This window comes from Aptenodytes patagonicus, chromosome 1, assembly GCF_965638725.1.
Source record: "Aptenodytes patagonicus chromosome 1, bAptPat1.pri.cur, whole genome shotgun sequence".
NCBI classification, from domain to species: Eukaryota; Metazoa; Chordata; class Aves; order Sphenisciformes; family Spheniscidae; genus Aptenodytes; species Aptenodytes patagonicus.
In genome coordinates this window covers 98,995,472-99,067,560 of record NC_134949.1, presented here as the reverse complement: position 1 = coordinate 99,067,560, position 72,089 = coordinate 98,995,472, and the positions used below count along the sequence as shown (strand labels likewise).

General features: G+C 38.8%; 2 protein-coding genes across 3 annotated transcripts; one reads left to right on the top strand and one right to left on the bottom strand.

Annotated features, from left to right (window-relative positions):
• The first annotated feature begins 13,052 nt into the window (after window positions 1-13,052).
• On the top strand, window positions 13,053-36,096 carry HJURP (Holliday junction recognition protein). The gene is made up of 13 exons (XM_076350568.1): window positions 13,053-13,146; window positions 14,450-14,516; window positions 15,915-15,979; window positions 17,141-17,168; window positions 21,739-21,794; window positions 23,352-23,391; window positions 26,906-26,967; window positions 28,104-28,202; window positions 28,723-28,783; window positions 29,754-31,348; window positions 31,907-31,970; window positions 33,180-33,267; window positions 35,377-36,096. The coding sequence occupies exons 1-13, from the start codon at window positions 13,069-13,071 to the stop codon at window positions 35,501-35,503; spliced, it is 2,430 nt and encodes an 809-aa protein (XP_076206683.1). The 5' UTR covers window positions 13,053-13,068; the 3' UTR covers window positions 35,504-36,096.
• Window positions 36,097-39,956: 3,860 nt separating this feature from the next.
• On the bottom strand, window positions 39,957-52,411 carry TRAT1 (T cell receptor associated transmembrane adaptor 1). Of its 2 annotated transcripts, none has more exons than XM_076328846.1 (6): window positions 52,350-52,411; window positions 46,930-47,040; window positions 45,228-45,264; window positions 43,011-43,072; window positions 41,665-41,723; window positions 39,957-40,440 (listed from the first exon to the last, which is right to left on the bottom strand). In XM_076328846.1, the coding sequence occupies exons 2-6, from the start codon at window positions 47,030-47,032 to the stop codon at window positions 40,174-40,176; spliced, it is 528 nt and encodes a 175-aa protein (XP_076184961.1). In that variant the 5' UTR covers window positions 47,033-47,040; window positions 52,350-52,411; the 3' UTR covers window positions 39,957-40,173. The 2 variants fall into 2 exon arrangements, with proteins under 2 accessions (XP_076184961.1, XP_076184963.1); XM_076328848.1 differs by lacking the exon at window positions 52,350-52,411 and adding an exon at window positions 47,568-47,612.
• Window positions 52,412-72,089: the final 19,678 nt, after the last annotated feature.

Here is a 72,089-nt window from a genome sequence, read left to right as displayed (position 1 = left end):
GCCATCCCACCACGTCTCTGTGATGCCAATAAGATCATAGATCATAGAACTGTAAGAGAATTTAAGACAGCTCACTCCAGTGTTGTTTGTAAGCGCAGTTGTTACTGTGCTTACAAACAACACTGGAATGAAATATTAGCTTTTGAGTTGCTAAACCATCAAATACCACTGGCTCCGGTTTGAGTGTCTGGTTGCTTTTAGTAAGGCTTGTACTTCTCATCTCATGTGAAGCTGCACAGCTTACAAAAAATGTAGACTAACCTATGTCCCCTGCAGAATACTGGAGAGAGTGGGAGGGCGGACAGGAATGAGCCACAGAACACCCAAAAAGACCATGGGGAAAAAGAAGCAGAGGAAGAAACCTGAAGAGGGAAGGGACATAGAGAAGATCAGGCCCCATGAAAGGGACATCATGGTGTGATAACCTTTGGCCCTAAGGGACATGCTCTAGAAGAAAGTCCAAATGTCAAAGTATGGAAAAGAGGAAAAGGACAAGAGACTAAGGCTATGAAAAGGCATGTTCATGTTGTGACTGTTCTGTTCCCCAGATGATACTTGGCAATTCAATTGCTTCTACAAGTTCTCAACGAAACCTTAAATAGAAAGTATACGGTATTTCATCTGAGACTCTCCAAGATTTGGCTCTCCTTGCTGCCCTAATGGAATTAGAAAACTTCCAGCAATGCATTGTCGAAGGAAGAGCCCAAAAGAGGTCATACACACTACCCTCTATATGCCTATCCCTTGCACAAAGTTACAAACCAAAATTGCCTTCTGAGATTGTCTAGCATTCAGAAAGAATCAGATTAGTAATGTTACAAATAAGGAATTTGAAACAGTGATAATCTGCACCAGCAGCTTTTTCTACCTGAGGATACTGCTGGGGCACTACCGCTATTGTACTTTATTTCTCAAATACCAAGGGAATTAACCACTCAAGATGTCTTCTGTTTCTTCACAGAGGATGGTCAATAGCCCAGCAAAACAAATGTACCTTTTGTTGTTCCTCTCTACATTATTTTCATTAGCTGTCCAAATTAGTAAGGTACCAACAGGTGTGTTGGCATGCAGAATTCTGCATGCTGTGGAAAACTGTTTATTTAGGAAACACAGTAATTTCTTCCCTCACAGGTCACTAAACACCCTCTGAATGGCAATGATACTCAAGCACTGTTTTTCACAACTGAGTCTGAGCAACTGATCTAAAGAGAAGATGGTTGGTATTCCGTTCTCCTATCCCATGAGCCATCTAGTCTTCTGGCTTTTTGAATATATGTAGCAATTACAAATCTTTTAAACTCCACCTTTCTTGGAAAACTCAAGGTACACTCAGAATGATAAATGAATGTGGACTTATGGACCGTTTGTGGTCCCATATAAGTCAATAATCCCATTAATTGCAAACCAAAACAGAATTTCTTCATGCTAACGTCTAAAGAATATATCAAATTCTTGATTTATTCAGAATCTTATTAACATTTTATGCCGCACAGTATTTCTGTGAGCTACTGCAGAAGGGTGTAAGGAAGGAATGAAATAAGTATTTTGAAAACACTTTAAAAAAAAATGAGTGATGTATTATCGCCATGATCATTTTCCTTTTAAAAATGAATGAAATATTCATGGAAAGGATTGACATAGTTTTGAGTGTACCAAAAGAAACTAAACTCCCATCAGACTTCAGGCACATCTTTTCATTCTTAGCATCCGTTCACATGTTCCTTCCATCCCTGTCCCCAAAGCAATAAAAATGATGTGTGTTTTTTACACTGGCAGCATACCTCTGGCACATAGCTTTAATGGTTCTGGACAATATGGGAAGACTTTGCACTTTTCCTCCTCTTTTTACTTAAATTACAAATATTTGACAAACTGCTTCTATCCTGGAGGATTTCAAATCCCCTCAGATTTAAAACACAGCTCACTTTTAAGGAGCTGTTAACACTTAGAGGAAAAAGTTGAACATTTGCAATTAAACAGATTTTTATTGTTCTGTCACTTATTATACCAAAGGTGCTCATGTCAAAAGAGGATCTTTATTCCCTTGCCCTCATTTATTTTTTAATTAGGTCAGTCTTCCCTTAGATACCCTGTTCACCAGCTCAGCCTCTAATGGCAGTGTCAGCTAGCAAACAACTTCTGGTGAAGATCATAATTTAGTCATCTTCTAAGTAATGCAATGACTTCCAATAACATTCCATAAATAGTAAACATCAAACAGCTCACAAAACACAAACTATAACTTACGACCAGAACTACCTCCAAGCAGAATATTTTTTCAGTTTTCCAAGAAAGTTTGGGCTCTTCCCTAGAACTTCAACGTGCACAAGGAAAACAAATACACAAAAAATCCAAGCTTTTTAATTATCAGTCATTTTTTTCTAAGTATCTAAGCGGGTGAGATTCCCAAGCACCCAAGTTAGGAGCTGACTTTCCTTAGATAGTCAGTGGAAAGAGGAAGCTCTTGTAGTGGTAGGTCAGTGCATCAGAACTACCATCTAAAGAAGCTGATATGAATAATCAAGCAAAATAAAGGCATAGTGCTGCTACTCAAAAAAGGAAGCTCCAAAAATGATGCTTTCTGCCTGCCAGGGTTAGTAAATGCCCCTGGAGAACACAATTATAAATCTTAACTTAGTAGTTCCTGGTGGTTTTGATCATTGCAGAAAGCACATTTGTGCCCACTCAGATACAGGATGTGTTCTGCTGTCACCTACTCTGCCTCCTGTCCTGAAAGTGCCAAATGCTGCCAGGTCTCTGAATAGAAGCCAGATATGCACAATAGGCAAGAAGCTATTCCTAGGACTAAAGGGAAGTGCCGACCAACGATCTTAAGACAGCCCAAAGTGAGGGTGGACGTGTAAGAAATTACTGTCTTGCAGGTACGAAAGTTAGGGGGAAACAGTTCAAAGACTAAACTATATCCTTGTTTCAGATGGAAGAGAAATCCTCAAAGCAAAATCCTCCCAGCCCCAAGAGTTTTTCCTGAAAGTGGCAACGGTAAAGTATGTTTGAGGCAAGACAGTCTGCTGCTGGCAGGAAGGAATATCTTCTGTGAAAAGCAAGCAAATCGGATATGAACAGAGTATGATGGGTTGTTTTTCCATGTCTATTTTCCTATTCCCACTGTTTTGGTCTGCTGGTGGCTGAACTATGTTTTTTTTCCCTCCAAATTCTTTGTGCTTTTTTCTACTTGCCCAAAGTGCTACTGGAAGCTCGAGGGAGAGGGAGTCAGACCCTGAGAACAAGCAGGAGAGGACACATAACAATGGCTTTCTGGCATCTGGGGAGTAGCTTTGTGCTGGAGAAAACTATTTACTCATAGATGTGCTACTCCTGCTGCTTATTTTGATTTCTTTCATTTCTGCTTTGCATTGACATTCAAGGCACATTGAGAAGATGAACTTTCCTGTTTACTGGAGAGATATAATAAAGCATCTTTTCCTATGTATCTAAACCAGAGACATCTGGAAATGAGAGCCATGGTGCAAGGAGGCCTTGTGACACTATTCCCATGACAAGGCTCTGCTTATCAGACTGAGGGAAGCATTTCACATGTTGTGGTAATTTGCAGTAAAAATTGCCACAGATGGTATTAGTTAGTGTTTGTGGAGTTTATGAGATTAGTATTTGGCTACAGATCTATCTCCACATTTCTGTGATACCAAAAAGAGTGCAGAGATAGAGAAGCCCAAATAAACACAATTTTTTCGTAAAGGAGGTTTTGTTGAGAATCCATTTCACTATAACCTCTGTAGTAGTATGATGACCAAATACAGTGAGCTATATAAACCCAGCTCTAATTTCCACTCTAAAAGTAATCCCAAGCTATATCTGTAAATGATTCCTGATCAGCTTTTGTTTTCCCACATGCTGCTCATCTATGTATGGTATCGCTTTTAAAACATATAAGCAAGAGATACAACCCCTTGACTAGCAGCTCCTTTGCTCCCTCCCAGCACCCATCTCCTTGTTGAGACGATCTTACCCCCACCTCACAGTATAGGTCTGTGTCCGCCTTACCAGACCTTCTCTAAATGCAGAGAAATGTCTAAGCAAATAAATGTTAACCTCATGCATCATAAGAATAAGGCAGAAAATTAGTGCAAAGCAATACTTCCTTTTTCTTTCTAAATTATTTGGATATATTGTGCCAAAAGGCAGACCTAAACTTTCACTTTAACCGAGCATGGTGATGTGTGACGCTCTAAATATTGGGTTAAGTGAAGGGGAGCACAGCGTCTAGCTTGTCAAAGCAGCGTGATGAACACACATACAGCTCAGAGTCATGCAATAAGCACTGGTAGCTAGGGGTGCTGGATGATGTGTGAAGGACCAGGGTATAACAGTGTAGACTGGGAACATGTCTTTGAATGGGTCATTTTTAAGCATAGGTGCCATTAGGAAGCACTGTCCTGGCTTGTGTAGCAGGTGTAGCTGGAGCTAGGGGTACTCTACTACAGATCCATGAATGTTAGACACCGTATCGGACACGTGGTGCCTCAGGTGCACAGGTGCCTCAGGACACACCACCTCTGCAGAACCCTGTGCTCTGCACTTGTCACTTTGACTGTTTCCTTCCCAGATAAATTGGGAAAGGAATTGGCCTAAATCTTCCTGTTGTATTTTTTTTCATGTGGGGTGATGTAGTTCCTCCTCATTGTCCTGAGAAAAGGGCCTCCAAGCATCCACATTGTGTGCATCTGTTGATGGTTCAAGAATGTTTTCCAGGCTTTCCCTGTTCCTCTTGGCCCTGCTCCTATTTGTAGCCACCTCCACCCAAGATACCCCCATCAACGCATCACAAGTTTTTATTTTCTACCCAGCAATTTGCTACCAAGTCTTTATCCATCCCCTTTGATTTTTCTTCTGCAACCCAACCCTTCAGCCAACTTCACACAGACCCTATTTTAATTTTCAAGCCTTCTTCACATATAAAATTTCTTCCCACTTCCTTGAAGAGAGCCCTCAGAAGAAGGGTGGGGGACAAGAAAGAGGAAGGTCAGAAATTCAGAACTCCACGCACCAATGCAACTGTCCTTTGTGCCTCAGAAGCAATAAACCACCCAAAGAAAATTGAAGCCTACATGTCCAGATGGGTTTAACTCCTCGCTTTGCGATCCACAGTGGTCAGAAGTCAGCGGTTTGAGACAAGCAGGACATGTCTGTAAAGCTATGCTGCCCACTGACCCCATTCGTAGCCATGAATTCTTATGAGCTTTGTAATGGGGGAAGGACGCTCACCACACCTTATTCTGAGTAGGATATAAGTGAATCGTACAACACATAGGCATATATGCCATGTAACTCTGATTTAGCCAGGTATATAGAGAATATATTGAGAATACATCAGCGTGTTTGAGGGCTCCCAGGTGTACAGGGGGAGTCCGTGCCCTGTGCAACCCTACCACTCTTGCTAATGCTACAGTCCCAGCTATTTGGAAGCCAGCTGAGATACTGCTGCTCCTGCTACGTTCACATCCCCCCTTGCAGGACAGACCCAGCAACACTTGACTTCCATAAAGCTTGCCTCAGATGTAAGAGAAGCAGAGGGTTGAAAGAGGAGGGGAAATAATAGCTCAGGCATAGCTCTATTTTCTTTTTGTTCTCCACAGCAGCGAGTCTGGCTTAGAAAGGTGTGAATCTTCACAACTGCGGCCCAGAAAAACTATTTCCTGTTTTCTCCTGGCAAGCACTAACTTCTTCTGTGCTCTTAAACTACATACAGCTTCTATAACTAGACACTGCCACAGCACTTGTGCCAAAATATGCCATTCTGAAAATGGCCTTTCACTCTCTGCATACAGCAGTTCTCTCCGGCAACTGCAAATGTTTATGAGCAGTTTTCTAGTAAGGACATGGACACATCCTTTTAATGAAACTAATCTTTTCTAGCTGAGGAACCGTTATCATTTCACCCGGTTCAAGCGACCAGGCATATGTTGTTGAATCACGAAGACCAAATATTTATTTTGACCACTTCAAAAATACCTTGCGGGCTAACTCTGGTTTGCCCAGCTCTTTGTTAAACAATTGCAAATGAGAAACATTCAAAATATCACAGCTTGTTTATGCACAATTTGTACGCTCACAGTAGAAAGGGCTATATATCTCAGCTAAATCATTCGCAATGAATAATTCCACCATTTGGTACAGATGCAGAGTGTTGGAAGTTACAGAACATTATGGAAATGTATCTTCTGTCCTCAGGAGAGATGGGAGAATTTTAATTCCTGGCACTGAAGGCAGGCTTGAATGAGAATATGATTAAACTTTTATAACTGCTTGATGTTTTCTTGGCTCAATCAATATTCTTTTCAATAAGCCCTTGGCCTGTTTCAGAAGCGCTGCCAATATTTGTTGTTGAGTAAATGTGGTTTTATTTTTCACTCCTGCTGATCTGATCAACAGATCAACATTGATCACAATGAGCGCTGTGTTCAAACATTTTAAAACAATTTAATCTGCTCATGCAGGACAGACGTTAGGTAGCCAAGCTGATTACAGCACATCTTTTAGTGGCCTGTTACAGATGAATATGCTCTGATATCACCTCCAATGTATCCGACTGCGATCGTTCATTTGTGCAAGCTGGCAGGAACGGATGGGGTCATGCAGAATGGTTGTTTCCTTTCTTTCAAAGGAAGACCTAAAGGGACACAACAGGTAGTCATGCATTCCTCAGGAGGACTAGCATACTGGGGATAGACCCTGAGCCTTCCACCCTGCTGTGTGTGAAAGCAGTCAGGGGAATTGGCTACGATTATTCAGATGTTAATACTGTCAAGCAGAGGGATGCTAGACTAGAATTTAGGATGTGCCTACAGCCTATTCACCAATCTGCCAATGGCATATGCATAACCTTGGGCAAATCATTTAGCTCTGTGTCTTGGGTTTTCTATTGATCAAGCAAGGTTAAGAATTCTTACTATGTTTTGTGAAACAGTTTGACATCTATGCAAGAAAGGCGTGATGTGACTGTTGAGTTGTGGCATTCATTCAGCACATTGGTGACACTTTGCCAATCCAGGCAGGAGCTACTTCTACAAAATGCCAGAGGGAGTGAAGGGTTTGGAGCAAAAGTCAATCCAGACAGTTTCAGCAGATGCTGAGAAATTGGGGGAAGTGGTGAATAGTGAAAGGCGCAAGAATTGCTTATTCCTTTTCAAGGAAATTCTCATTCTTTGCTTCAACGGTAGTACAATCCTACCACGTCTGATTCCTGAGCTTTGTGCCCTGAGTCCTCAGTGATAAAAAGTGACTCTTGTTCTCACTTCTTCATTTCCACATGTGATGGAAAAGAGGAGTGTCCATTTCAAGGTTATGGTTGTCCTAGTAATTGCTTGTCCCTCTATTCACAGACATGGTGGTTGAACTTGGGACCTGCCTTTATAAATGAGCTTACAGTCACACATACTTCAGTGATCAGAAGGCTTCAGAAGTAACCAGGTGCTGTGAGTTGAGCCCTGCCAGCAGCCAAACACCCACATGCACCCCAGTGGGACAGGGGAGAGAACAGGAAGAGCAAATGCAAGAAAACTCATGAGTCAAGATAAAGACAGTTGAGCAGGTGAAGGAAAGGGGGGGAAAAAAAACCCTACAAAAACCAAGTGATGCAAAGGCAATGACTCACTACGTCCCACAAGCAGAGGTCTCCGAGCAATGGCCAACATGGAAGAAAAAAAACCTCACCTTCTTCTTCCTCTAACCCAGCTTTTATTGCTGAGCATGACGTCATATGGTATGGAATACCCCTTTAGTCAATTCGGGTCGGCTGTCCTGCTGTGTCCTCTCCCAACTTCTTGCACAGCCCCAGCCTACTCATATTCACTGGTGGCAGGGAGGCAGCAGAGTGGGAAAAAAGAGAAAGCCTTGTGCTTGCAAGCACTGTTCAGCAATAGCCACATAATTAATGTCTTACCGACACTGCTTTAGCCGCAAACCCAAAACACAGCACCACAGGGCTGCTATGAAGAAAGTTAGCTCCATCCTGGCCAGACCCAATACACCAGGAAAGAAATGAAAATAGCAAAGTCCCATTCTGGCAGAGGACTGATTAAACTGGAACTCATTAAATTACTCCCCCCCAAAATGAAATATGCTTTTGAACAACTATGGGCAGTAAACAACCTTCAGAGAACAAGCGACCCAGCAAGAGCAGCCTTAGAGCCTGCTCCAATTCCCTTCCAGAAGGCCTGCACACAATGTTCAGAAGTAGGGAGCTAAATAACGTTACTCAGCCCAGTACCGTGTTTGGGAGCTCAGCAAAGTATTTGGCTTGACGGGCAAGATTTTTGATGGCTTCCTGCGCCATCAGTAACAACTGTGGTTGTTTTTTTGTTTTCTTTTCTTTTATGTTTTATATAAGCAGAGTTGTGGAGTGGTTGGGTGTGTTTAACTATGATAAGGTTTGGAAACAGTTGTCTGTTTAATAGACAGTCATGCAGGGACTGCCTTATGTGAAGGACCGAATTTGTGACTTTGGATAGAGTTGTGAGTAAGGAGTAAAACACTGTTTTCTGTCCTACCTCTAGGAGAGCAGGGAAGGCAGGGCTCCTCACAGAGGTGATGGTACACAGCGCCTGCTGCAGCACCTGGCCTGTGCTGACTAATTTACTGTGGTGTTTTCCCGGGATGCTCACACTCCCTTTTCCACAGGCAGCCAGCTCTTCTGCATGCCTACAGCTACTCCCCCCTCCACACTTCTCAGTAGTTTTTCACAGCCTCTGAATCTCTAATTATATTCACTGAGTTGACACAGTTGCTGAGCTGTGCAAGGGTTTCTGGAAAAGAGCAGTTATTTTATGCTTTCATACTCCCTTGTACAAAGAGTGAGACCAGCATGCAATCCGGAAGAAATATACTGAAAAGAGATGAGTTTGTCATTTCAATAGTTAATGTGATGTTTTGGCTGTATCTGAAGATCAACATTCACAGAGAATAGATGTGTAAGTTGCTTTTTATATGGTTCTTCAGAGGCTGCTTTCAGAAAATGATTTACCATTCCAGATGCCTACATACTCAAAGATATTGACTGACTGGAGAGAGTTCAGAGCAGAACAGTAAAAATGATCACTTAGTGCAGATGTTTTGATTTATAAAAAAGTGATAAAAAGATTAGAGGAATAAAATACAGCTTGAGGCTGGGCTAACTGATGAGCTAGAGAGGACACAGCCCTCTCCAAATAAAAGTTACATATGACAGTGGTATGAGCCATTACCACGGGGTAAGCAACGGCACACACAACTCAGTCCCACAAATTATTCTTCTATAAGCCAAACTAATCAAAGAGAAGTTGAGGTTAAATCTTCTGTCAAACATTTCTGCATAGACCTACTCAATAGAACTGCAGAAGATCTGGAGCTTGGACAGAACTGAGGATGAGCTCCAAGCACTATACAGGCACCAAAGACATTTTCTTCTTGAAATGTCTGTGTTTCTGCATCATATTAATTAACAATATTGTCTTTTATAGCAAAAAATGGCACAGTGTTCATTGTTTACTTAATCATAAGATTAAAAAGATGCTGGCTGTATTCATGCCATAGGAAATTTCCTGCTGACATCAGTATGCCCTTTCCCAGTGGCAGAGCAAGAGTGAGAACCTAAGAACAAAGCCTCGTAAGTCTGGTTGTGGACTGAATGCGGGACCAGGACATTTTCACCTCTCCGCTGGTACTGTCCAAGACCCATGCTTCCTCATGGCACATAGCACAATTACACCTTTACAACCCAGCCACCCCCACTCAAATGAGGGCTGCAAACCACTCCTCCCAGTACTCAGCTTATTCATGACTGCAGAAATAGTTTTTATGATTTATTAAGTATCTTTATTGGAGTAGAACCTAAGACAAGGACTTCGTTACGCTAGGTGCTGCATAAACACAAGACAAATGGGTAGTCCCTGTTAATTTACAGTCTCAATAATTAAGCAAGGGATGGCAAGCAGCAGACACGAAAAGAAGTAGAGAGGAGCACTAAGAAAAGATAGGCCATTCTCTGGTCACACAAGACAAATGACAGCTGCTGTTTCCTATAGGGACCTTAACATCAACGTTTTAACATTATGGTTTTTCCTTGTTTCCTTTCTTTTGCTTGTTTACAGTTTGATGCACTACCTTGCTTTGCAGTCTGCATAAGTGCATCCTCTGGGCAAAGGCATTAGCTAATGTTTGTTGACTTTATGATTCCTAAGGTCATGGAGTTTGAAATTTTTGGTTATGCCTTATCAGATATACCAGTTACTACTGCTATAGGGTAGTTTTCATGCACAACTGCTGAATGCCACTCCCATTTTCTCACAGGGGTGGTAGAAGAGGTTCTTTGCAATTGAGTGCTCCTGTCACTCTAGTGAAGTGTGGCATGAATTCAAAACAGCCGAAAGTAACTACTGGATAGATTGGCTGACAGACTGATCTTCTATCACTAAGACTGAAATAACAGGAACACACCCTTATTTTCCTAGGTTAGTGATTACCTCAAATGTAAAATAAGTCTGGGGCTATTTCTAATATTTCTAGTATAAAATTACATATCAAGAAATTAGAAGACATTAAGGTTGTAAAGTGAGTGACTCCTAAGCTAGGGAATGTCAGAGGAAAGTAATTAATCTCATCCTGTGTGTGCACTGTATTTCAATCTTTAATTATCAAACCACTGCAAGGGGATCACAAAACCCCACAATGAAGGCCATGATGACCCTAAACCCTAGAGTGAAAAACCAGACTTTATGATGCTTTTTTCCCCACCAGCAACTTTATGATGCATTTTTTTTCCATGAGAATAGCACTTTGTTGAAAGAACTGAATAGTTAGTTATCCGGTACTTCCTTTTATCCTTCTTTAAGTGTGGGGCTTCAGGTCTTTTTTACTACACACCATCTAAAGCTTGTCCTGAACATATATAGACTTACTTGTCTACTAATAAACTTCCTACTAATATTCTGACCTATTCCAATATTTGACCATGTTGGAAGTATCACAGTATTTATTTTTCCAGTATTCAGGGGCGTAAAAGTAGTAGTATTATTCTTCTTTTACCCATGGGAAAGGAAAGATTATAGGGACTTGGTTCACACTACTGAGTGCCCACCAATTTTGTCAACTCAGACTGAGATACACGGAATCTGATTTATTCACAGTGTATTTACACTTTTTTTTTTTAATCTTAGGAAGTGTATATAAGCTTTTATATATTCAAAGCATAGCTTCCATCAAAGTGAATAGCTTTGAAGAGCTTCTGCAAATACACTCCCAGGTGGGTATCAAGAAAATAAAGAATATGCAGTTAGGTGATCATCAGTGAGATTCTGGTTTTTAGATGATTTGCCCTGCATTCATCCCAGTAGGAGGAGAGTGGCAAATGTAGGAGTGGGATCTAGTACACTCATCCTTTCTCTTCCTGCTAACCGAAATCAACTCCACTACTCTTGCAACTGGCTTGCTCACCACACACATGTGATTTAACTGCTCAGCATAGGGGTTCATGCAGTGGTGGCTGAAAAATTGTACCTTGAAAAAGGGTAAGACCTTAATGCACAACCAGAAAAAGACCTCCCGCAACAGGGTAAGGCCTTAATGCAGAACTTGTCAGCTGTGGAAACTTCACAACCACGTACAATAGTAAGAATGCTTAAAAATGGATGAAATTATGTTTTTTCTTTAGTTCTGCCATTTAAAAAATAAGATTTATTACAACTGAACTAATAAACAGTAAGTAGACAAATACAAATCAGCTTTAGACAAGAAGCCATTATGAAAAGTGTTATCTATCTCTTTATGTTGGCAAAATGGCAAATGTTTTTGCAGTATCAGGTTCCAGGGAACTTGATGTGCCGATAGCATATTTTTTAAAAAATCTTTATTTCTAGAAAAGGAATGGTTGCTTGAATATTGGGGAGGAACGGGATGATATGCGAAATATCAGTGCCGGTGGGCAGGCAGCGCTTTCGGCGGTGCCAGTTCCAGCCCTCCTCCTCAGTAGCCTCAGGCCTGCGACCCTAGGGGACCAGCTGGAGAATGAATGGAAGGGGCATGACTCACGGCAGCCATTCAGCATCAAACTCTCCACCCCTCGTTCCTCTGACCGTTTCTGCTGAATCCAGCTGGAAGGTTACATTCCGTAGAGCTTTGCCTGCAGCTCCCCGGCCTGCACCACTCTCCGGTGGGGGTGCGGCAGGGCCCGCAGCCGCAAGGAACCCCAGCCCCAAGAAGCCCTGGCAAAAAGCTGGCTTAAAAACAACAATAAAGGTGCCTGTTTTACATGAAGTGGCTCATACTGGTTTTCAAATATTGGCTTTTTGCCGACGCCAGGCCAGCACCCTACGGGCAAAGCACCCTACGGGGCAAGCGGCGCTTCCCCAGTCCCGGCACCCGCGGCTGCCTTCACGGCGCCTACCCGCGGGGCCCGTGGGCCGCCGTATTCACTCCAGCAGCGCTCCCGCTGAGGAAGCTCTCCTCAGAGGACCCGACCCGACCCGACCCGACCCGACGCGGCCCGCGGCCGGAAAGCGGCAGCGGCCGCCCGAAAGCGCAAGGCGGCTCCCAGCCGCAGCCAGCGGGAGGAGCCTGCGGCCGGGACGCGGCACGACACCCGCTGCCGCCGCCGGCCCCCGCAAGCACCGAGCTCGGCCGGCTGCGGCGTCAGCTGACCCCGCGGCCAATGGGAGCTCACGGAAGATCACTGTTGCTAGGTGGAACAGCGACTTTGCGGCGCGCCTCAACCGCCGACCCGGTGCGAGCCCCGTACCCAATGGGAGGATTTTGAGGCGGGTTGACTGTGAGGAGGGGGAGGGAGCTCGGCAGCGCTAGCAGCCAATCACAATGAGAAAGGCTCCCCACCGCGTACTCGGATGGGCTGCGGCGCCTGAACTGACGTGAGCAAGACCCAATCAGAGGTGGCAAGCGCGGCGGAGGCCGTGAGGGGAAGGTAGCGCGCAGTTTGAATTCGCGTGGGGCGGGACGGAAGCGTCTGGCTGCGGTGGTGGCCGGGGCCGGGGCCGGGGCCGGGACGTGCATGCAGGGCGCCCGCCGTCCCCCAGCGCCGTGGAGGAGAGCAGCCCGCGCGCCATGGCCTCGGACCTGGACGAGCGGCTGCGGCAGAGCAACGCCCGCTTCGTGGCCTCCATCAACCGCATCTTGGAGCGGGTAAGGGCCGCGCTCGCGCGCCGTCCCGGCCGTTGGGCAGGGGCCTTTGGCTGGGGCTCTCGTCGCCGTCCTAAGGCGGGTGCGGGGACGGTGGGGAAGCTCTGTCATCTGCGCGGCCGTGCCCCGTGGGGCCTCCAGGCTGCTGCCGCTGCCCTGCCTCGCTCCTGCCTGTCTCAGGAGCGCAGTCCGCTTACGGTTTCTCTTGCCGAAATGGTGTCTGGCGTGGCTTGGCCGGGCCTGGCCGCCCTCGTGCGTCCCTCTGACCGCCTCTGGAAGGCTGCTAGGCAGCGCGGCTCTCTGCCCACCTCGCCTTAGGCGGTGGCAGCGCTCTCTGCTCTCCTCCTTCGTGATCACCTCTAAGTTCTGCTGTGTCAGTACTGACAGGTTCAATTTTCTTTCTGTGCACTGATTTGCAGTAACTGACATTGGATTCTCTTCGTCAATTAATTACTTGTGCTTTCACAAGCTCCTATTTTTCCTGACTACCAAAAGCAGCTGTCACCCAGGGCCTCATGCAGCTTTGCAGTTCGTGCTGAGCCATGCACTCCTGTGCCTTGGTGTGAGTAAGCTAGTAAAGAGCCAGCCCCTTGAATACATCCACAAAACTTAGATCCGGGATAGCCAGTATTAAATAAGTGACTTATATTTAAGTCCGAGTTGTCTTTATAGTGCCCTTAACCCAAATTAGCTAGCATTAGGTGAGGTATTTTCAATGAAACTACAGAAAGAAGCAGGAGACTCCCACCACAAATCTTCCTTGCTTTAGAGCCATTTTGTGTTAAAGGTGTGGGAACCGTACACCTCCATCCAGGGATGTATGTATTTATTCAGGGATGTCAGCTTTGCTGTTCAGGGAGATGTTTTGTGCTAATGTCTAGGTACTGGCATAAGGCTAAGTCTGGTTCTAGAACATTTTTCTCATCTAGCATTAGATTGGATATTTTATATGTTGTGAGCTGTAGATCTATGCTAAGTGGCTACTTCCAGTTACTACAGAGGAATTTTAGAAGAAACTGTGTAATAGAGTAACTTAACTACTTTTGAAAACTCTCTGAAGCCCTATTTTGTCAGTGACTGGCTTATGCCTTGAAATTGAATGACTGACTTACATGTTTAAAATATATGTTTCCTCTAGGAATTAATATTTCCAGATTGCTGATGTCTAACTTCAGCCAATAAAACAACATACTGATAATTTCCCATTTTGGTCAAAACAAAATTGTATAAAAACAACACTTAAAATGCATGTTAAAAACATTGTTTTAATCATTTATTCTAATCTTTAATGGTCTTTTTTATTTAGTATAATCATCCTTTTGAAGATGATTTACTTATTTCCATGGAAACTCTCACTTACAATACACCTGACGGTAAGAACTTCTTAAAGCTTCAATATTTACATGCTGTATATTTCGACTTAGGGAAGCATGCAAATGTTATATAACATCTAATTGCAACAGATACTGAATTTTGTCCACTTAGGTATGTCATTTCCTATGTAAACTTTGATACACACATATAATACCTGGAGAGTTTATTTATATGCACCATTTTAGTCCATTGTGTGCTCTGTTTTAGACAACAGAAAAGAGTTATTAGCAAAGTTCAGGGTAACTGAATGGTTAATATTTGGATGTCCTGTAAGAATAAACATCAAAAGGGAGAAGACTGAGGGGAAACAAAGGAATGGAGGTATTAGCACGAAGTTGATACGCATGAATGGATTGTATAGTTTCATCTCCGCTTAGTATTCTGAAGGCCACTCTGATAAACTTCTGTTATGTCAAATGTCAGGGTGGACTGGGTAGATAGTTTCTTTAACTTTTCATTGAATGTTCATGTGGTTAGCGTGAATCTATACCACATTATTCCATGTCATATTTTTCCACTGTTTCATTGTAACTGTTGATCCATTATAGAGTTGATAATGCTTATGGAGAGCTTATTGTGAAAAAAAATGTTGTTCTAAAATACATTGCTCAGGGTTTTAGTGGGACTTGTGACTTAGTATCTTGGTGACTTTACTGGGTAATGAAATGTTCTGCCAGTTTTTATCCTCACTGAAGCGAGGGTTATGGTATGTAAATTGCCACATCAGTTCTCATAAAGAAGAACTTACTGGATATACACATGAAGTACTGCCACAGTGTCAAACCCAGTGTAATCATTGCACCAAATATGATTTACTTTTTAAAGGCTTTTACAGACTGGGAAGTTTGCATTTTATATATATTGTCCATTGAGAGAGGGAGAGGGAGGAAACATGCATACAGCACTGTAATACAGTCTTGGATTTGTAAAGGCTTGGTTATGCTTTTGGTTTAGTAACCTCTATTCGATATGGAATGAATATGGATCTCAGTCCTGTAAAACCTTAATTATGGCTTTAAGTAACCTCAGATACCACGTAGTCTGCATGCATTAAATAAAATTTAAAAAGCAAAATAATTTGCTTTTTTTCCCCTCTTCGTAGCATCTGGGGCTGTAGTGCTTTTTGGATTTTAGCTCAGTGTTGTTAGACTCAGTGTGTGATTTCCGCCCCCCCCCCCCCCGACTTCTCAATTAACTTGAAATTACAATATTATCTTGGTTTGTTTTCCTATAAGTTTCTGTTTCAGCAATTGTATTAGAGGCTGTTCAGATTTGATAATGTTTTGTTACTATGTAATATGTTCTTCCTAGATGTTTATGTTTGTTAGAATGATACTTGTTATAGATAGTGTTATAAGAAAAGCTATGTTTATATTTATATCTCTTGTTATTTCTAGGACCAAAACAATGGGAGGAAGTGTCAATCAAGAAGCTTAAAAAATGGAAGAAGGAAGTACTTGAGGTATCTAATAATATAGTCCTACTATGCAGTCAAAATGTAGCAATATTTCTTTTTTTATATATATATATAAAAAATATATATAGGAATACAGTCTAATCTTGCTGTGCTATATAATATTTGCAAGACGTATTAATCAATGAAGTCATCTGCTTCAAAATAGGGTTTTAGGATAGATTGGTTAAGACTGTCAGATAAGATAGACTAAAATAGATGACCATTTACCATGGTTAGCACCACTGGTGAACCTGCAAAATTTTTTTTTTAAATGCTGTCTGATGGGAACATGTACTTTTGGATCTCGTCAGAATATTGTCATTGAAGTGAACATGCATTGAATCAATTTATCTTGGTTCAGGTAATCAGCTTTTCAGTTCTGAAGGGCTTACTGGTTTCATCTTTAGATTTTTTTTTTTCTGTAAAATAATGCTGGAGTAATTAAAGTATCTTTGCAGTCTCAGCACTCGCTGTCTGTGTCAAGCTAAAGCCATTACTGTTGTGGGCAGTACTTACATTAAACAAGCAGTCGCTGCTTCTTCTATTTCCTAAACTCCCCCATAAGAACTCAACAGTGACTTTCATTAAAATCTCAGTGTTTCTCACATAACTGTCAGAAGTCACCTTGCTGCTACATTCCTAATATCTGCCTAAAACGTGAAGTTGCGTAGCGTGCCTTGGTGGTTAACACAGAAGCTGTTCTGCACCCCACAGAGCGAGGAGATGAGGAGTGAAATTCAGTCTTGGGGAACAAGAGTGGATTTAATGGAGATGGAAAAGGTGCTGTATTTCCCTTTCTTTTTCCATTCCTGGTAATACCTTGTGCATCATCTACTAAGCATTGCTGCACAACTTCACAGACTAAATCCATTAAGGACTGTAAGAGGAATTCTCTGTCTTACCCTCTTATGTAGGCCAAGGTAGCTATACCTTAGGTTCTTGTAGTGATTTTAACAGCAACAGTATGGCAAGAAGTAAATGATCAGGTAAGTTTTACTGTGTATTTGTGGCTTTTCTGGCCAGGCCATGGGAAACCTGAAGGAAACTGGTTATTTAGGAAATACCTAACTGTGAGATATACCAAAGTAAATAAAGGCATCAGTTAAAATAACTTTACTATTCTAAGATTGTTCTGACGTATTTTTTTTTTCCTATTTCTAATTGCAGTGTAATAGAGGAAGTCAACGGAATGCAGGTAAAGTGTTTAAAAAAAGATAATTTATAGCACTTATTTTATCCAAAGAGTCTTGACTTAATAGAAGATGTCCTAGTTTTATGCCAAACTCTTTAGGATACTCACTGTTTTTTGTGGAGGGAACCACCCAAAAAACCCAACAATACTTACATTCATAAGAATTCCAAAATGTAGTTTAAAATGTTTAGGATGAGTAAATACATTATAATTGATGTTGCTGTCACAAGTTGATTAAAACAATCTCCCCTTATCAATTAAACAGTAAGCTTTTTGTTGTATTTGTTGGTTTTGTCAGATGTTCACTGAATGTAAAAATTCCAACCCTGACTTACGTGGTTGTACCAGTGGAGAAATTTGAAAGTTGCTAGCTTTTTGAAAATAACTAGATAAGTAGGCATTTTAAAAAATGTGTGTTAAAAGAATCTCATGAAGTAGCATGATGAGCTATCAAAAATTTAGCAGATTATTCTGTATACTGAATGACTCAGGCTGCCTGCAGGAAGAGGTGGTGTATAGTTATTTCATTAGAGATCAAGTATCATGATGGAAGTCAAATCAAGACTGTCTGTCAAAGTGTAATTCTGATACTACTTAGGGAAATGTATGACATCTGAAGATTTTCTCATTGTTCTGAAAAGGAGCTGTATGTTCCAATAAAATTCATGTTTTTACTGGGATAAATGATGCAGGAAATTATGATGTGTAGTACAGCAAAGGTATGTTGGGCTTTATTTTCTTAAGGTTTTGAGGTGGTTTTTTTGGTGTTGCTTATTTTATGACATTCATCTGAGAAACTTTTATGCTGAACATTTGAGGAAAAAACACAACCTAGTGTCTCTCTCCCTCTACAGTCCTACCAAAAAACTTGTCCATACAGGGTTCAGGTATAGACTTTGAATCATCCTATGAAATTAAAATGTTGAGCTGGGAGATAAGGGTCTGATACAAAAAGATTCAGATGGTCCAGACCTTTGCCTCTAATTTTTGGAAAATATATGCTGATGGGTCTGAATAGTACAAAAAATGACTGGCTACAATCTGCAGTAAAACTCAAAGAAAGAGCATCTAGCAGTTAGTTTTTTAAAAGATACAGTATTTGAAGTCTTTCAGACGTAATTTTTTGTTAATCTTTGTGTTTTCATCTAAGGTCTGAATGCCTTAGAAGTTCTTATTGAAGGAATTTACTTGGAGTTTCTTTAATGCTACAAAGGCTTGATCTAATTAATTTTAAATTTAGTGTACTGCATTACAGATCAGGTAGAAAAGCAGAAAAATTGATAAATTACATATTTTTTCCAACTTTTAATATAACTTGAGCAAAGTCTTTATTTGGTTATGTTTTAAGTTATCCTAGGGAAGAAATATTTAACTAAATATTGAAGGGGGGGGGGAAATAGCACTAGTGTTAACAGCCTTTGTTATAAGGAAAAACCCGCTTTTACAGATTTGTATTTATACATGTGTATTTATATATGCTATAAAAGAATCTTGTGGATTTTGTTCAATTTAAGCAAATCATATCTTGCACTGACTTTTTTATTTGAAACACAAAAGTACATGGAGTAAGCATTTGAACTGGCTGGTTGTGGTTGGTGTTACCCTAAAAAAAAAAAAACCCTCAAGAAAACCCAAAAAACCACCACCCCAAAAAACCTCACCCCAACAACAACAAAAAAAACACCCAACTTCTGGCTATGGATTATTAAAATTAATGTGCAAATTTTACCTATCCTTGTTCTATACTCTTAGGTGGGCCTGATATGTGTTTTCAGTTAGGATACATAAAGTTCTGTGCTATTAAGTGTGAACATTGAAAATATCTTTGTAAGACCCAAATACTTATTAATGAACCCCTTCCCTTGGAATGTAACTTGTGTTATTTTTTTTCCAACTCGCAATTCTGAATTTTGCTAGAATCTATTTTTACTATTTGGATAGAATGTCCAGTACCCTTACAAAGTTTTACTGGGTAAAATGACAATCTTTTGAGTGTTCGGGGGTTTTCTTAACATATGGCAGTTCTGAGTATGGGAGGACCAAGTATGTTAAATTTCAAGCTCCAAGAAGAGCAATATTTCTGTCATATATTAGCCACTTAAAATTCTTTCTTTCCTTGAGAAATTTTTTTGAAACAAAACATCCTCTGTGGTGTTTCATAGATCTTGCGCAGTAAGAGCAGTAAGGGATTTCAATGGGACATTACCGTGTTATTCTGATTTCCTGGGTTCCCAATACAGAAATATTTGGAAAATGCTTTATTCGGCTTCTAAAAAAAAAAAAAAAAAAAATGCATTGCTAATATATTCTAAAGGAAGCTTTACTATAGTTTTTTGCAAAATAGTCAACATAAGTTTCCTGAGAAGGTTACGAGCTGAAGCCAGAGCCTTCTAGTTATATAATATGCTTCACTAACTTTATATGAGAGTGGTTTTATAGCCCCGTTTCCTACTGGTTAGAAAACTGTGCTTAGAATAGTTACCAGTGGTCTGCATCCAAACTGAAGGGAAACATGAGGGATTTTTTCCAGGACTTGTCCTGAGCAAATTACTAGTTTATACTTTCATTAAGTAAATAGTAAAAGAGGGGATACCCTTAATTAACTCACAGATGATACCAAGTAGGGATGACCACTGTGAAAGATGGTCTGACAAATTGGGGCCAAAACTTAAAGTAAACTTTGTGTAATTTCATGCAGAGAAGTTCAAAGTAATAGACATGTAGGAATAATCAATTGCAGGAAGAAGCAATTTTGAAGGCTGGCTGAGCTAACCGCGAATATCACTGTTGTGAAAATAGTGCATGCTGTGCTAGAAGACGTGCACAGGTGCCTAGTATGTAAAGCACACAAAATAGGTTTTCTGCACTGTTCAACAGTGATAAAACTTGTGGTGGAGTATTTTGTTTTGTATTTGATAGTAGCTTGACTAGCTGGAGTGAGTCAGAAAAAGAAAAAAATTACTAGAGCCACTGGTGATAAGACTTAAATGGAAGGGGGGGAAGAACAAAAGAGAGCCTCTAGGTTAAATATCAGAAAAGCTTTCCAAATGTAAACATAAGGAAGTCCTGAAATATGTTTCTTAGGAATTATGGAGTTGCTCTTAAGAATGGATTAGATTTCTCCTAGAGTTAAGTTAGGTATAGTTGTTCCTGCTTTAAAATGGAAGAAGGAATAGATGACATCTTTAGGTTCCTTTCCATATGCTTTAAGCCTTTAGAAAACTGGGAATCTTTAGATGTATGCTTGGCACTATTAAATAATGTGAAGTGTTTATAGGAGTGAATAATACCGATGTGCCTGAGTTAGGTATGAGATAAGTTTTCTCACCGTTTAACCAAAAAAAGTAAATCACTTGTGATATTTGACAACAATTTATCTGGAAACAGAAATGCAGAAAAAAGCAAGGACAACAAATTCTGCATTAAACAGAAACTTGTTTATGACAGTCTTGAGTAGGGTAAACATATCTGCTAAAGCACGTGTATTATTTTTGGTATTTAAGTCTATCACATGCATCCAATCATGAGAAGTCCCACTACAGCTTTAGTACCAGCAGAGTCGTATGTTTGGAGATACAGATCTTTTTGGGGAAAGATTAAATTTCTGTAATTTATGCAGTATTAACAAAAGATTTAGGCAATAATTTTTATATGCACATCATAATCATATGCACTGTATACAGACTTGAGAGGTTGTAGCTTGTTATAGATTGCTTTTTTTAAACTCTAACAAGGCAATGGTTAGAAATGTAACTTTTTTCGGTGATACCAAAACAGTTTTCAGTCTGAGTAATTTTAATAGCAACAATATCTGGCTTAGAGGCTAATTGTGAAATAAGCTTATGTGGAAGTCGCATTTATTTGAAGATAGCTACTTCTCTGTGGGTCTAATATGTTTTGGATTTTATTTAAATCCATTTGAGTTGCGATAGCTGATGAAGAACAAAGTATAGATTGAAATGTAAAATGGGGAGAGATCTGCTAAATTAGACAGCTCTTACACTCCTTATATTTCTTCTGCTTCTTATGAAATAAATGGCAGGGGGGAGCACAAAGATTGTGAGTGGGTCTATCTGTGCAGGAAGACAGGCATAGCAGTTTTGGAAGGCCCCCTTGCCAAAAATCATTAAAAACATGCAATAGAGGTTTGGGGCTCTACCTTCAGGTTTCAGGAGTAGTTAGTCTTTTTCTTATCCTTTTCAACATATGCAAAGAACATGCACAAAAAGTTTGCAGTTGTCTTCCTTTTCTACAAGTCATACCACCTGATAAAGGGGCAAATTTTATTTTCTGTGGCACTTCACGGGTTAAGAAGAAAGCGTGTAATATGGTAGATACACATCTCTGACCAGAATTAGTCTGCTATATTTGACTAGAACGTTGTTCTATCACTTGTCTATTCTTTGTGTCCGTCCTATGTATGTTCTCCATTTTTTAAATGTTTGTGTTAAATATTTTTCAAAGTAAATAAGAGTACATATATAAATGAAGAATTAATGAGTTCAGGTACAACACTCATCTGTGACCTATCAAATTGAAATAGAATTATTTTTTTCCTCCCATGCATGCTAAGATATATCAAAGCAACAGACCAGTGATTTTGAAGATGGACATTCAATAATACATCAGGTATGGGCACCACATTGCATCTACTTTTATAAAGCCTCTTTGGGAAAACGGATTTATGTAGTAAAAAGCTAAGAAATTAATGATGAGCAGGGGGTCCTGTAGCATAGCTATAAAATTAGATTTTAAAGACCTACTAATTGCTGAATTGAATCACTTTCTTCTCCTTAAATAAGTACTTCTGAAAAAATTGAGGGCTTAAAGTATTTTGCTGCAGTTCTTCAAACTTCAGGTATCTTATTAAACAATTGCTCTATATTTCCCCTCATGTAGTTCCCCACGTGTAGTTGCATTATTTTAGGAAAGATGTGTCTTTACTTACCAGGTACATTTTTGTGTAAAACTAAAATCTTCATGTTTTGGTTAATGTTGATCATCTAGTATACTTCCCCTGCTTGTTTCCTCCCCTGATAGGTTCTGTGCGTTGAGATGGTGATGAATTCAAGTTCTGGACTTCTATGTGGTGGTCTAATACATTTTGTGATGGTGGATTCATGCAATTCTTTTTAATTTTTACTATGTCCCTATTCATGTTGTTTATGTGGTAGGCTTTACATATGTTTCATATAATTACATACCCTCCCTCCCATTGTGATATTTGGGATATCGAATAACAGCCGTGATATCAGCCATGGATTTCAGCTGAATTCTACTCTTCTTTTAAGTTTATTTAAAGGGGGATAGAGAAGCTGGACATAGGCTTTAAACCATCAAGTGTCTTTTTAGTTAGGCAAGATGTGTGTCTAACTTTTTTAGTTATTATTTGTAAAATCTGTGGTTGTCTAGAATAACTTCTTTTGACTCCTCTTTTTAAGGAGAAAATATTCAGCATTTGAAGAGTGATATAGGCCATCTCACTGCTCACACTTAATTGTTTGTTCTACATAGATGGTAGTTAGGGTTGCCTCATTTTATTGATGTCATTTTAAGCCACAATACACTAATTTTGTGATTGAACTGGACAGAATAGATATAGACTTTTTTTAAAAGAAATTCTGAAGAATGTGATGTCAGATGTAGATTGTAAACATTTAGAAAAGGCTCCTTATCCATATAAATGAGCTTTTTATGCAACTATCAAGACTTCTACAAAATAGAGCAAAAAAACTGTTTGCAATATTATATATAGATTGTTTGAAGTAGGCAATTAAGAATTGTTTAAAGTGGGCAGTTAAGAAACTTTCCTTATACATTGGAACACAGAGAAAATCCCCGGTACATACTGATAAAGATTTGGTGATTAGAATTCATCTGTCAACTGTTTTTTTTGCTCTTGTGTATAATAGCTTTTCCTTGCGTAATTTGTCTGAATATAGAAGGGCTGGGAAGAAAATAGTTTTCCCCATTGAGTAATCAGATGTGAATCAAGACAAATTTGTGTACAGATTTGTTAATAAAGACGGTGTGATTTGGACGTAGTTTGTGGAATACGACTGGGTTTGTTTCACCACCACCACCCCGCCAAAAAAATTGAGCAAGTAGTGAGAGCAGAAAATTCTACAGACTAGTTAATATAGCTTATGCTACCAGGTCTTAAACTTCCTTTCATGTGCTTTTCAGCAATCTCCTGAGAACTCTCGTGTGGATACGTCTGACGTAGGTGGGTTTTTTAATTTACTTTTTAGCTACCTTTTTTTAACTTTTTGAAAAAGATAGCAAATACTTTTTTCGTAATTTTCTAATATAGTAAAAAATAATTTTAATACGTGTTCTGTACCCTTTCAGAAAGTAGAGAATAGGAATAACAAGAGACTGAGGTACTGGTAGTACTATGAAATCAATATCCACATTCCTCTCTAAAATCTCAGTCCCGAATCCCTGATATGTTGGAAAGTCAATGTGGAATATGTTTGATTGCCTTTTCTTAATACAGAAAGGAACAGTGAAATCAAAACTTTGACATAAGTGGCAATAGAAGTTTGATTAATAATTAGAATATTTAATTTCTAGTGGTCTGGTAAACACAGATATTGCATTCAGCTGCAATAATACATCTTCTGTAGTATTTGTAACAGTTTCGGCATCAGTCTTGTGGCCTGTCTGCAAAGTTTCGGGTGGTTTTGACCTGGTATTCCCAAATAATTACTTGATTGTATTAATTAGTGGTAACAATCTCTGAATGACTGTTTTTACAATATTTAAAACTTCTATTACTTAAGATCTTTTGATTCTTGTGCATATAAAAACTACTATTTTGCATAAATTAAACTATGGCTAGGTGGTAACCAGCATTTAATGATTAAAAGAGCAGTTGCAGCAAACTATGGTTAGCTGGTGTTTAAATACTCTGGTATAAATTAGGTGCTTCACATGCATAGCTGTCTCCAAGGCAGATGATTACTTCTCTGTTGAGGGAAAATAGAAAATAGCAATCTGAAATTTGTCCTCCTATCATTTGAAAGGATAATTTCAATGAATGATAAAATAATTTCTGCAAATCTAGAAAATGTGACTTCGTTTTTTCTCAACCTGCACAATGAAATACAGGAAACAAATTTCAGAGGCATCTGTAGCTTAGCTTCTGTAAGTGTCCTTTGTGTCTTTTGCACTCATGGGATAAATGAGTGATGCAGTTCAGACTCTGGTTATCTTCATAGCAGCGTACAATAATATGATTATCCACTCCTCCTCTTGTGAATATTCTAGGAAGAGACTGGAGAGGATTTATAGCAGCCTCGGTGAGTCCCAGCTATCTCCAAATACAGTAAGACCTAGACATTAGCTGCTTAGAGATGTGGGATTGGATTCCTCGCTTAAAAATGGAATTCACCTAGGTGTTTTGTTGGGTTTTTGTTTTTTTAAATATATAAAAGGTTAGCAATAGGGCATGCTAACTGTTAAGAAAACAGTGTATCTTTTAGCTGCTTTAGCTAAAACTTTAGCTTTGGCAGGTTTTTTCCATCTTTAGTATTCATACAGAATGCTTCACTTCTCAGTGAAGGCAGTGTTTCTTCCAGGTATTATACAGTATTTTTGTTCTAAAAGTATGCAAAGCCTATCAACAGCAGGTACAAATAAAGTGAAACAGCTCTCACCTGTACCTGCAAGTATTGGTCTGCCCTTAATAGGGAAAATTATTAGGTCTTCCTTCTTTGGTTTCACAGGAAGTAGCATGGCAAAGTATAGTGATATCTGAACAATTCCTTGTATCTATTAGGATAGTATCACAGAAAAATGAACTTATTTGGAGAGAAAGCGGAAAGTTCAATCTGAATTGTATATTTATCGAAGTGTATTTAAGTTTAGAAGATCGCATCAAAGTCAAAACTTAAAATTTACAGTAACCCCCTTACTAACATATTCATCTTTTAAATAAGATATATCTTTTAGGTAATGATAGTGTATTGAGTACATCTCCAGTGAAATAACTTCCTGTATTATAGGTCAAATTTTCCAGAGAAAAAGGTGGGAGTTTTCATTTTTCCTCTCTCTTCTGCACTTGAGGAGCAAAGGTGTTCCCAAATTTCCCTTCTGGCCCTTAAAAATACATTAAGGTTCCCTGGAAAAGATATTTCACTTTTTTCCATTCTGTGCTGTGCCATGGTCCTCTGCTAATAATTAATGTTCCGGTTATTTGAAGTATGATTGACAATACATTGAAGACATACTAAAATTATGCTTTTGTGAGGTTTCACACCTAGAAGAGTATTCCAACTTGTATACAGATCGATTCATTCTATGATACAAGCTATTTTCTAATAATTATTAATTGGCATGATGGAGTTGACCATTCCTGGACACTGGAATTGTTACCTTTATCTTGAGAGCCTCCCATTTTTGTAGCAGTCTAGTCTGGTCATCTTAGTGACCATTTAGGGAGCAGTCTGCCAGTTTCTTGCCTGATTCTACTGGAGGAAGACGACTGTGTGGCAGAAAGAGTATCAGCTGTTACAACAGAAACTGGAGCTGAAACTTTTCCAGATTAAAACATTAACATTCTTACTGCTTCCTACACTATTGATGCTTAGTAACTGATTTCCTGTGGATAAAGTGACCACAACTGTCTTCCATTAGTCACGTGGGAAGAAACTTTAATAATCTGACAGGTATGGGTTTCAGTTCTAATAAAATAATTCTACTGGGGTCAGGTAGACTATCAAAGCCAACCCTCTGATTGCTCAACATTTTCACTGGAAGATGCAAAATTGTGTCATCTTCCACAAAGATAGTATGTCTTTTGTACGTATCTTTATCCTAGCTCTATGGCAGCAGCTGTCCACAGAGCTTTAGGTGATGATTGTACTGGCAGGGAACAAAAAAGGAACATGGGATTAGCTGGAAAAGATTTTCATTCTGGTTTTAGTAATTTAAGAATAGTATGAAGAGGCAGTGATGTGGTAGGTATCATAACCAAGATTTTTTTCACTCATTGTTTTCCTTTTCAGGGTTATTCTTCTCTCCTCTTTCCCTCCCTGCGGTGAATGCGATCATGGGACAAAGATATGACAGCCAGGGAAATTCAGAAATCAGGGCTTACAACGCAGTGACGTGTTTTATGATCGTGAAAGACTGAGGCTTTAGCTAATGATGAATTGGAAGGTCCAGCTACATCTAGCAAAAATATGTTTTGTTGCACTTCATTCACAAAAATACCCATAGAATACCTAAAAATTGAGTTGGAAGATTTGGACTTGCTTTTTAATACTCTCAAGTCTGTCTTATTTCTCACTTTAGTGGTTCTAAGGCAGTCTTGACAATAAGAAACTAAGAAAAGGAAGCATGGCAGAAGGTCCTTACTATCTTTGTTGGGATATTTAGGAACGTAATGGGAAATAAGTGGGAATGATATATTAATGAATAGGGAATCTTACAGAGCAGTGCTTTGAAAATATTTTACTCTCTGAAATGGTTAGCGTAAATCTTGAAGGACTGGTTACAAACAATTATCTTCACTCTTCTTGGTTCCCCTCAAGTCATTTATGAACCTATAAACCATGCTTTTCAATTGGATTTGAAATGGAAATCTAATACAGATAAAAAGTTTTAGTGTAGAAAACCATTTTCTAAAATGAAACCAGTTTAGTCGATAAGTTTTACAGTGTGTGTTGAAAAACATTTCCATTTTGGTTTTGAGTTCAACTAGATTTTATTTAGTATTTATCTTCAAATCGTAGATGAAGAAAGTGATGCTGATATGGTTTCAGTAAGAAGAAAATTTGAAGACATTCACTTCCAGGTAAAAATTTTTGGTGTCTAATGTAATGGAATAATTTTGTGTTCAATAGAAATGATTGAACTATTTGAATAGCTTACACGTGCCTGAGATGATGCATTGTCAGCAGAAGACTCTATGTAGTCTGCGTCTTAACGCACATTTTTAGTAAGCATAGCAAATGAGAGGTTCAATAAATAATGTCAGGAAGACCAACATGAAGTAATACTATGTCTTGGTATTGTTAGTATACCAGAGAAAACCATACAATGTATTGCATAGAACAGGCAACCCTGAGACAGGCTGTTACAGGTATGGAAAAAGAATAACCAGATGAATCACAAAGTGAAAGCACTTACAAAAATATGATCATTCACCTGAGAGTCTAGCATAAATGGGTAACATAATTTTTAAAAAAAAAACAAATAGTAAATCTGAAATAATGGCTACCATAACAAAAGCAGACTGGAATCTTCTGCTGTTGTTTCCCAAACTGGACTATGGGTATCAGGACTGCCCAGAGTAGTTACATTGATGAAGAAAAGTACAACACACACTTTGTATGTGCAGCCATTCTAATCCAGTGTTCTGCTTGCTTAAATACAATTACCAAAAATTTAATTTACTTTCCTTGTTTAGCATAGTGCTAGGCATTGTCATGTCTCTGACAACAGCTAATACAAACTGCTTCAGAAAGTGAGAGTTTCACTAATGAAAAACTTTTGTCGTTTATCACCAAATGCTTTTAGATTTTTACATAGAGGTGTGTTACAGAGTAGACCTTAATTTGTATGTGAATTCATGGGATGTTAATAATACATGTAAAGACTTGCAGCTGTAATTACCAGTGCTTTGTAAACTAACACTAGGACTTTTGTTTGTTTGTTTTTATCAGTGGGTCTTCTGAGACAGTGTGCTTTTCCCTGCATCAATAAACTAGCTAGTTATCTCTTTTTATATGTCTTCACATACAGTTCCTTCTCAAGATTTTTTTTTTTACATAAAATGTGTGCATTAAAAATAAGTTTATGTTGGTTGGATATCCTCATGTAAGTAATACTAGTTTTGAAACAAATCTAAGTAATATGTTTGGGTTTGTCATTGTCAATAACTTCTATGTGTTTTAATTAATTCCTTTTTTTTTTTTCTTCCCCTCTAAGAATCTGTGTGTAGATGATGGGAAAATTCAAGAGAAAGTAAAAGTTCAGGTGGATGTGATAGTACAAGATTATGCTAGAAAAATTCCCAAGTGGATTACGGTAACATTTCTCCTGTTCTAAGTTATTAGCTAATTAGAGTAAAATAAGAACTCTCTAACTGTGCGGCACAATGAATTCTAATACAGCTTCTCTGCTGTTTCATCATTGTTCATCTGCTGCTTCCTGTCTATGTAAATATTGCAGTATCTCAGGTCTCTGACAGCAATGATTTGTAAGAAACTGAACAGACAATATCCAAATTTTTTTTTTTTGTAATTTTATACTTTGTTCTTTGAACCCTGATGTGCAAGTTGATCTTCAGTAAGTTTTCTGAAAAGCCTAAATTTGAGGTTTGTAGAGAAAAAAGGAGTTTTAGCTTTATTTTGGTTTTGGGGTGAGGGAGATTGGGGGCGAAGGGTTATGTTACATGGTACAGCTTCTGTTTCCTACTGGAGTTGCCAGAGATGTATAGATTATCCAGGTATATATATCCATGTATAAATTCTCATATTTGGGAAAGGGATTGAAATATGTTACATAATGTAGAAGTTGCAAAGGTGTGTGTGTGTTTGTTTTTCAGATAGCACCTCAAGGTTCATCAGAAGGTCTTCATTTAGCTTCGCCAGTGCAAGAACTGATTGGTACAACTAAATCTTTGGGGTGTTGGTCAAATATGTTAGTTACAAAATTCGTTTTTATTAAAATTTATTAGAAATAAGTATTTAATTTGTTGAAAACCCAGAGGCACTGTTTATCCAACAGAAAAGTTCAACAGGCTGGATTCTTGAAGAGAAGTTAGACGTGATTTTGCTTATGGCAAAATGTATTTGAAAAATAGAAAATAAATAACTAGTATACATAAAAACAGTTTTTCTTAAATAGCCCCAGGAAAAAAATGCATAGTTACAAAATTCAGCAGCATTAAGCTCAATTAAATGAAAGCATAATTTTTTGGTTCAGCTTATTTTAAATTCAAGGAATGTAATGAATGGCTTTGGGTCTGCTGGTAACCGGTACTCAAAGTGGTACTTCGCGAGTAAACTTACTTTCTTCATAAGCTCTCCAGACTTATGAAGATGCAAACCTAAGATAGAATTTTGGTGTAAATATTTCAAGCCTAACAACTACAAAAAGCATTATCTTCATCGTGCTTTACGGCAAGCAAAGCTGCACTGGTACTAGCCAAGTACAAAGCTTTCAAGTGATATGGAAAAAGAGTAACAAAACCTGTAGGATAAGGCTGTTCCTTCTGGTCAGAAATCACAAAGAGCAAAGCAGTCTGCCTCTACAATGAAAATATTTTATATCTATATATTAAGCTATTTTAAAATAGGGTTTATTTCCAACACATTTCATTTGTCTTCTATAGTCTGCTAATTCAATATGGTTAGGAAAAATCTTTTAATTTTTTCCTAATGGATTGTATGTTAATCATCCATTTAGCCTGGCAAAAAAGCTTAATGAAATATGCTATTACAGTAAGACTATCTGTACTGCATGCGATTGTTTCTAAGTCATGTAATACATTACTGGAAGTGCCCTAATAGGTTTGGAGGTTTTTTTCTTCTTCTGGTTTTGTTTTGTGATTCATTTGGTTTTTTTTTTTAATAGGCAACCAAGCCGCTGTTTGTAGAAACAAAGTAGAGCTGTCAAATGAACGTTCTTCATCCAGACCTCTACAGTTACAATTTTCTGGTGTTCCCATTTTACCAATTAGAATAACCATACCCAGGCATCGACCTTCTCCAGAACTGAATAAAACTTGCTATGATAGTATCTTGGAAGAATACCAGTCTGCAGATGAGGAATGCTCCTGGAGCAATGTAACTCTTGCAGACTTGTATCCAGCGATGGTAGAGATACTTACAAGGCTCATGACAAAGCAGTCTCGGAGAAAAGAGTTAAAATACATGTTTGGACACTTAAGGCATAAAAGATGGCGTTCTAGAAGACCAAAGCTCAATGTCACTGTAGACAAAATAAGAGGGTTCAGACCTCTTAAACTGAAGCAAGCACTACCCAGCATACGCAGCAGTAGAAGTGAAGACATCCAGAATCAAACTTTTGGAAATGAGAACAGAGAACTTTGTGATGACAAGTGTTCCATTAATAACTTATCTGGTCTGGCACCTTATTCTTACATTGATACAAATGAAATCAAAATGGACTACTCTGACTCAAGTTTAGAACATCATTTGGCATCTGGAAAAGGCCAAAAAGTCTCCAAGCAGACTGTTTTTCCTAATGTTATGGCTAGAATGGGAGAGACATTTCTAGTTGAAGATGAGTTACAGACTACTATCTCACTGAAGAATTTGAAATGCAAAGAAAGTGAAAAGTTGGCTTACAAATGTTCCTCAGAATACCGTTTTATAACATCTACTGCTAGTTCAGGGTCAACAGCGCTTCATCTGGTAAAAGAGAGTAAAACTCAAAAAACTGGCTTTCCTTGTGGTGATACCTCAGAGTTGTGTTCATCTACTTGCAGTTCCTATGGCAATAGTAACACTTTTACACCTGTCACAAACTGCTCTCTTGCAAGAGCATCAAATACTTTGCTCATAAATCCTGAAAAAATAATTTCTGAAAGACTAATTTCTTTCCAGCACAAACACTCATTTTCCTCATTCTCTATCAAGCAGAGTCCTTCAAAGATGCCCCAGAAATATGAAGATGCATTTGAAAAACTCTACTACAAACTGTGTTCCAAAGAAATCCAAAAGCCTTTGACATTGACAAGACCTCTTTCAAATTCACAGAACCTTGAAGAGAAAGGAAGATTAGTGAAGAGTAATTTAAGTGATTCTGTGAGGTCTGATACACAGTATGATAGAGAATTTGACAGGATCTATGAGCAATTGTGTAGTGAGGCTGTTCCAAAACTTCCTGGGTTTCAGAGAGCTTCAAATTTAAGGAAATACGAAGGAATACAGATGTCTGAAACTGTAAATGCTCTTGTTAACTCACCTGTTCGAACTTTATCTGCAATTCCCAGAGTTAAAAGACTAGGAAATTTTCAAAATGATCTTCTTTGTTCACCAGTGAAGCGACTGAAAAATATACCAGAACGTTATTTTCCTTCAACAAAATGTCAACAGATTTCTCACAGAAGAAATGTTAATCTTCAGACAGTTGGCATGGATTTTTTGAGCACATACAATGGCAGTAACCCCAGCTTTTTTGACAGTCACAACTGTCAGAGTCAGGTACTTAAGGACCTTGTAAAAAAAAAAAAATGATTGTGCGCTCTTTGCTGATATTTGGAGAAGGGTTTAAAAAATGGGTTAAAGCTGGAAGCTGTTTAAACTAGTGACAGCGTAATTCTGGCACTATTTGGTCAGTAGGGTTGTTTTACAGGTTTGGGGGTTCGGGGATTTTTATTTGCTAAAATATAAGTTGTATCAGGTCTCCTGGATCATGTGAGGAAGTTCACTATATTTAATAACCCTGAAAATGGTTATGCTCAATAAAAGATTTTGTTACATTTTAATAGACTGTGTCACTGGTTAAAATAATCTCAGACAGTGACCCTGTTAATTAAGGTGGTGTCCTTCTGAAATGATGACCTTTTATTCATTTTGTAGATGGACAAGGTGAGACAAACAAAACAGGCTTTACTAGGTTCCACTGGAATCGTAACACTTGTTGATTTAAATATTAAATAGGCCCTTATTTCCAGGTTCCCAGTCATTTCTTCTGTGGCAAGCTGTGAAATAACACGTGAGTTTTTCCATCAAAGTAATCTGTTGATGCTTTATTTTCAGGACTCTGGATTTCATGCTTCTTCAGATAAAACTTTTCTTGGTATTCCTGGTACTTCCCTGCAAGGTTAGTTTTATAGACTTTATGAATTACTACTTTAGCAATCACAAGCACTTCTTCAAAGGGTAAATCTACAGATCTCAATAGACCACTGTCTAGGTGACAGCTCTTCTTCAGTAATAATCGGGTATGTTTAAGTGTTCCTTTAAGTAAGGAATCTATACAGAAAAGTGTTTCCTGAATCGCATGTTAACAGCTATTTAAGAAGTTTTTTCTTTAGGTTAACTAGGACTTTTCCTACTAAAGTGTTGTTTATTATCCACTGGTTTTCTCTCTTCCTTTTTTTTATTTTATTTAAAGTTTGCTGTCGCTTTTACTTTCTGTATCTAAATGTTCAGCAGGAAATGCATAGTTTGTTAATCCTACACTTGAATTAACCAAATGCTTTTGTTTGGATTCTTCAATTTTACAAAAACTTGCAATTGAGTTGTTGCATGGCTACTGTCACTTTCTTAGGTGAATTAGATTAATAATCTGGATAAAAAGACTTTTGCCAATTCAGGATGGTAGAATTTTATTATTAAAAAAAAATACATTAAGATTTTAGATGCTAATCTTTTAATTTCCTTTTAAAAATCTGATTTTGGTTAAAGCATGTTTATAACATAACCTGAACTTTTTTCCTGCTAAATAAAATCACCAATGTTTATTCTCCGTATTTTATTTTTATGAACCTTGTCATCAAGATAACAACTAACTAACATGTAAAGGAAAATACTGAAGAAGGTGACTTGAAATATTGTCAACTGGTATACAAGAAGAAAATGGCAGAATAAATGCACTTGTTTGCATGGTTCTTGCCTTGTTGCATTTTCATTACTGATGAATTGTAAAGAATTTGATTATTTGACATGGACTTATCCTATCTGTCTTATTTTGCCTTCCTCAAATTTTAACTCGTACTTTATGTATTACATTTTTTCTGGTATCAACAGTTTCTTCTACTTCTCCCTTTTTCTAATGGTGATAAATTATAAGTATTTTGAAGAAACCTAGCTTATACTTACATTTTATACACTGAATATATTTATTTGAATTAAGTTTTGTCAGAACCTTTTGCATTAGAATATTTTCATAAGGAAATTTGCTCATTGAGGTATGCCAGTGAAGTATTACCAATGTCTTAATAGGCTAATGTTTTAACAACATACTGTAGTGTCCATGCTACTCAGCATTGTTCTTACCCTTTTTCATACTCCTGTTTTTCATCACCAGAATCTGGGATTGCAGATGCCCACTCTGGTTGGCCTAGGGCAATGAAGAATTACAGCTGTCCTGGAAATGCACAGAAGTGTCACCAAAGGTAAGTGCCTTTTGAGAAAAGAAATTTCAAAAGAAATTCTTGCTGCTCTGCATCTATATTAAAGGTATGGAGGTTGTTGCTTACATGCGTACTTCTAGAATGAAAATCAGCATGGATGCTTGGGAGAGCCCAAGCTAATCAAACCTGCAGACTCGAACACTGGGAGGCAAGTGTCTGTGGACAAAACTAGCCAGACTCCAGCATGGATGGCCAGTGAACACTAGTTAGTAAGATGGCCTAACTGAATAGCTACTCTAGTCCTTCTTTTGTGTTAATTATAGAGGCATTTATTATTTTAGATATAACTATAGAATTGTTTTGATTCTGCCTGAGTGTTTCAGCTAACAAGTCCTCTCAGATCCTTAGGCTGTGGAGAGTGCAGTATATTGCCATTTAAAAGGACTTTTAAAAGTTAGCTTCTGTGCAGTTGGGCATATTTACCTGCATTTTGGCTCTGTGTACATAAGCAGTGGCTCTGTTTGGAAGATATCTGAGATCCTCTCCTCCTGCAGTTATCAGTATCGGCAGTGTATTTAGATCTCTGGAAGGAGAACACTCCTTCCAGCTCCCTGGATACCAGCCTACTACATCTGCTTTTCTTAGAAAATATGTGACTTTTAAAGGATTCTCAAGTTCCAGATCTCTTGGATTTTTAATTACAAACTAATTTAATAGACAGCAGGATTAAAAAGCATTAAAAGTTCTCTAAACAGTTTCTCACTTTATTTTCCAAAACATTTTTGACATGCTTTTTTGCCAAAAAGTCTAATTTGGCACCACAAGATATGCTGCCTTCCCAAACTCAGTCAAGAAATATTTTCACTATGCTTGAGATGATCATACAGCTGATATAAAAATTTTCTGACAATGTTCAACTTAAAACTTCAAAGGAGGTCTGAATGCATTTTTAAACTACTTGTATGGAGAACTTAACTGGAAGAGAGGCTGCATCATTTAAAGAAAAAAGTTTCAGTTTAAGCAAAGATGGAATTAAAACATAGAGGCTTGTATTACAGATATATAACAATATTGATAAAGATTGTATTCGGATTTTTATATAATGGAAGATTGGAGGCAAGCTGATGAGTATACAAGGATGTTTCTGTGATATTGAGTATGCCCACTTAGCTGAGTAAATTTCTGCTCAGTTCTTGGATTCCCTCTTTTTTTCCTCACTACTTCTTCCTGACTCCATACAAAATAGCCCTCCCTATGAGATTAGTAATCGTTCTGAAGGAGAAGGTTTTCCTTTCCTTAATGCATGTAAGTAGAGAAGTTTAAGAAAGAGTAGGAAATCAGGATTTCACGGAGTGCTTTCTTGCCAAGCCATCTGGAATAAAATCTATTTCTTTGTTCCTTAATTACACAAATGCATGATTGCTGATTTGTAGCCAAAATTGAACTGTCAGCTGGCAAGCTTCCTTAGGCCTGTCGTGTGATATTCTTAGCCTTCTATGGTTCCCAGGAGTAAAGCTGCTCTTTAATGGCTTTAGAGCCCTCAGAAGTTTCATGCCTAAGCCATGTGGCAAAATGCTGTATATTGTAATGAATGGTTGTGGAAAGAAAAGGAATATTGTCTTCCTGTCTGGAACTTGATTGCCTTTATCTAGAGGATGATTATGAAAGAGATATTTCAGAAAAGAAAATGTTCATAACTAATAAACTTGTCTTCAGCTCTGTGTGAATGCTGTCCTACAGCTATACTGCTATACTTAAGTGTCAGATGTAAACCAAAATAGTTTAAAATAGATGTTAAAGAAAATTTCTTTAGTAGTATGCAAGGAAATAATTGTATTCACACTTGTATCTTTCATTTTTAGCTATTTGTGAATACATTCAAAGATTACGTCTCTAAGTTTAATAGATATTTATACAATTTAGATTAATGCAGTAGCATTACTGAGACATTAAATGACATAGGATGAAAAGTTTCCTCTAGCTGAAAGCACAGAGGAATGCAGACAAGGAGTCCTGCTATTGTTCACAGTCAAGATGTTCAGATACCTTGCTCTGGCAATTTGTTTCAATTTCATTCTGTTCATCAGAGTTTCAGCAAGCATAGTATTTTTGTGTAATTTACTTTATCATCTAAACAATTCTTTTCTATAGGGTATCCAGAAAACTAAACTACACTGATGGGAGAGACCAAAATCCTAGCAATCCCCCGGACAACTTCCTGGTCAAAACTCACCAAGGAGCATTCACAGACTGCTACAGAGAGAACATTTTTTTATAAAGTTTGATTTTGTTTTGTTTTTCTTTCTTCTTCCAAGAATCAAGGATGTATTATATGTATGTAATATACAATTAGTCCTGATTTATACTTTCCTGTAATATAAATCTTCAGGAACTGCTTCATCCCTTCTGACAGGGCACTTAACTCCTTTGGCAATCAGGTATTGCAGGGAATCAGGGTTTCTTTCTATGACTAAGTTTAAATTATGTATTTAGTAGTGTTTATAATAACAAAATGTGATCTGTATTATCTTTTTATCTGCTGATAAGCTTTGATTCTTAATGTATTAGTAATAAGATAAGCAACAAGCTCTTTCTGCTGATTTCCTGCCTATTCACGCTTTACAGATGTATCAGTACTAAATGAATGAAAAAATCTAAACTGGGCTGGATGATCCAAATGCAGTATTATACGCTATGACTTGTAATATGCCTGCTATATAATTTTAATGTTAAATTTTCTAAGTAGCTCACCAAAGTTATTGTTCAGTAAAATTTTATAATTTTTAGTCGATTTGATAGTTATATCCTGTATTCTGACAAAATTCTACCTGACACAATATATATTCGAAATAAAAACCTATTCTGAACAAATACCTGCTTTCAACATTTTATTTCAGGTATGTGAATTCTCAGGAGGAGTTTGTATACCTACAGCAAATACATGAGAATGATGTGGCAGGGTCCCACAGGTTTTCATTGCTGTGTTCTTTCTTGGCAAGGAGATTGTTTTAGTGGTAAGTGTCAGGTCAAATACACTCTGTTTTATTGGCATTGCCCCTTGTCAGCTTTCTGAGCTCCGGAAAAGGAAAAAATGGTTTTCCTTTGGCTTTACTTCATTTCTGGGCACACAGGAGTTTTTTATGTTGTTTTAGCTCTTAAAACCAAGATCTTCTTGTCTTCAGTGTTGTTCTCAAATGGAACAAGAAGCCAGCTTCAGTGAGGTTTACTCTCTGATAAGACAAGAACTTCTGTAATATACACACACGTTCTATCCCTCATCATTTGTATATTATGTTTCCTTCAACAACAGCAACAAAAGATTGTCTTTTAGAAACGCTTTTGTGGTTCATTTTTCTTCCTGTTCCAGACATGGATGAACTGTAGGGAATATGCTTTATTGAACTACCTTCCCCTTGGATTTGTTGAGGTAATTATTTCCCAGTATTTCTTGATACACCAGTACTGAGAGATTACATAACTCCATTAATGTTTTCTGTTCTAAAGTAACTTAAGGGTAAACTGGAGTTGGGTTTTGGACATGTTATGACTCTAGATATGATTTCCGCACAGCAACCTGAATGCAGGCTTACCCAGGTAGGAAGGTAAGTTTATTTAAGCAACATAGTAATAGTTCATTGTCTCCATGAAAATTACTTCGGAAGAATTTTAAGAGGTAGTTCTTGAAAAACCTTGAAGCGTTGGAAGATAAGCTCATCCCAGTGCCACCTTTTTGGTGCTAGCAGTAGCAAAAAATAATTTTTAGAGCTTGATCCTCCAACATCCATTTGAGTCAGCAGACTCTTAAAAGTATGATATAAGCAAAAGCCTGTGTTGTTTTTCCTAACAACACTGTTTAAACAGATCCATCTGCAGTGACTGTCAGATGCTATAATGACTACTGGAGTATAACTGTCCTAGACTTACAAAGATTTCGTGGTTCTACTTGATCTCTCTTCTGGTTTGAGCTCCATTCTTCCCTTCCAAACACTTTTGCTTCTTCCACCATATTTCCTCTTGTTTATTCTTTCTTCACTGTTCCATTGAACTCATACTTGAATGCTAAGCTTACCGTTAACAAAAACAGCTTCACACTGCTTCCCTCTGCTACAAAATTTTTGTAAAGAACACTGGAAAAACAGACTAGGTTACTGGGATAGTATAAACCTAGACCTAGCATGTCCTTTTCTTATTTTGTTGTAATTAGTTGAAATTTTCTTTATACATAAACAATTTAAGCAATATATGATAGCTTATGTAGGTCTTCCTCTAATGGCTTGAAGATGGAGCAATATTGAACATGCTCTTTCATGTAAGAATTCAGTAGTCATTTGAAAACTATCCCAAAAAGTCATTAAAAAAAAAAAGCTCATTCAGTTTCTTTTTTAAGCAGACAGAGGGTAAAGAGCTGGAGGAATAAAGCTAAATCTGGACTGTGGCAGCATTATAAGTGCCTTGGAAACAGTTGATAGGCCATTAAAGATGATCCTGAAGAGTCTGTGAGAGCAGCAGTGAATAATTTAATGGAAGCAGTGATTAAATGTGGAAAGGAAGTGTATATTGAAGGAGAATATTTACAAAAGTGCCCTGCTCTTTTAGCAAGCTATGTTGCAAGGGAAAGCAGCTGCTGAAAATTGGTAGAAATAAATAGCTGGACTAAACAATGAAGACTAAGAATACAGAGGAAACTAGATGTACCTAAATCCCATGAAGTAGACTTACTGTTACAAGTACACTCAACGAGAGAAGTGTGTACTTCATTTCCATTAAATTAATGATCAGGCTGAAATGACAAGTTGAATTTAGGTAACTCATAGAAGTTCTTTGACTTCGGAATTTTTAGAGGAAAGGCATAATCAAGAGTGCAAATGCTGTGAGAAAATTGGGAAATAGCAACTTTTGTACAAAGTGTACACAAATTGTATTAAATGAAAATACAGCATCCCTTGTTTCATGTGTATGTTGGAAAATAGTAACAGACTCCTGGGCCTGTGCTTGAGAGATTGTTTAAGAAACCTTTCTCTTTTAATCATCTCAGAGCACTGAGTATTGCATCTGATTGGTGCCAGCTAAATCAAAATATTTTATATAAATATTTTACATATTAATTGTATTCAAACAATTTTGATATGCGAGTCTAAGCAAGAGTATGTTGATATGTATTTTATTACTTATTTTGTTCCTACTATGGAACAAAGTATAATTCCTTCCGATCTAATCAAATTTAGTACGTACTTCATGCGCTGATATGTTGGTGTTTGGCTTTGGATCTTTGGCTTTGGATTTGCCTTCCTCCTTTCCCCCCTTAGGATCGTCGTTTAATATGGTTCTCCATAAAAGTGGTTTTTTACCGATTCTTCAACAGTATTTATTTTTGCTTATCCAATGGTAGTTGGTCTACGACCGTGATAACACAGTCACTTTAATTCCAAGTCTGCCTTGTTTCTGGGGTGTAATAGCCAAACATATATTGACTTGATTTCTGCACACAAAAGCAAGTGCTAGCATAAGACAGGCAGTGACCCTGGGCAGCTTTGGCTGCAGGGGTTGGCCCCTTCTTTTTGGTCCAGCATAGAAGTTAAGGCATGTGAAGAGGCTCATTAACTATGAGCTAAACTAAACATGAACCAGGCTGTCAAAGAACTTTCTTTTACATTGATTTTTTTCTTCATAAATTTGTCCCATCTCTGGACATGTCTGTCCACTTCATGAACGTCCACTTCTGCTTTTAGAAGAGGTGTTGGCTCTTTGTAAATATGGGCTTTTTGTTTGGTTTGGTTTTTGTAACTGCTTTCAGGGCTATCTCCTTCAGGACCTGAAACACTTGCAGGGCTCTGTATGTGCTTGAGAGTTTCAAGCTCCTTGACACTGTGCTCTGTGTGGATTTTAAAGGCATTAATGTCCTTTTTTTGAGAAGGCAGAACTGTCTGACACCTAGAGGTAGGCATATTACATCAACATGCCTTGCTGTTTCCTGCTATTACTACTTATTGACTCCCAGAATATAAAAATAAATCCCCACTCTATAAAAGCTTACCATCTGATGAGTTTAAAATCTTAAGATGAATGTGCACACAGTATGTGAACTATTTGGGGGAATAAAAAGCTCTTTCTACTTTTGTAAAATAGTTGGTAACAGTGGCAATGTAAAACCCAATAGGAATTTAAACATCACATAGAATATTAGAAGGAAAAAATTCTCCCTAGGAGATTTATTGTTACAGATCATCTGCCAATATCTTTGTGGACTCTTGAATATGGCTGGATACAACATTACATTAGTAGAGTTGAGATTTGAGATGTATTCTGGTATTGCTCACAGAAGGAAATTAAGGTTATACAAGGATATTGTTAAATCTTGTGAGATGTACAATTACTACTTTAAACAAGCTGTTAAATTATTCTCCAATTAGCTTTAGATATATTGTGTTATTACCATAGACCAGTCACAATGGGAAAGTACACAATGTGGAACAGCAGATCAGTTTTTAATTGGGAAAACAACTAAATCATTAAGTGTGCAAGTATGAAACATGATTTCCTTCCAAAAGTACTGTTAAAACCTATATAGAAGAATAGTTATACCCTGCTAGAGCTCTACAGACAACTGAGTGGGTCTTTTGGGGCTGTTTGAAAGTTGATGGTTGTTTTAAACGAATGATTAATTTTTACTGGAATCAATACCATGTGAATGCTGAGATACCAGCTTCTGCAACTCCCTTTCAAAATGTCTTCAGAAGGGCAGGTCCTTCAAAGTGGCAGTCTGGATCTTACTTCTTGCTTAGTCCGTAAATGTGCTTGGAAGGCACTTTGGAACAGTTAACTTACCCATTTTATACCATTGTTTGGTATGTCAGTTTGCCAGGATATTTTCTTTAATCATTCACTGTTCCTCCAGAATGAACAAACAGATCTCACTTTATGATTACGTATTTGGTTCGTGAAGCCACTTCAAATGTTCTCTCCTTTTGTAGTATGAATCAAACCCATTAATCTGATGGGATCATCATGAATGGCTTCTATGTTTGCTGTGTTTTCAGCAGCCAGCTGCTCGCTGTTGAGGTAAATGCTAACTTTGGAAGCTATCATGGTGGGCTTAGATGATCTTTCTTCTTCATCCTCCTCTAATGAAGGGTTTGTCTTTCTCCGTGGTTTTCTGCGTTTTCCCTTAATGCTGTGATCAAGTGAGGCATAACACATCTGATTGGCAGATTCCACCTAGAAGGAAATTCACTGTATAGTTAACATTCAGTAGTTACGCTTGCTTTAAAATTATGTCTAAGACTTTGACTATGTCTACACTGGAATCATAATAGTGGCTGAAGTTTACCCAAACTAGCTGTAAATGAACTCATTAAGAGTATGAATGATTAAGCTGTGGCAGCACAGAAAACAGACCAACATACCCTAATGGTAAATGATTCATGTTATTAGGATAGTGGCAGTAAGGAAAAATTCATCAAGGTGTTATTGGAAAGATTCTCTATGGGAATGAGGGTAGCTTATATAATCAGTCCAAGTTCTCTGGGATGCAGGACATTATTTGACCTGTTTTTCTTCCCATTTTTTTTTTAATTTGAATCCAGTTATTAACAACATTTTTCACAGGCTTTGTCTGTGCAGAAAACCAACAATGGGGGATTCTTGTCTGTATATATACAGTCTCATTTCCAGTGCAAAATGTGTGCTTTGTATGTCTGCCCTGCCTCTCTGTGTTTTTCAAGCCAAATTGTCAAGCACTTTTGACATTGGAATTTTCATAGGTTTTTCTGTTTTTGTGAAGTTAATGAAAACAAATGTCTAGATTAAAAAAAAAAAAAGGATATTTCTACCCCCTGGAAGTATCCTGAGAGAGGCTGGAAATCACTCCTTGTGAAATACTTGGAAATCAACTCAGGAAATTGATGCTAGGAATGCTTCAATTACAGACAAATTGCAGTTGAAGCTTGCATGCTTTTAGGCATCCAAGTATCTCAACAAAATACAAATCAATAGAAAAACAGTTGTCTTTCATTTGTTAAGGCATATAGATTTAGTGCTGGGCAGATTAGAGTCAGTCAAACTCATGATTATCATGTGATACAGCTTGTGTTTTCACTTGGTTGATGTCCAAAATAAATAAAAGGAATTCTTTACATAAGCCATGGCAGTAGACGCAGGCTTAATTCAGCCTGATCTGCATGCCTGTGACTGAGCTTTATCATGCCATATGGATGGAAATGAGCTGTCTATAATTCTCCTGCTCCCTCATTAATGACCCAGACTGAACGAAGGGTCAAGTCTGTGCTTAAATTCCCTGATGAACTGAGACACTAACGCGTGGTAGTTTTTGTGATGAGCAGTGTGAAGATATTTGTTATATATTGTCATGGGATAAACACAAGAACTCTGAGACAGACCACATTACCCTAATTCAGAAATCCACAATAAAATTAAAGATACCTGTAGTTGGTTAACTGGCCTTTGAGGCTGGGACTTCATCTGCTCGTAACAACATTCCTCTATAATTTATCAAAGTAGAAAAATGTTTTAGTTAAGACACACTACTGAGTCTTAAAAGATCAGATCAACAGATCCTCCCTGTTACAGAACTAACTCCCCCTCCCAGTTTACTTTGGTAGAAGTTTGTTTTGTTTTGAAATCACACACAGATCTCTTCCTCTATTTATATAGAGGGGCAAATAGCTAAGAAATTTAGACGCATACTGTGAAAATGAAAATCATCTTCTGTTCATACGGATGGGAAGTTTCTCATTATTCACTAAGTGGGCATCCTTTTAGACTGCTAGGAGGACATCTTGCAATTAGGGGGTAACCACATACTGACGTATTTTTCAGCATAGGCAATCGTTGCTTTGGCTGAGAAAGAGGCTGTGAGTTGCAGCAGCTGGTGATTAAATTCTATTCCTGACTCTACTTTCAGTTTTCTGTAAATTTGGTGCAAGTTATTTTCTCACCTTAGCCATCAGTAAAACAGATTACTGCCTTACTGTTTTCAGGCTTTTGCAGTGTCAATGCATTTGAGTGTTGGCTTAGTTAAATTTATGCAAACCCTATATGAAACAGTTGGGTTTGGTTTTTTTCCATGCAGTTCAAGTACTTTAGTTCAGTTTTGCTTAACTCCAAATAAGGCTAGCAAAGAAGTTGTGTTCATGTTACTTAAATACTGCTTTAACACCATAAGGCTTTGAGAGATAGACCCTCAGCATATCTAGCTCTAGCTGCAGTTATATGATGTTACTGCCTTTAAGGTAGTGTATCTCTGCTAAGTATTATTAACTTCAGCCCAGTAAAGCAGAGAAAAGCTATGCCTGCCCACCATTCAGCCACTGGGCTTGTTTTAGCATATTTGTCAATGTCGCTGATGATCTGTGGATAGCCACACCAGAGAACTGGTACGTGTTTGTTTCTGCCAGCTTCTGTGGGAGCATTGACTTTGGGCAGTGAGTAATATGTGTCTTAGATTGCTTTAACATGCATGGATCAAGCTGTTATTTCAATTGGTGCAGCTTTACATGTAGAAAAGCTCATGTTTTTGAGATACTTGGCTGAACAGGATCATTTGGACTGTAAAAAAAATCAAATTCAGTATGAGACTTGGCCTTACAAATAGTAGTGCAGTATAATGGTTTGCAGTTCTATCCCAAGTAGGTATTAATACAGCAATTGACAAGGGGTAGATTCTTAAGCTTGCTATTTGAGAAACACAGAAGTGTTGGTCAGTCAGCTTTTAACCACACATTTATTATAGCCTCTGAACAGACACATGTTCTTAATGTGAAGCTTACCTAAAATATCTTGATTGAGATTGCCATAAACTGGGTCATCTTCTGTGTAATAGTCATCATAGCTAGAAGGGGAATGGAAAAATACTTTTAATTCACAGAATGTGCTTTATTTAGGACACCACTATTCTACTCTAAACATTTTACACACATACAGCAATAGCAGATTGTATGTGATCTAAAAAACAAGACCAAAAATAACGGGGGGTGGGGGGGTGGAAATACCAGTTTTGCAGAAGGGGAAGAAATGGCAATGGCCGTATTCTTGTCCTGGTTTCGGCTGGGATAGAGTTAATTTTCTTCCTAGTAGCTGGTACAGTGCTGTGTGTTGGATTTAGCATGAGAATAATGTTGATAACACACCAATGTTTTAGTTGTTGCTAAGTAGTGCTTACTCTAGTCAAGGACTTTTCAGTCTCTTATGCCCTGCCAGCGAGAAGCCGGGAGGGGGCACAGCCAGGACAGCTGACCCAAACTGGCCAAAGGGATATTCCATACCATGTGACGTCATGCTCAGTATATAAACTGGGGGGAGTTGGCCGGGGAGGTGGTGACTGCTGCTCGGGAACTGGCTGGGCATCAGTCGGTAGGTGGTGAGCAATTGCATTGTGCATCACTTATTTTGTATATTCTTTTATCATTACTACTATTATTATTATTTTCCCTTCCTTTTCTGTCCTATTAAACTGTCTTTATCTCAACCCACAAATTTTACTTTTTTTTTTTTCCGATTCTCTCCCCCATCCCACTGGTGGGGCGGGGAGTGAGCAAACAGCTGTGTGGTGTTCAGTTGCCTGCCGTGTTAAACCACAACAATTATAGAATCATAGAATAGTTTGGGTTGGAAGGGACCTCTAAAGGTCATCTAGTCCAACCCCCCTGCCGTGGGCTGGGACATCTTCAACTAGATCAGGTTGCTCAGAGCCCTGTCCAACCTGACCTTGAATGTTTCCAGGGATGGGGCATCCACCACCTCTCTGGGCAACCTGTGCCAGTGTTTCACCACCCTCAGCATAAAAAATTTCTTCCTTATATCTAGTTCTGAAGAGAAATTTGTTATCTAGCCAAGAATTGAGCACTTCTTTTCTGTAACTTCATTAAGTATAAAGCTAATCTCAAGACTACTAAGCTACTGTTCGACATAGTTCTAGAAATATTAATGATCACTGAAAGGAACCCAGTTCATGTCCTCTGAGACCACATTGCGATAAAAACTAAAGCACTAAATGAGTCTCTTGGGGAGGTGTTCTTAAAAAGTCCACTCTTGATTCAACTAAAATACTTATGTCAAAACAACTAGAGAAGACCAAAGCAAAATTCAGCTTTGGATATTTAATTGGTATTTTGTGTTTCATTATCTGGTGTTTCTTGAAAATGTTTTTAAGCATGTTTGTAAAGATGGGAATTGTTAGTGGGAAGCACTGTGTAACCTTGTTCCTATTGCATCCCTATACTGTGCCTTGTCAAGGGAATGAAGTAATGCAATCTAACACCACTTTTTCAGTGGTATTTTTCAACTGAACAGGCAGTAATAGACAAACAGATACTTCCCAACTTCAAGTAAATTTGTAATTGACGATTGGTTTTGGGGAACAGGTGAAGGCTTTTGTATTTTTATTTCAAGGGCCTTTTATATTTGGGTTGAGATGAGACTCTTTCCATCTCTGTTTTCTGAAGTGTTTTGTGGGTTTTTTTTTTAATACAAAATCAGAGAAACAGACTTGTAACAGATCATGAGCTATCCAACACCTGTAAACAGGCTCTGTTTTATTGCTTTTGAATGTCATGTGTAAAAGAAGGGTATGAAATGTAAATACATATAAACTATTGCTCCACAAGTATTAAATATCAGACTATAATTTATCATTGTTTTCTGAGAGTTCTTTTTAATTATTATAGATTTATTGAGTTTGAGTGATAGTAAATAGTGTGTTAGCTCAGTATCTTGCACTTCCTTCAGTATATAAAATTATCATATTAGCATGCAATTATTTCATTGTTGATAAAATATGATGACTGGAGTACATCTCTTCCACGTGAATATTTTTTTCCTGTTTTCTTTGGAAAACTTTTTTTCCATAACCAACCTGCTCCCCAACATTTCCAGGCAGGCTGCATGAGATATTGGATTTTCCTCTATGCCATCCCTCCAAAGCCATCTGTTATTATTTATTGCTTATTCCACCCTTGTCAGAAAGAAACTTTTTTTATCCAACTTACCTTGGACTGTTGTCTTCATAGTCTTTATACTTTTTAGCTGGAAAATTTGTTAAAAAAAAATAAAGTGAAGACAAAATGAAACGTGCTATTTTAGAACACTTCAGATGATAATTGTCTTAACTGACATGCTTTTGATTTCGTTGTAGAGAGTAAAATTGAAAGCTCTTGGCTCTCGGGACCTTCAGTTGTCCCACTGCTTTTCTCAAATACTTTTGACTAATACAAGAAATGCTTGTGTTATGACTCTATGCTGTGGCTTCAAAGTCTATGTTGGTTTACAAGACCCCAAAAATGTATTGTAACACATGCAATTAATTCCTTGTTTCCTCCTCCTTCAGCTTCTACCTCATCTTTTCCTCTGCCTAGGGAGGTGCATCATGTGTTTGTATTACAAGGTGAAGGGTTCATTTATTTTACTACTTCTGTTGCTTGTACCTCTGAAAGAGAGAGATCCTGTGATCCACACAGATGAAGAAACTGAAGCAGAGAGGCAACGGCTACAAAGAGATTTATTGCTAGAGCCTGATTAATAACTCAGGAGTGCCTGACTTTCTATCCTCTGCTCCAGGACTCCAGAACTTACCATGGTAAGCTCTGATTCCATGAACAGTGCAGCATCAGCCAATCTGACCAAAACTCTGCTCGAGGTTAGTTTTGCAAATGACTGTGATTTTTCATCATAGAAATATCTGCCTAGTAGCACTAAAAGACAAAATAAACCAAAAAGGCACACCCCCATCCCGCAACACTCCAGCAGCTCTTTTAATATCCTGTAATAATCTAATTCTCTTATACTTGGTGAGTTCAGTTTATAAGCATAGGCCTTCTGTTTATGTAGATTATGTATGTATGTGTGTTTAACGTGGTTGAATCCACCACTGTTTGCTTGCCCACCCATACGCGTATAGCACAGCTGCAGTTTTCCCTGTGTAAAGGCCATTTTTCACTGAATGGGAGTGGTGAGGATTGTACAACTTAATAACCATAGAACTGTATGCATAACAGAGGTTGCACTGGCATAATGAATTCTGTTTAAAAAGTTATAGTTACTTTTAACCAAAACCAGAGTATGACTGTAGTCGCCTTCTAACAAAAATTTAAAAAATCAATTCCTTATTGTGAGTGACACATTGGTTTAAGAGCTAGATTAGGATCCCATGATGAAAAGCAATTAGAACTTTTTTCAAAATAAACTGATTAAGCATAAAATGTGTATGAAAACTGAAATTCAAATAAGCATTCAGGAATTTTGGGAGGAGAAAATTTTCTCAAATGTATTTTGTATTAGTGCAGCTACTTAAAATAATTTTTAAATTAAAGTACAAATGATAACCAGTTACATGAAAAGCACACTTAAAAAAAGGAAATTACAGATGTTAAAAATATACTTTAAAAATAAAAATTTAGCCAGAACTAAATTCTTCACCTTGTATGTGTTCTGTTGGTTTGTCTTCAGGGAATGGATTTAGGTAGTTGTTTTTAGCAGTGTATTGGGCAGCTAGCAATCATTCCGTAATCATACCTGACTCTCCTAAAAAATTTTAAAAGTTACATCCTCTCAACTAGAATTATTCTTGCCAAAAGATAGCTTTAAGATTCAAAAAAGTCAATTTGTTGGCTTAAAATCTCTCAGCAGTGATGGCTTTCTCCACAGACACTTTAAACACTCGAACTCCATTCCTTACAGAGAGACATTACTTACCTTGCTTGTTTTTCACATAGTGTGAAATATTCAGTATCAACGAAACAACCAGAGCCAAACTCAGAAAGGCCAAAACTCCCCAGACAGAAAAATGGCAATCCATTTCTGTAACTGAAAGAAAATAATTTATAGTTTGTGTTGTCTAACAGTTTTACTGTATTCTTCATGGTTGGTTGATTTTTGCTTTCTGTAATTCAGGCTGCTATTTTGTTGTTTACTCTGTGACAGCCATTGCTATACAAGCTAAATAATTAATATCAAAACCAGATGCTAAATAGTAAGAAAGCAACATCAATAAACTGTTAGCAGAACTACTGTTTCATAGCAATTCAGCCAAAGGTTGGGCTATCGGTTTGCCTGTAAAATGCAGTAAAATTCAGAAATTGCTAAAGAAAAAAGTCATTTTAGTGAATAGCTTTGAAATTATTTTTGTAATTGTCTTTAACTTACTATTTGCAGTAAATTTTAGGCTAAATTATAGAGCTCATGAATGTAGTTCTGAAGATGAATTCAGTCAAAACAACTTCACTGGAAATGTCTCTGAATTATATCTAAGACCATCAGGTTATAACAATCCCTACAACAAATTTCAAAGGTTGGTTATGTGTTTTCTTGCATCTCCTATTAAAATGACTTACTTTACTCATATCCTCACTCTCCTTCCTGAGAAAGCAGAGGATGTAGTGGCAAAGGATGAGCAGTAGCTGGGAACCGGTGAACCCCCCAGAACTACTGCAGAGAAAAACCCAAACAGCTCCTGAAGAATCACTTGGTAAAAGGTGGGTCAACTTAATTGAACAAAGCCTCCCTTTGCACTGGACTTGCCTCTCCTTGGACTCCTATTAGAAACACAGGAAGGAACCCACACACACCAAATGTATTTTGTCATTTGATTAATTCTTCAATTGACCTAGCTCATACAGATTTTCCATCACAAACCATGCTGAAGAAAATAGCCTATCTGTGACAGTCTAATGGCCAAAATGATCAGCGTTGCTATAAATGGCCTGTGAAACCCTTCCTTGACAGAGGAAATGCAAAGCCAAATACATGAGTGAAATGAGCTTGAATCTGGATTTTTCACTTTCCCCAGAGGCATGTTTATGTTCTTCTAGATTTGGAGGTTTGAAATAAAACCTCATCCAAAAAACTAATGAACTCCACTAATACCACACAAAAAAGTCTAGCCAGAGCAGAGCAGTCAAGGGGAGAGATTGGACGATACTGCCAGAGTGAGATTCGAGCACGTCCATAATGCTCTTGTTTGGTTTTGACGTAGCTGGATTCCTTCAGGAGGCTGACATTTTGTTTGCTTCTTAAAGGAAAGCTGAGGTAAAGGAGTACAGGAATAACATGGGAATGTTATTCCCCAACCGGGGGGGGGGGGGGGGGCAATGCATTTGCTCCTGCTGAGCAGACAGAGTTTTGTTCCTTGGCTGACCAGCTCTAGCTCACCTTAGGAACTGCCCCTTACGGGTTTTGTTCCCTAATTATGCTAATTATTGCAAAAGCTCTTTTAGTTTTGTTTTATTCCAAGCCACAGATGTGTTTTTCATGGTGAAACAAGACAAGATAATCCTTGGTAGTAAAAAAATCACAAATCACATGGGCTTCTATGATGCAGGTTTCCTTCCTGATCAGAACTCTTTTAAAAGGAACAAAACAGAACAAATAAGCTGTAACTTTCTGATAGACTTGTAACTGGTTTTTGCACATGGTACTTCCAGTGGCCATTTATCCTTCCTTTTAAACTAAACATCCAATTTCCATTCGTTTCTTTTCTCCTACCTGAGTTCCCCCAATGGTGTTTGAGAGTTCTCCACCACTGCAATACTGCTTTTCATGTTGAGGCGCACTTTTTTGCAATGAGATACAGACATTCATGATGAGAGACAACACCCCCACGAAGCAGCTATGTATTGTTCCAGTTTTTCAGAGTAGGAATTAAAAGAAAGGGAGATCTCACCTTGAGAAGATGTTATCGGGCCACATCAAGAACCACCAGTGTTTGGAACCTGGTTACTCTACAATTAGTCACTCAACAACATTTGCATCCTACGCAACCTGTCCAAAACTACAAGAAGTTTATGTCAAGGTCAAGAACTTTTAAGTATCAATGTAGCACCTGAATAATAAGAGTCATCCTTCCTCCTTCTCCTGTCCTTTTATCTTTTCTGAAGTGATTCCTTTCCTTTCCATTTTTCTTATGTTCATTTCATATTTCTTTTCCTACAATTTTTTTTTTTTTTTTTAGGGAGCAAAAGCAGTATTGTGGCCTAAGAGAAGGGAAGCACACATAACTCTGATAGGAACTACAGCCCTGTGATTCATTAGAATAAAAAGAGTGAGTAGATACCTGAAGTACTGCTGGAGCCTAAGTTTGTACCTTTTTCTTGATACCGAATGCTGTCATTTATCTTTCTGATTCAGGAATCCTATTTTTCCCTGGTGTTTCCAGAGTAGGAGGAGAACTCTTATTTTCAAATTGAATATTTTCAGCCCTTAAGTGAAGTGGAGGAGGTAACCAAATTTTTTATGACAATTATTTTTTTCGTATTTCAGCTTCTGATTTAAATTGGGAAATAATAAAGGTTGGAAAAAGGTTGTTTCCCTTTTCAGTTTCAAGTTTAACTTCTATGGTATTTGAGCAATCCCACTTCTCTAGGACTTCAAAAATATTCTAGCAAAACAAAAGGCATGAAACTTGGATTTCTATAAAATGTACCAATGTCTTAAACCTCACAATCTATAGCTCTCTCTTAAAAATTGTTTAGAAAACTGCATTGGTTTGAGGAAATTAAGAAAACAACATTTAAATTTATTCCTATCTGAACATTACTTAGTTTATTTTTAAATTTATTTTCCACAACTCTGACTTAAACATCTACTTGTATTTCAGTAGAATGTATACAAACATACATGTGACTTCAGTATCTTATTTTTTAATTTTTTTGTCTTTGCAATACGAGCTATTTGTTTGTCAGACAACACTACTTATATTTCAGAAACAGCAGTTTTCGTTTACCCCATAAAACCATAGTAAAGGCCTTGATCAGAGACATACGAGTGCCGCTCTGAGTGCTCTATGCTTTTCTAATGTCAGTTTCAAGTTGATCTTACTGTCCAAGTACAAAATATGAGAGATTTTGATTTTATATCTCAGCTTTACAGATATACAACTCCCAGCATTGTTCCCAGGTGTTCATGTACTACCCTTATAGTTGTTGCCGATATGCTAGCTATCTGCATTATTTAAATATTTACTACTTTGACAACAGCAGCAGTAGAAGGAAAGCTGAATACCTGTGTGAAGAACAATTTGTCTCCTCAGATAACTACACTGCTGTCCCTATATGTATAATAGCAGATGCAACCTGTGACAACTAACTGGTTGTGCTAAAGACAAAAAAAAAAGATAAGGTAACTGTGGATGGAAACTGAGAAATAAACAGAAAGAGAAGTCTATTAGACTAATTATAGTCTGTTCTGAAATAGTGTCCTTTATTCTATTCTCTAATTCTCATTCAAGTCATCTACTGTCAAATGTAGCAAAACCAGATTTTTTTTTTTTTTTTTTTTTTTTACGTGTTACATATTTATTCCAAAGAACTCGTAGCACTGTGTTCCGGAGCATTCGCACTCAATTGCTGTCAAATTGAATATTTTAAAAAGTTTTGTTATATCCTTGAAAAAAAAGTCCTAAGGAAAAATTAGGCCCCTGGAAATAGTACACTATGATTCTAATAGGATAAGCTCAAATTCCATCAGGGCTTTCTGCAATAGGCTATCTGTGATGGGAAAAACCTAAGAGTGATAGTAGTTTGTTCATAAGAAATCATATTGAAGCTGTTCTTAAAGTAATGTGCTCCTCTGTGAGAGAAAAGAGTTCATCATATAGCCAAAAGTTTCATGAGAAGGACAACAATTCTCATTTTATTTTTAGAAGAAGTTGGGATGTGTGACTGGGGGAAGTACTATATTTAATCATTATAAAGATGACAGTATTTTGAATACCTAATACCAGAATCTCTCTCGTATTAATTATACATTCCTATTCTACTGTTCTTTCATTTCTATTTGGAAACAGGGTCAAACTTGGAGTTGCATCCAAGTAGAACATCTACCTTACGTAATTTATTCTATCTGGATGAAGTTTTTACTTTTCTGACTTTAGGGATGGGGTTACTCGCCTCCTCTTAGTATATTTTACACTGCTATAAACTAAAGGTACTATATTCACACAACAAAATACGGGCAAACAAAAGACTTTCTAAAGACATAGTTAATTGTGCTCTTTCTCCTTTTTAAATCTATTGACAACTTTCTCCACCAACAGGGATGAGACATGGGAATAAATAGACTTTTGGTCACTCGTTCTTAGGTTTTCTCTTTGCAGGGTTCATTATACTGTAATTGGAGGGGGGTAAGAAGCAAACAAAAAAAAAACAAACAAACAAACAAAAGCCCCCAAAACATTCTAATCTTTCCTGGATGAATTTCTGCAATTCAATGTTATTTCATCTCAAAGAAGTGGACCTAATCATGTACTTACCTTTGGGGAAAGAGGCCAGATTTAACAATTCGGGGCTAGAAATAGGTATTTATCCTCCTAACAGCATAAGAATAGGTAGCAGAAGTACTAAGTTTCATTCGTTCTTGTTCTAATGTATTTTGTTTAGAGAATCACAAAGGATAACAGGAAGATATCATACTTCTACCAGTTTTTCTCACTGAAAAGGAACACGAGGTGGGGAATATAGATACCTGTCTAGCAAGAACTGGACATGCCATCTATGGTATCAACTCATCATTCATAGAAGCAGATTAATTACTTTGGTCACTACCAGATTTAAGATGATGATCTGGAGCACAAAATGGTTTGTTTCCTGTTGTTTCTGTCTGCAAATTTGTCAAAGATGAGACAAAATTAGCTTCCCCCCCCCCAATTAAATGGTGAGATAAATAATATTCTATACTAATGACCCTTAGAAAAGAAACCCATTAAGATACTGATGAATGTTAAATTAACATTAAAGATGCTTCCACCTGTGTGAGTTTTTAAGACAGGATTAATTGTCTGGAAAGGATTCCTTAAACTGCAATTAATTAGTGCACAACTAATTGCTTTGTAAGATATCAACTTCATATGTCAAAAGGGAAGCAGCACATTGTAAAATAAGAAGCCCTCAGCACAGTAAATATTTTAAGCACAAAATTAACACCAATGCTTAGTCTTCATTAACAAACCTTAATTAATGAAGGTTTAAGCTGTTGATGATGACTCATCATCATCATGATTATTATTAATAATTTGACTTCAGAACCCTGAGCCACCTTCTTGGAAGACTGGTAATCTACCATAGTGTATTTTTACTGCTCCTTTGTTTACAAGTTTATAATACTGAAAAGATAAGGCTTACCTCTTTTTGTTGTTTCTAGGAATACTCCCTGCCCTTTTATCCAACAGGAAATCAAGTTATGTTGGCAGACCTTGGATGCTTTTTTTGTTTTGGACCTGGCAGCATGAATCTACCTCTAGAGTTGCCGTCAATCTTAAAGGTCTCCAGTCTTTTTTTTCACCTGCTTTCTTATAAACAGGAAATGTGGTTCAGGCTTTTACAACCTCACTAGCGAACTGACGGTCTCCTTCAGTGTTTGCCTCCAAGAGAGGAATAAAATATTTATGTGTGCACTTGCATTTATTATCTACCTGTCTTGCCACAGAAAAGCATGTACAGGACTATTAGTTCAATTTTATGTGATACAAGCCTACTTTTGTAATATTCATATGAGACCCATACTCTAAGTCTTCCTGTTTGTGATGTTATGTTGAATTCAACAAAAGCATTTAGATACCTCTTAAACTAAATTACAGAACTATTTTACCTAGGAGTGCTATTTCTCTATCTCTTGAGGTTTCTAAACCAAGTCTGAAAGTCCATCGCTGAGAGAGCCTACAGTTTAGCTGAAAGAGGATTCAGAGGCACGATGCAGAAATTATACCACTCCCAGCTCTAGAAGGTCAGGTTAGGATATCATAATATGCTTCCTCCATTCTTTTAAAGTCTATGAATCTGGGCCCACAATCCAGAGCAGTTGTGGAAAGAGAGGGTAAATCAGCATGTGGCTTACTGTGTGTATTTATCTTCAAAATTTAATGAAACATGCCTGTGTTTGGGTAGAGAAGCCATTTTATTCTCAGAATCGGAGTAGCTTCTTCCAGAGGAAGCTTGCACTCTGAGCACTGTCAAAGAAGCTTTCTGTTAACTTCTGAGCATTTGGGGTTTTCTTTTACAGAGCAAACAGTTTTATTTCCAATTATACATAATGCAGAAGCGGGAAAGGTTGCTTAAGAGAAAAAGTGAATCACATGACTATGTTTGTCTTTTTGGAATAGGTACATTGAAATAGCCCTCAGTGTAGTCTAAGGAGCAATGTAAAACATTGCTGTTCGAGAAAAGCTCTTATGTGAGAAAATGTCCTTTGCAGTATATGTTCATTAGGGATGCTGTTACTTTGGAACATTATTTTTATATTAACTACCTTAGATCAATGCTTAAGAAATAATTTACTGGATTAGCATCTTATTTGAACATGAAGGAGCAGGTTAGTCTTGATTAATATGATATACCCTTCCATTTGAGTCCAAAGGTGAAACAGACTCTTAACTACTCAGAGCTTTATCATAATGAAGTGAGTTGATGAGAGGAAATTAATATAAAAATACTGAAAATAGTGGGAATTGTTAAACTTTATACTGTTTTTGAGGTTGTAGTTATCATGATGAAAAAATGCATTTAAAAAACCCACCATTTTAAAGTGGACATAGTTTTGGCGTTTGCCAGCAACTGAATTTAGACACCCCACTCATAAATATGGATAGAATCAAAATTTCTCATTGTTAAACCAAAAAGCATAAGTCCATCACATTTCACTGAAAACCAGGATATAGAACTAGAGCTCCTTTCAGTAAGTGATGCATTCTATGATCTGTAGTTTAAACTGTGGCTTTAAGCAGGGAAGAGATCCAGTTTTGTGGAGTCTGCAATTCATATGTTTGAAAGTAAGGGGTTTGTCATGAGCCTAGGGAAGGAGAAGGCCTCGACTAGTTATAACGACTGGATTTAGCAGTTCCATGTTGTAGACTCAAGTGAACAGAAGAGTCCCAGGGCCACCTGATGAGAGTATGCATCTCAAGAGGAAACCTCTTGTTAAGAAAAAGAAGGATCCTGAATTGAGAGAGAAGCTGGAGAGTGTGGGAGATATGTACTGTAAAAATGGATACAGTTGCTTAGTTTCTCAGCTAAGAGAAGGAGGAGTAAATCCGAGATCTGCAGAGGATTCAGAATGAAATGCTTATCAGCCTGAACAAGGAGCTTACAAGGAATAAACTCCTTTGGAGATAATTAGGAGCATAATGGAAAGGTGGACACTGAGAATGCAGCAGGGGATTTCTGGGTTTGTAGTCCTGGTGGTGCGTTAACAAATCTGCTCTCCAAGAGCAAATCATTGTTGTACGGTACCAGCTTTGACTGGCTGCAGAAGCAAAGTCTATTGAATTGGACATGAGCTTGGTATGCTATATTGGGCAGCCTGCAACAGACCAAAAGCTCTGTTAGATAGCAAGAAATTATTCACTGCAGGCTTTAAAATCCGTCGTGAATATAAAAGACTTCTTACTTTTCTTTCTTGTCCTTTATATCGGTACTACGTTAAAAAACTTAGTGAGACAGTAGTCTGCTTAAAATGCTGTTATTTGGGATAATAAAGACAAGGACAAATCGTGCCTAATTTTAGAAAGACAGGACATAAGGTAATGCTACTCCATCCACATCTATTGTGGAAAAATATGAAAAAGACATTTCTTCCTCTTTTGAAAGTCACTGAGCTATAAACTGCTGGGTGCATATTGTGGGGAAGTATCTCTGACTGCTTAGCTACTTATGTGATCTTTGGTACACATATGCTGCTGGTGTCTCCAACATAAGAATCTATGTCGAATGGACATCTGATTTGGCTGGGAATAGTTCTTGCTATTTGAGTTCTTGGAGAAGGTAAGTGGAGTACTATTAAATACTGATGTGCACAGATGGATATGAAGGAGTAAGTCTGTGCTCAAATGGAGTCAAACAAACAGTACTGTTTGGCAGAAAAGTTGGATGATCGAGTGAAACTGCCTGAGAGATCACTTGACAAAGTGGAAAAAAGAACTTATAAAGTAGTATTTTGTTTGTTGTTTCAGGGAAAGACAAGCAGAAGAATCCTAAAGTAGGCATGAAAGACAACTTTACGTTTGGAAGGGAAGCCATACTTAGGAAGGGAAACCGTGGATATTGAATTTCTTTCTCTGGGCTTAGCTGAGTCTTCCTAAGCTTGCTATTAGTGTAGGGAAAAAAAAGAATAAGCAGTACATTATGGAGGTTAGGGGGGTTTTGTCTTCAAAATGCATGGTGCTATCTACAGAACGGAATAATTAGAAATCCTAGAAGTGCCTGTGTTAAGTACTCATGGTCTAGGAAATGGTAACTCTCACTTACCATGAAGTTCCTTAAACTTGTATGTTTATGCATCTGTGGTATATATGGAATTGGAAGGTTTACACTCATTTTTGAGGAAGGAGATATGTGGCAGCAGCCAAACATGTTAGATATCTATATCTAATTTCTGTGATGAGATAGCAGACTGTTGCCACAGAGCATGGAGCTAAGGGTGTGGCTGACAAAGGAAAGATTGTAATATTGCTGAGACCCCAACAGAGAAGGCCGGCAAGTTTCCAGAAGCAAGACCATTACTAGAATTTTTATATTTACAGTGCTTTTCTGGTTCTGGATGAACCTTGGCAGGCTGGAACATTTTACTGTGGTTGCTTAAAAAGGTAACAATCCTTAGCAGTTCCCAGAAGTCTCTTCCAAGCCTGAAATTTGCTGTACATGACTAGAAACCTCAAGGGAAAAGAATTTTCAGCTTTATTGACCTGAAAGTCACTTCAGAGTTTGTATTTTCCCTTTCCTCCACGCCAAGAAATCAAAAAGCCCTCTTGAATCCTTCCTCTTTGTTTTCAAAGAAGAAAGTCTTTGCTATGCCACTAAAAGAAGACTTCTGGGGACTGCCTTAACTGTTTCTTAGAATGGGTATTAAAACTAAATATTACATTTTTCAAGTGTAGTTGGAGAAAATGCAAATTTAACAGGCAGCTGGCACAAGCCTCCAATGCATTTGACTTGATAAACCTGCATCTCTTATTTACTTAAGAAGTCAATTAGTTCAGTACATTTTTCCAATGTATGCATGGTGCCAGCAAGCTGTACTTTTCTAAGACTGCAGAATGCATGTTTATTCTAGCTTCCTGAAAGGGAAATAAGTTGCACAGCTGACAACAGAATCAGGCCTCAAATGCCTACTTTCTCTATCACTACTCAAATTACAACCTTTCTTTGAAAAAATGATGTCATTTTCAATGCTAAGTGGCATAGTGGAAACCCCCTTGCAAAAAATGAAAGAGAGACTGTTTGTAGTAAAAGTCTTGAAAAGTGTAGGTATTCCTGCAAGATGTAAATGACATTTCTGTTTGAAGTGGGAGTATATTTTTAATCATGAATCTTCTAGGATTTGCTGGGGAAAGTAACTACAGCAGAAATGCTTTGAGGGGAGCTTATGCTGAAGTGGAGTCTGCTCTGGTTCTAATCTTGCAAACATATCGGAGAAGTAGAACAACTGTTCTTTTAAGCTTAGCACGTGGCTCTGTGCTTAGATTGGAGGTGCAGACCTGGTGCTCCTTGTGTAGTGAACATAAATGAGCAACAATGCTATGGAAGAGAGGTTGGCATAAAATAGCTGCCAGAAAGACAGGCCTTTCAAGCCAGCCTCAAATGCTGCAGAGAGCTCTTCTGACTCCTACAGTGAATTTTGTAGTTGATGATAAAATTAAAAAAACAGTGTCATTTGTGCATTGTAGACAAAGTCCTGAATTTCATTGTTTTACTTAAACCACTGTTAAGCACAATGCTATCTCATTAACTGCCCCTGAAATTATGGCTGCTATTACAAGCAATATCATGGGTTTCCTGTGGGGAAACCACAGGGTTTTTTTTCCGAATGCTACAAAACCTTATTATCAAGGATTGTAAAGAGAAAATTTCTTATCTTGGTAATTCTGCACTGTCAAAATTTCCATTGAAAGCTAACACTGCACACTTGTGCAGCTTTGGGTGAGGTTTCTTATGTTGCATGCTGTGAGATAGCTGAGCAGTCTCTGCACGACTAGCAAAGAAAACGCAACAGATGCCACTTCGTCCAAAACCTGCACAAGTGTGGCCTTTCCATTGACTTCAGTGGATTTTATTTTCTGTTCAGACAGTTGCTGTATCCTGAGATGTAATCTTAGAATCATTGAGGTTGGAAAAGACCTCTAAGATCATCGAGTCCAACCATCGACCCAACACCACCATGTCCACTAAACCATGTCCCTAAGTGCCTCATCTACTCGTCTTTTAAATACCTCCAGGGATGGGGACTCAACCACTTCCCTGGGCAGCCTGTTCCTAGTGGTATTCCTTTCAATAGCCACAAGAAGAATGAATTTCCTATTAAAGCTGCGATAATCCACTTACCTGGTTTTAGGATTTTTGTAATTCCCCCTTGCTGCACTTATACAAAGAGTGTGGGCAAATATTTTCCCCTGGGCAGCCAAAGACCTGATCCTGCAACTATTCCTCATGTGAGACACCCTAGTGAAGCCAGCAGGCCCCACTCTGTGCTTGGTAGCAAGCTTGCAACTCTTATCAACTTTGACCAAAGTGCACGAAGAATTTGTGAGCAAGATAGTGTCCCTAAAGTACTGAGCTTGTGTTTTTAAAAGTTGCTTGGGACTACTACGAGCATGTCCGTGTGGCTCAGTTGAAGCTAGTGTAGAAAACCCAAACTCTTGTGTGTGTGACCTGGAGCCTTGTAGAGGATCTCCCCAAATGGTGTAAGTTCCTTCCTACAACACTAAGGCTGAGCTAATAAACCTGACTCCTCAGCTGTGCTCATTGCTAAAGTGATTTAAGCCGATTTCAGTTCTGCAGTGCGTCCTTTAACTAGCTTAGCCTTCATAGTGGGCTTTCTCATCCATTGCTTCTAGCTGAAGTGTTTGGCTAGGAGAATGTCAGAAGCTTGTCCTTGCTGTTGCAACGAGTTAAACTTGCTCTGCTTTGAGTGAAGTATTCCTGAATACAATTTTGAATGAAAATAACCCTTGCTTTGAGCAAAACAACACCTGCCCTCTAGTGAATGACTGGCATCGCAGCTAATGAATTATCGTAACTTGGGCTGCTGTTTCTGCGTTTGAACTCAGCCTCTTCCACCACTTCTCCAAGTCTCTGTTATCACAGCATGGTTCATGCTGGCTTTTAACTGCACTTTGGCCTATCCCTCTTCTGGACACAACAAAAGTCTGAGCTCTTTAAAAGCTGCTGGAGACCTAGGCTAGGCTGTCTTGTTGGGGGTTTTTGGTAGAAGTCAGACTCTGCTGTATATGTGTCTGGTCCCACCTCCCTTTGCCATGACAATGCAGGTAAAAGCATTTGAACTACTTTGTTTTCTTGTCTAACATCCTTCCTGCATTTTATCCCTGAGGGACACTGTTCCCCTAACATCACAGAGTTGCCAGAGGGCAGCAGGAGAACCACAGCACTGGGAGTCAAGGGACGTGTTTGTGCACATGTCTGCAAAGTCACCAACAGTGATGAGGAAATAAAAAAAATGCATGAGCCTGCCTCAACTTAATCTCTGTGATTGCATATATTTACCAATAAGCCTGGTGATATTTAATGTATATATTTACCAATATCTCTGCAGTGCAGCTGAATGACCGCTTAGATCTAATTAGGGTGCATGTAGGTTAAGACGAAGATTTGAAATATTGACTGTGAAGCTAACTCTTGAAAAGTGGTCGGTGATGCATTAGAGTAGTGAATTTGAACTGAATCACTCAACTACTGAACCTTTCAGCTTAACAGTGTTGTGGTTGCATCTCTATTTAAAGAAGTATCTGGTAAGCAGATAAAAGTGCTCGTCTTGCCACATTCACGGCTGTTAAAACATTGTTTTCTTACTACTTCCTGTTCAGCAGTGCATTTGGGCACAGCAAAGTGTGTGCTAGTTTCCTTGTAGTATAAACTGTCAGTTACTTGTTAGCATTTGCAGAAAGTAAGAGCACAGGTGTGTGGAAAATGGCTATCTTGTCCCACAAAATGTTGTAAGGCTATAAAGTGATTGTTCTACATTGACATGCACATTTTGGCATTTCTCAGAGGCCAGAATAAATACTGTATTTGTTTAAGGTGTTTCCTTTGGACATGGCAGTCTTGGGTTAAAGTTTCTGCGTGGAGAAGGCAGGACACGGACTGAACTTCTGTCTCCATGTGATAGGTGAAAAATGCAGTCATGGACCCTGTTAGGTACCGTGGGTGGCCTTACTCTGTCACACACAAATGCTGCATCCTCAGTGGGAGGAAGTTTTCCCACCAGAAGTGTCGTGGCACATTTCACTAAGCTTCCTGGCTAACAAGCTCATGTTCTCTCAGAAGTATAGCAGTGCTGAAAAACTGATCGGCTCTAAGCAGGCTCTGTTGTTGCTACTTCAGGTTTATAAACTAGCAGAATAATCCCATTATTTCGATTTTTGCTTTGTTTCTAATCTAGGGTACTATGGTCTTTCTATTCATGTCCCATGCTTAATAACTCTTTATTTCGAGTCTATTTGACTACTTAAGAAAGGTGCTTTTCTCTATAATGAAAATATGCTACTTAGGAGTATTTTTTTGTTGTCTTTTTTGTGTGCATGCAGCTCCTACTCCCATAGTTGATGCTTAGGAAAGAGTTACTCTGCGTGCTATTATTGGTGCCAATAAATTTTTGCTATGCTGTTTAGCCAGTACTTTATTTGTAGCACTGTCCAGGGATGTAGAAATATTTGCATGAGTGGCTTTTATCCTTTTGTAATCTAAAGAACAAAATTACATAGTATTTAAAGGTGATAGGCAATTGTGTGATTTAATCGCTATTTAGAAATTTCTGTTCAGATGCTGATTTAACTGATCAATAAAACCTACGCATCCTTCTACATCACTATTGATGTACATGTATGTGTAGGTTCAGCTCTCTAAATCAGATATGACCAGGTGGAGCAAAGACATTGTGACTGGAATGGGAGTGAATGACACCAAAGTGGCCAGCAGTGCTATGCCTCTGTGTGAGCACTGCAGAAATAGATGGCATTTCTGTCTTTAAAACTACTTGTGGGTTTAGCGGAAAGTGTGCTAAAACTACATAGCTCGTTGAATACTCTTTAGACCATACTCTGCAGCTGCTGAAAAGAAAGGCTGTACTAAATGGAGTTCAGAAACTTGATAGCATTCCCTTCAAGCAGAGGAGGCAGGTAAAGCAAGCCATTTTCCAGCCTTACCTCCACCTCCCTAACAGATAGGTGGCATAAGATAGTAAATAGTATAGGCGGGGTAGAGGGGTATGGGGAAGTGGATTGTATGCTGTAGCCGCACCTCAGTGGGGGATGGGGGGAGAAGTACCAGCACCCTTGAAGCTTAAAAATGAAGTGAGGCAAGAAAGGGAAAGGTGTTAGTGTTACTGTTTGATCTTTGTGCACTGAACCTTATTTTCTTCTCAGTAGATAACTTAAGCGCATGCTTAAAACTGTTCATCTTTGCTGTCAGCCAAGCATCCTGGATAAAGCATCAGGCTTATACTTCACTCTACCCTTTACTTGAAGTGAAACTTTATTTTAGGAGTTATAGCACCGTGATAAAATGGAGAGGAGTGTAAATTATTTTCTGTGGTTCTTGGAAACAATTCTCTGGTTTAGCTGAACAGTCACAACCTGGGTATTGCAGCTACCTGGGGAGAAAAAAATTGTGGTAAAGGCTGACCATTCTGGTTTGCGGCTTTCTCCTAATGAATGCTTTTATTCTGTGTTTGAAACATACACATCATGACTTGACATCGTGGGACAGTTCACAAAGGGTCATTTAATAGTGCAGGTTCTGACTTGCCTGGCACCAGTTTTCCTGGAGTTGTGCTACAACTGAGTAGCAGTAACAAAACTGCAGAATGTAAAGAAAAGCTGGAATTTTCTCCACGTGTATATGACTGCTTTTCTTTTAAACATTATTAACATCCAGTATACATTAAAAATTTGCACTGATAACACTGTTGAACAAACGTGCAGCATTTGATTGACATGCAAAACCCAGAGTTTCTTTCTCCACAGCTAGAGGCTAAGGAGGTTCTTTTAAAGAAACTGTTGATAGCTTTTTTTTAATTGAGAGAAAAAGGCCTCTGACTGAGGCCACTCAGTCAACCACAAAGGCTTCTATTTCACTGGTTAAACATGTATAATTGTGCATGATTCATACACTAATGCTGCCACTGATACTAACTTTTTTTCCCTGCTATCATATAATGGAATTCTGTATGTCAGTGTGCCCATCCGCTCAGCTAAGGCAATGCTGAAATCCAGAAAGAAGCTGTAGAGGAATGAATCTGTATTGAAGTGCTTTATAAGGCTTGATATAAAAGACTTCTTACAGGACTGTCTATCCTTGAAACATATCAAAACATTTTATAAAGTGAAATCAATAAATGCCATGAATCATACACAGCATGATTTGCAGTCAGTTCTGATATAGAATACACCTCTTACGCAGCAGCAGCTCTGTGAGATTGTTTAAAGCCATGATGGAAGGATGCCATCAAATGAGGAATGCAGGTTGGTTTCTCCTGAGTAGAGGTAGTAACACACAATTTCCTCCATACACTGGAGTAACTTTTTCTCTTTGTGCAAACAGATCTATGGTACATGTCCAGAGTCTTGGCTCTGAATTTCCCCTGAGCATTACTATATTTGCAAGTTCAGACCTCCAGTGACTTGCTGAGAACACTAATTCATGTCTAATTTAAGCACAGGAGAAATCTGGAGATTTAATGCATTTAAAGCTAAATGTATCCAGGTTTTCAGGAAGGGCATTATACTAGGACTTCTAAAATTCCTGGAGCAAGGGAGTTTCTACCCTACCTAGCAGGCTTGTGTTTTATAACATGACTTAAGTATCAACTCAGTAATATTTCCCTGTGGTTGTAGAGAGCCTGACAAAGTAACTATGAACCTGTACTTCTCACTTTGATGCCAGTGTTTTTAAAGATGTCGTATTGATGATTTAGATGGTTAAATTTTAAGTTTGGAGAAGCAAAGGAGGGGAGTAGAGCACTATTATAAGGAATTTCACTAATGTGTGGCAAGCAGTACTGTCGTGGTTTAACCTCAGTCGGCAACTGAGCACCACACAGCCGCTCGCTCACTCCCCCCCTGCCACCGGTGGGATGGGGGAGAGAATTGGAAGAGCACAAGTGAGAGAAACTCGTGGGTTGAGATAAAAACAGTTTAATAATTGAAATAAAATTATAATAATAATGTAATAATAATGATAATAATAATAATACACAAAGCAAGTGATGCACAGTACAATTGCTCACCACCCACCGACCGATGCCCAGCCAGTCCCCGAGCAGCGGCCCCCCCGGCCAGCTTTCCCCAGTTTAGGTACTGAGCATGACGTCACATGGTATGGAATGTCCCTGTGGCCAGTTTGTCTGTGCCCCCTCCCAGCTTCTTGTGCACCTGCAGCCTTCTCAGTCAGTAGAGCATGGGAAACTAAAAGGTCCTTGGCTAGTGTAAGCATTACCTATCAACAACTAAAACATCGGTGCGTTATCAACTTTGTTCTCATCCTAAATCCAAAACACAGCACTGTACCAGCTACCAGGAAGCAAATTAACTCTATCCCTGCTGAAACCAGGAGAAGTACTTACAGTACCATCCTAGTATGTCTCTGCTTTCCCAATGTAACACCTGACATTCTGACCATCCTGGTCCTGAGGTGGGTGAGAGACTCCTGCCCTGGGCTGCACAGTTAGTAGTTTGCTATGGGCAGGCTACGTTTTGAGTACTGTCTTTCCTGACATGACCTGCCTCCCTAGCTGCAGTGCAGGGCTGGAGTGTCTCTCCTGCACTGATTCACGAGGTAAAGCTCTAATGACGGTGAAGCATGTGACGGGAGACAATTGGGCAAGGTTGTCTTACCCCACACAAGAGACTTGACAGCACTAACAGGAGAAAGAACAGAGGCTTGTCTGCATGCATGAGCCTTTAGCAGCATGTCACTGATGTCTCCTATTAGGAGGCGGAGGGGAGGGCATGCAAATCTTTAAAAGTTAGAAAATGCTGGCCAAGTAGTGAATGTCACCTATGCAATCAATACTTCTTAGAGTGAACTAGTTTCTTCAGTGGTCAGAGAGATCCTATATTACTGTACTGCAGGGTTATTTTGTACAGATCAGCCATATCCCTCACTCCCCTCACCAGCACACTGAGGCTGCCATTTAATTGGCAGCTGCCTTGCTGTAGCTCAGAGATGAAGACATTTGTTATCCTGGAGTGGGATCAATAACTGTGCAGCTTTACTTCCAATGTCTGTGATTTCTGGCAAGCATAAGGACTTTTCTGCTATCTTAACCCAAACTACGATTTAATTAGAGGAGTTTAAAACAGTCGATACAGCCATCTGTCCTGTGCGAGGACTTTCTTATGATGATAAGCTGAGCACCCAGAACTTCAGATCCTTCCAGCAGACACCTGTGTTAATTTGGAGAGCTCTTCAAGCTCTTTCCTTTCAGGCCAGCTCTGTTGTGTTCTGTCCTCATCTTTCTGCTTTTAAACACAGAACCAGTCCCATGCCCTCAGCAGGAGCTAGAGTCTTTTCCCAGTGCCAGTGAATTGGCTCATCCTCCTTTGTTTCCATTTCCTCCTCCCATCTCTGTTCAAAGGGTGGCTTAGCTTGAGAGAGCAGAGCGTGGAGTGGAAACAAACCAATATATAGGTACAGTAAATGTCAGGTCAAGATACATAATTCAGTTTACCACAGCAGGGTGGCATTTCTGAGACAGGTGTTTAAGTTACAGAAAGGTATTTTCTGGGCTATCAGATACATGGCTTCTGTTGGGAGAAAAGTACTGGGGTTTTTGTTGCTTCATTAGAATGACAAACAAAAAAGCAGAATGCACCAAGTGCCAAAGCCGTATTTATCTTTGTGCCATATTCAGCGCTTTCTCAAGGTGAATATTCTAGCTGAGAAGGAAATTGTGAAAATGCAGGCCGAGGCAGCAAGTTCCTAAGTCTCTGTGCATGCTTTTCAGCAGCACATTTTGAAGTTGAATGCCTTTGCTCTCAGGAAATTCCTCAGGTTATGGATGCTTGAGTTTAACGATGAACCTGTTACATCAAAGATTGAATGGGAGCGTGGGTCTTGCTGGAAAGGGCAATTGGGTTAATACTGCAGGGAAAAGAGACGCAAGATTTAAGATGAGGAAGAGGTAAGGAATAAAGAGATGTGGGAGAAAGGCACAGAGCAGAACTCGAATTATTTCAGCAAAGGACAGATAACAAAGGTTCCCATGATGCAGGCCATGCTTCTTTAAAGTAGCCAGAGGCACTGAGCCTTGGATGGTGGTGCTAACGCGTCCTTGATATCTTTGGGAGGCCTGCTGAAAGAGCAAAACTGAGTCCTGACATAAGGACTTTGCTGGGCTGTGTAGGGGCAGGAAGTTGGAAGCGTATAATGGACACATAAACCATGTCCATTTACGTGGAAAAATCTGTGGAAGTGTTGAATCTTGCCACTCATGTTCCAGCTACTTGCTTCTCCCCCTCACCTGCTCTGGGGAAATACTCTGCCTCCCGCTGAGAGCACAGAGCAGGCTCTGAACATAAGGGCAAAAGACTAACAACCAACAAAAAAACAGAGGAGCTTTTCTAGGTTTAAAAAGGAAGCAGCTGTGGAGGAGCTAATTCTTGAGGAAATCTTAGTTCTCTCCACGTGGTTCATTGTGGGTTACCTTCACTACCAGAGGTGAAAAGACTCATTCTCAGGCCTCTGAAGAATAACACCCTCACCAGGTTTTCTATGGAGTTAAAGCAATTGTAAATGTATCAGATACCTCCTTGGGCTTTTGGGGCAATTTTTGGGTTTGGTTTGGGTTTTTTTTTTTCCTCTGGTGGGAAAGCTGATTAACAAGCAGTGCAGTGTATTGCTACATCAGTGCCACTGTTTGTGGTCTTACTGTTATTGTTGTGGGCTGGATGCATTTTGTGCTATAGGTTAATTCCTTTTTAATAAATCCAGGTCACTTCATACAACACATTGTCTTTAGAGCAACTTCTAGTGCCAGATTCAGTAGGAAGCCATGAAAAAATGAATGCCAGTTGTGGAAGGCTATAGACTTAAAAGGCAACTAGGAAAGGACAAAGAGCCCTGCACAGTACTGCATTATTTATAGCACTTTTATGTAAGCGTGCCAACTTGCTTGATTTATGTGTGTGTATATTTGGACTTATTTTCCTCCTATTAGCCCAGAAATTGATTCTGTTTCGTCATGCCTCTGAGGCTATTTAAAGACTGCGTGATATTCCATCATCTGCCTGAGTTACAGTAAGTACACTGGAACAAATGCCCACACGCTCCATTTCCAGAGGACAAGGGCATCTGTGCCTGCCTGCAGAGACGAGGACAGCTGGTTCTGCTACTGGCAGGACCATGGATGCCTCTCTTCTGGGGATCAGAAAAGGGGCTGGTATTCATGTGGGTTTCCCAGGATGTGTCCTCCCTCATTCTGCAGTTGGAAATTTTATGTGAATGTGACGGTTTGGGGTGTTTGGGATTCTGGTAGCCTAATAGGAGTAAGTGGTTTTACAAAAGCGTGCAGGGTGGTTTTGATGTGTCTCCGATGTCTCAAATTTATATGCTGGCTCTAAACACTGTGCACCCACAAGCACTGTGTTTGGGCTTTATCAGACGTGGTGTCACTCTGCTGCTCAGCACATTCCTGCCAGGACAACCATGGACAGAAGTATGGAGAGATGCCTTCAGCAGCACTTACAAAGGAAGGATCACATTAGTATTTACTGAGTGGTAGCCTTTCAGAGAGGCATAGAAATCCTACACGTTCTTTTACTCCTTTGGTTATTTACCATGACAGATTAATCTAAAGTTCCTGGTTGAACCCATTGAGCGCTAATATGATTATTGTCCAGCCACTTTAGAGGGAAGAAGGTCTGGCAATTTAAGGAGATGAAGAGGGGTGTGTGGAAAAATATTTCACCCCCGGGCATGCAAGCACTATTTCTCAGAAGTAACCTGTGATAGAATATAAAGAGCACCATCTACTGATGCAGAAGGAAATGAACCATTTGTACACAAAGCCTTTCTTCTCCTTAGTCAAGATGTTGGTGGCTTTCTGAATGCAGGCTTTAATCTGGATCTTGGTTGTCAGTAGCAAGATGTTTTAACTATTGACTCCCCTGGCTAATGGTGCTGATAGAGAAGATGGTGTGTTTTATCAGTACATGGCCTGTTCTGTCCCTCAGCAATCCCAGCAAAGAAGGGGCCTAGTTAGCACCCTCGATATGCATAGATATGCCTGCTGAACATATCAGCTGCCTGCCTAATCCTTATTGTCATGGCAGTTTCTTTCAGTATCAGCTTAGAAAAGCCTGTGGGGCTTCCACAGACTATAACGGTCTCTTTCCAATGTCAGCTTCCCTCAGCCTCCTGGCTGAAAGCTGAGTGATTTGTGACAACCTCACCCAAGAGCTTTATGTGTTTCATGTTGGAAACACTCCACAAACTTCAGGGACTTCATACTGACATAGTTTGTTGCGCTTGGGAGTGGGTCATGAGGGTTGTCTTGCTGTCAGCTCCTGGGCAGACCACACTGTGTTCACCTTAGAAAGTTAGCATCGTCTTAAAATAAGGAAAGTGTTTCTAGAGTACTCATCACCTCTCTGGATCTTGGTCAGCCTGACCTGCCCCCCTCTTCTATGGGGGGTGTGTGTGTGTGTGTGTGTATCTATTTATCTATCTGTATTTTCAACCTTGTGTCCTCATCACTGACTGGTTCTCCATCATCAGGGCCTCTTGTTCAGTGCCAGAACGGGCATGAAGTTGACTCATTCAGAATCCCTAATTCCTGAATTTAAAGCATTTGCCCGAGTACTCTTTTTGGGGGAGGAGGGTGAGTACATCACCCTTGATCTAAAAAAAGTTCATATTTAAAGATGTTAGAACCTTCCTTAATCTTTCTGATTGAAAAGTTTGCCTTAAGTGAGCTCTGACAGGAACAGTGAGATCTTCACAGATACCTGGGTCTCATATTTTGTAATCTCTCTATACTGTTACTGCCTGATGATATATGAAGAAGGAGCATGGCCTTGCTTCCTATTTTACAGAAGCACAAGGCTGCCTCTTTTGTTGTACACCAGCACCACTTAGTGCTAAGACATTCCAGAGGTCACTAATGGAAAAATAAGTTTATACATGATGGTATTCGGTGTCTAAGTGAAGCCCAAGTTCATGAGGCTTTGTGTTATAGGTAAGTTTGTGGGAGGACCTAACTATTTTTTGTTCTGTCTTTGCTCTCTCTTCCCTCCTTGCCCCCACTTTATACAGTTTGCAGCATCTTTTCCTACTGTTAGCAGTACATGTGTCAAGTACACAGTTTATGCACTGGAATCTAGGGTACGATTCATTTCTTGGGCCACCCCTTGCCAGTCAATTCCAAAACTATAGATCCAGCAACCATTGCAGTTACAAATTTAAAGATTCTGGATGTTCTCCATCTCTAAGTTTCTGTGACCTCTAATGGATATGCACAGGTTGAATAAAGTCAGAACGGACTAAAGTCTGACTAAAGTCAGACGAGGGAGAGAAAATCTTAGACTGGTTATTGTGGTTGGGCGAAAAACCCAAAAGTGAACTTCTGGATAGTGAAGTGCTACCAGCTTGGTTTTTTTTTCCCTCCATTAATCAGCTAGTTTAGTAAGAGGGATTTTCTTCTTACAGACCTTGTTTTACAGAAACAGAACAATCTGTTGGGTTCAGTTTAGTGCAGATGATTAGAAACATTGGGGTTTGTTTGACTGCTTTCCTGCTTATATTTATTATCTCTAAACTATGGAAAAAAATCAGATCTAGAACCATGGTAATATCAAGCATGTCCTTTCCTGGGAGGAAGGGAGGAAAAAGGACCAGTAAAGCTATTCTGAACCATTCAACTATTCTAAATATGTTCTTCCTGATGTCAGGGGAATGTAAGATTTGAATGAAACTACTGCTGCCTTGCCTTGCTCTGACTCATAAACAAACGTGAGCAAAAGGAAACACGTGAGACTTTTATGCATGGTAAGCTTATACCCGCTGACACTTCTGCCACCTTACATATTTAAATATGACACTTTGAATACAAGCAGAAGCTTTTTCATAGCTCATTATCTCCTTCATTGTTGTGGATAGCATTTGATGGTCGCTTCTTAACCAAGTGCAGATCAGCTAATGCTTGTTTGCAAACAGTAGTCCCCAAAGCAAGACTGGAAGAGTGCACACAGGCCACCCAAACGGAGCTCTCCTACATAATACTAGGGAATGGAAAGTGTTGTGTGTGGCACACAAGGTTCTAAATGTTTGGACAATGTCCAGATGTTTTGATTGCAATTTTCCAAGTGCAAATAATCTTCATTGTCCTCTCTAAATCCTCCTTGGTCTGGTACCCATGTGTAGTAGAAAACAGCAGAGTACAGAGGTGGCAGCTGCAGAAAGACAGCAAGATCTTTGGGATCAGGGCATAGGGGAAATGGAGACTCTCATTTAACGTGCAGAGCAGTCCTGCATCACTGAGGGACTAAGGCCTAAATACCTTCAGCTAGTGTGAAAATCTATCAAGCTGATGAAACACTGCCTCTTTTTATTTCAGTGTGAAGGGAAGGATGTTCAAAAAATACTTAATATCTTATTATGGAACAGTCCTTACGCTTACATAATTCTCTCTTTAGACCTGTTTTTGACTATCATCATACCCTTCGTTTTTCATCCAAGAGTGGGGAAGTGCAGAGACACAACTCTGTAAAGTTTCTAAGTTTGTCACAGTTATCTGACAAATATCTGCCAAAGCCTGCCAGAGAAAGGCATCATTTATTTGCCTTATTCTCTATTTAGGTTATTTTCTTATTTCATTGTAAGACTTTGTTGCAACTTCCTGTTCACTTAGCAAGTGAATTGAAAGAAGACGTTGTTGCTTCTTTTTTCTATACTAAATAATTTGGTTGTAGTCACTGTTTTGTCCATTAAAGAAAATCAAATGGAGAATTGGTGAGAGATTCCATAGCTAGAAAAATTCAACATTTCACAACAAAATGTATTTAGGACTAGAAACTGGTCTCTAGATTGGATAGAAGAGTTTGTGATCTGTATTGCTTTTTGCAATGAGTAATGCAACTATTGTATCTTTGCATACTGACTGGCAGGAAATAATGATATAGTTTAATTTAAAAAACTGTTTCATTATCCTAAAAAATGTGGGTAGGTAAAAAAAAGCACATTTGTTTGGGGGTTTGTATCTTTCTTCAGGTGTGAAGCTCGGGCAGGTCTTGCAGCAGAGATTACACTTTAGGCACAGCAGTGTGAAATAGTCTGCTTCATGACACTTTTTTTCTGGTAGAATTTGGGAGTTTGGTCTTGAACTGCAGGGAAAGATTTAACCTGGAAGATATAACACTAACAAAGTAAAGCTAATCAGAAATACAAAAGTGTTCTTGCTGTGTATTTGTCATTTGCTCCATGCCAATGAGTCTGCAAGACTTAAAATTTTGTCTTGAAACTTGAGTTTTCTCTAGGAAATACTTTTCTTGTATTGTAATTCTAGTCCTGGGAAGATTTGGGAACAGGTAGGATAGTGAGACTTCATGTGTTGTCTTGGTTTCGATGTTGCTTGTTTGTTTAATAGTATACTTTTATGGATATTTTCATTTGTATCTAAGGCCAAAAAAAGCCATCTAGATAAAATGAGCCCTGTCTCAAAGAATTCCTGGTTGCTGCCATACATGAAGTTTGTGGAAGACCAATTCTTTAGTTGGATCCCTGCGCTGCCTATGCAGGCACAAAGGTGGGAGGGAGAACAGTGGGGGCCCTGGCAGACGCAGACGAAGCAGAGATTAAATCTCTGCATCTGAAGTCAACAGCTGATCAATAGCAGCATGGGGGAAGGAAGGACCCCGGTGCCTGTCCGTGTTTTGCATGAGCACTGGTACCTTAGTTAGGCTGTATAATCCACTGGGCATTCAACAACTGCCAGCTCTTTCTGTACCAGGATGTGCGGTGACACATCCTTGATCTCTGCCCCATGTGGCCCTGGTGGGGACAGTTTGACCTTCCTGTGGGGGCCCAAACTCCTCTGACAGCCCCAGTCAGAGCCCTGTGACCATGTCCAGGGCAGGCTGGCAGCACGGGTGCTGCAGGGGACACAACTGTGCTCTGCCTGGGAGGAGTCATTGGTGCCCTGCAGCCAGTTCTCGCTCTCTCAGGTCCTCCACAACCTTTGATGGAACGCAGAGGCAGCAACAGTTCATTTCCTGGCTGGCAGAGCCAGAGCAAAGCCATTTGCATCTCATGTCTAGCACAAATGACTTTTATAGATGTGTGTACCCACAATAATGCCATTCTTTTGTGATGTGAAATTTTATATTTGCCAATTTTCTATTTACCCAATGACTATATGAAAGGCAATATGCACATTTTTCTGTTTGAATAACTTGCCTAGAAAGCTCACAGTTAGAGTTGGTAACAACATTTACAGTAAGAGTTTCCCACCAAAAGGTCACTTCAAATAAGATTTTAAATTTTCATTAAAAATTGTTTTAATGTTTCATTTTGGAAAAGCTTGAACAAATATTTCTTGAAAGCTCCCCTGTTTCAGCACCATTTCACAATATAGTTCTTTCCTTAACAATTGTGGATAAATACTACTTTTCAGAATCTCATTTTAAACTGTTTACTTTCTGTCCCCTTTGGGGTCAATGCTTTTAGAAACCTTGAACTTCTTCAAAGGACAAAGTGTCTTGTGACTACAACTAGTCAGACTAATGTGCCTTTACAGCACAATAGAAACCCTCATTTCAGTGGCACCCTCTGGCTGCTACTGCAACAAGTGCATAATCTTTTTTTAGCAAAAGGACTTGGGAAGAAAGAAATTCAATGCTCTTCTGAGTTTATTATCAAAACAAGTATTTATTACTTTGAGTGGGTCTACAGGGGAAAATGAGAACACTAAATGGAACAAGGACTGAAGAGATAGGAGGCTATGAAATGAAAACAATACATAAATGTAAGGGAAGGGGAAAAATGTGGCAAGGAGCAGTAATTAGGGCAACAAAAGATATATAGCCAAACAATGAATAGCACCGAAGTTACCTGGATGAAAGGGGACACTTCTATAAAAAAAGAGGACCCAAAAGTACAGGGGAAGAAGGATTTGTACTGCTGTTGAAATGAGATGTGAGGAGATGCAGGGAAAGAGAAGTGTGATGTATTGAATAGGAAAGGAAGGTGGATGGAGGAAGCAAAGGGAGATCTGTTGGTGCTTTAAGCAAGCTCAGACAAGCTCTCCAGGGGCTGGAACATTTGCTTTCCTTACCTGTAGCAAGCAGCTAGCATGTACTGTAGCTGGTTAGCCCCTGTTGAGATGTTAAGTGACTTGCTGAAGACTTCAGTGAACTGGTGTCAGCTGCCTCCTCACTGTTCAAAATGCTGCCTGCCTCTGCATGGTAATACTTCTCAACAAGCCTGAGAGCACCCTAGTGGAAGATGCTTTTATTGAGGCATTAAGTAACATGCCTAGCTGTCAGCTTCCAGAGAACGGCTCTGGGATTCTCAGTGGGCAAGAGCAGTGTCTTGGAAATCACGAAGGGATTTGTGAGGCCGGATTCTGCGCAACACATTGAACACAGCTAGGCAATTTAGAGGACTTAGATAATGGTTAAGAAGATAAAAGCCAAAAGTATGAGAAAAGGTCACTGACCTTTCATGACATCCAACCCTTGTTAGCAGTGCTGCTGCATAGTGAATAATCTAGTTTCTTCATCTTGGTTGCCTGACTGGCTGATAAGCCCATTTAAACCTTTGTAATTCAAGCCAATACAGTTCACCATATCCTCTTCAAATCTTTATTCAGTCCTTTACTCCTATCCCCTGTTTCAGCTCTGTTAGAAATAAGTGAGGCTAAAG

Excerpts from the sequence above, each read along its gene's own strand:
- HJURP (XM_076350568.1), top strand. The coding sequence starts at position 13,069 with ATGGCCTCGGACCTGGACGAGCGGCTGCGGCAGAGCAACGCCCGCTTC. Across the intron at positions 14,517-15,914 it reads CACTTACAATACACCTGACG|GACCAAAACAATGGGAGGAA; the intron begins GTAAGAACTTCT and ends TGTTATTTCTAG. Across the intron at positions 31,971-33,179 it reads TCCTGGTACTTCCCTGCAAG|AATCTGGGATTGCAGATGCC; the intron begins GTTAGTTTTATA and ends TTTCATCACCAG.
- TRAT1 (XM_076328846.1), bottom strand. The coding sequence starts at position 47,032 with ATGGATTGCCATTTTTCTGTCTGGGGAGTTTTGGCCTTTCTGAGTTTG. Across the intron at positions 45,265-46,929 it reads CTATGTGAAAAACAAGCAAG|CTAAAAAGTATAAAGACTAT; the intron begins GTAAGTAATGTC and ends CAAATTTTCCAG. Across the intron at positions 43,073-45,227 it reads TATGAAGACAACAGTCCAAG|CTATGATGACTATTACACAG; the intron begins GTAAGTTGGATA and ends TTCCCCTTCTAG.